General features: G+C 37.3%; 1 non-coding gene and 1 pseudogene across 1 annotated transcript; one reads left to right on the top strand and one right to left on the bottom strand.

Moving 5' to 3' along the window:
• Positions 1-45,574: 45,574 nt before the first annotated feature.
• Vmn2r116l-ps23 (vomeronasal 2, receptor 116 like, pseudogene 23) lies at positions 45,575-68,308 on the bottom strand (annotated as a pseudogene).
• Trnap-agg19 (transfer RNA proline (anticodon AGG) 19) lies at positions 48,084-48,164 on the top strand. The gene has a single exon. It is a non-coding gene; the product is annotated as a tRNA-Pro (tRNA).
• Positions 68,309-72,089: the final 3,781 nt, after the last annotated feature.

Genomic DNA, 72,089 nt, shown 5'->3' with positions numbered 1-72,089 from the left:
CTTGTAATAAAATAATATTTTTATACTGTATAAAAGAGTAACTTTAATACAAAATTTCTGTGAGCCTCTTTTTATTACTTTAATTATGTCTGCTCATTTAAGAGACCAAGACAAGTTTAAAATTAAATACAACAAAATATACATTTAAATAATGTAATCTTAAAACATTAATTAAAATTTTGAAAGCTTTGGAATTGATGTAAATTTTGATTGTTAATGAAAATAACTCAAGACTTTCCCAGCCAATAACACCTGAATAATAACTGAGTAATAACTACAGAGAATCTTGACAAAGAAAACAACTGATTTTCAAACTGTATCAGAAGTCATCTTCGATGAAAATTATAAAATCGTTTAATTCTTATTGAATAGATTTTTCTTTAATCAGTCAAGGTAAAATAGAAAAACACACCATTATGTTTTTTATGGAATTTTATGTATGCCATTATTCATATTTTATGTAATTTTTAATCATTGTCCAAAAATATTTTTCAAAAAGACTTTTTCATTCCAACTTATTCCTAATAATTTTGTTTTAAAAAGTCTTCATGCATGTACACTTTATTATTTTAATTATTATACTATATAAAATATACATATACATTAATGGTATAGTAATAAAGACACAATAACTTTATATTTGCTAAAATTTTGAATATACCATTGATGGATGTATAACACACCATCAGGAAAAGTTTCTATAGCCTTATTACCAGAAACTAACTTCACCAACATATTGGAGAAGTCTCGTTCCAGCAACCTGAGTCAGGGGTGCTTCTGCCATTTCTCCTTGGCAGAGTCCTTCAGTTGTGTGTTGTATTGACCTAGATGCCAGCAGTTAAGTATTATTGCTATGTATTTTTTATTTATTTATTTATTTATTTATTTATTTATTTATTTATTTATTTGCATATTTGTTTATGTTATTTATCTTACTGTTAAGCAAGTTTCTTTACATAAAAAGTAATAAACGTTTACATTGCAAACAGTTTTATGAGTTTATCTGATTTACAGCTAGTATATTTTTCAAGATAATGGTAACAGACATTTACATGTAGTTAGTTATTGTTTTAGATTTATTGGGTATTTGAATCCAATGGGAAAGCCCAAAGAATTAGGTTTAATTTGAATTTAAGTAAACAAATTTATTGTTACTGATAGTAGAACGATGCCAGCCTTAGAGTCAAGCAGAATGTTATGTGTAATAGGACAGGTGCCGCTTTCAGGTTGGACTTCAGAAATGCGTGCATTACAATTATCCATGGATTCCACAGCTGAACCAGAAAATTGTTTTATTTCCCTTAGCTCTGTTCATTTCTTCAGTGTAGTAGTGTAAAAAGACCATTCCCTTCCCTTTCTTGTGGTAAAAAAGCACAATGACTGAACCAAAGGCAGCTTTTTCACAGCCCCTTGTCCACTTCTTATCTAACCTACAGTGTACTAGGATTACCCATTTATTCCACAGGACAAAATCAACTGTCCTTAAATTGTTAATTTTTATGTACATGTTCTTCTTTGCGGTTATGTATACCATGTGTGTGCAGGTGTCTATGGGAGTCTGAAGTCACCTGATCCCCTGGAACCAGTGTTATTGCAATTGTGAGCAGTCATATTAGATGCTGGGACCTGAAACTGAATCCTTTGCAAGAACAGCAAATGCTCTTAACTGAAGAGCCATTTCTCTAGACCTTCATGTTTTCTATTTAGACTTTGCAACAACTCTTTTTCCCTCTATAATTTTTCCAAAGGCCAAGTTCAGGAGATGCTGATGTTTCTACAAATAGGGTGGCATATTCATGTTATGAGATGGTGTGCTGATACATGTTTAACTTCCAGAATCTTACACAGAAAATGTTCCAGGGACTGGAGAGATAACTCAGTTGCTTAGAGATCTGGCTACCCTTGCAAAGGTTCCAAGTTTAGTTCTTCATATTAGAGTTTCCAACCATCTGTAACTTCAATTCCAAGGAATCTGAAACCAAGTTCTAGTCTCTGAACCAGAAAATATATGCAAGTAAAATATACATACGCACAAAATTTAAAAATGAAAATTAATTCGTTGGCTGTTGTGTTTGTGTGCATATGTACGTGTGTGTTTGTGTTTGTGTGTGTGTGTGTGCGAGTGTGTGTGTGTAAGAGAGAGAGAGAGAGAGAGAGAGAGAGAGAGAGAGAGAGAGAGAGTGAGAGAGAGAGGAAGGGAGGGAGAGAGAGCATGCCCATGCCTGTCAGAAATCAAGGTGAAGCTTTTTCAATTATTTTGCAACTTATCTTTATGTGACAGGTTCTCGTAATGAAGCTGCCATTCATGGACTGGCTGGCTAGTAAGCTTCAAGAAGACTGCTGTCTCCACTGTTATTATTGGCACAAAGGCTACAGGCACATGAGACCACGTTAAAATTTTTATTTGGGTAGGGAAAATCTGAACTCAAACCCCCATACTTCTGCTGCAAGTACTTCACTTGACTGGGTCTCTTTGCAACTTCTACTTTGGCCATCTCTGTGCCATGCGTTTTGCACCCAAACTGTCATCTATTTCAGTTTCATGTCAAAATCTAGAATGTTGGTAGGAATCAATAATTCAATCAAAGACATAGTGTTTTCTTTTTAAAGATTTATTCATTTATTATATATAAGTACACTGTAGCTGTCTTCAGATACACCAGAAGAGGGCATTGGATCTCTTTACATATGGTTGTGAGCCACCATGTGGTTGCTGGGAATTGAACTCAGGACCTCTGGAAGAGTAGTCGGGTCCTCTTAACCACTGAGCCATCTCTCCACCCCAAGACTTAGTGTTTTAAATAGAAGACTGGGAAAAGGTTTGGGGATATCCTTCATGCCCTAAATAATAATTCTTTCCATGATCAGAGTGTCTGATCTTATCCCTGTAGCTAACTGTTAGCAAGCATCTGTATCTACACACATACAATCACAGTCACACAGACACTCCCCATATTCAATATAATTCCTGTTTCATTTTGTATTAATTACTTTTCTGTTATTGAAATAAAAAAAATCTATGACCAAGGCAACTTACAGGAGGAAAAGTCTATTTATATAAAATGCCTATGGTTCTAGCAGGATAAGAGTCTCTCACCATGGTGGCAGGGAAGAGTGTCAACAGGAGCAGGAAGCTCAGTACTTACATCTTGAAACATACCATGAAGCAGAGAAATCTCACTGGGAATGGTATGAAGATTTGCAATCCCAAAACCTGTCCCAGTGACATACATTCTCAAGCTAGGTCTCACTTCCAAAACCTATTGACATAGCAATATCAACTGCAGATTAAATATGCAAACATCTGAATCTATAGGAGACATTTTCATTCAAACCCTCACATTATGTTTAATTTTATGTTTCATGTATCTTTGTCATGTAGAAACAAATTATATATCTAGGGCATATATTAACTGTAGTATATTTATGCCTGAATGAGACTTTCCATGGTGGGGTGAGAGGACAAGAAGTAACAAATATACTTACCTGGTTTCATAAGATCTACCACATTACCTGATCTCCATATATATTTAATTTCTCAGGTCAAATTAGCAACTCTTACCATACAGATCAAATCTCAGGAACTGATTCCTTGCCTCTAGGTACAGAGTAATTATGGCTGAATTGGAATCAGTTTCAGAGGTAGAAGGCTCAGAAAATGATAGATAACTCACCTCCTTCTTATTTATTATGCATTCGCCACAGGTTGTTACCCTCTACACCTCCAGGTAACACCAAGTAAGAAAGAAATCTTGCAGCTATTCAACATTTCCAGGGGTAGAGAAATTGTCGGGAGAGACAGGTTGTTTTATAAACATTTTATTCCAATATCTGAAAGACATTCCATCTGCAGCTTGCGGGCCACATGCAAATGTTTGCAGCTATGAAAAGATCTATCACAAAGTATAAGTTTACTATTAACAGTAAGTTTTTGACATGTAAACCTACTGCACAGTGAATATTGAACTGTGAGTGAACTCTGTCTGAGCCATTTCGCAATGTCAAAATGTAGTGCAATCTGATAAGTTTTTATGTTCTTAGAAATGAGTGGTTTAAGAACTACTTACAAAAACCCTGATGTGGGGTATCTGGAGAGAAAGCTCTCTTAGTGAAGTGTTTGATACATAATCATGAGGACCCCTGTCTAATTCATAACACCCACATAGAAAGTTGGAAATATTGGCATATGGGTGGTTCCCAAGAACCAAGGAAACAGAGACTAACAGGTTCCTTGATGGACAATCCGTCATACAGAATTGGTTAGTTCCAGATTCCACTGAGTGATTCCATCTCAAAAATAATGAGGTGTATTGCATCTGATGGTGGTTGGCCATGAGAGATTATCCTCTCTTCTCCTATACACAATGCAAACACACACATGTGCCTGAACACATATACATTCATACAAATTATCTTAATCATGTTTTTCTTTTCTTTTCTCTTTCTTTTTTGTTTTTGTTTTTCTTGTTATATCACTCAATAAACTCAACCATTGTAAATCAAAAGCATGGTTATCATAGGAGCATCCAGAATAACAGGAGGTAGGGTAGAAAAATAGGATAAAAGTGTATATGTCAAAAAGTTTATTCATCTGTACTTATCCCCATGCATGATTTCTGTCACTAGCCACAAAACTGAAACCCCTATCTTTGCCTCTAATACCACAGCCTTGATACAAACCATTATTAGACATTAACGATAGAGCACATGGGATCATTTGTCTTCAAATTCCTGTCATCAACAATATCGGAGAGTCACCTAGATATAATATTTAGAGTCATGGGACTTTCACAAAGCTTACATTCAATCGTAATTTCAAGTTTTCTGGAATGAACAAACCTCCCCCCAACCCCCAATGATTCAGAAAGCTCCCATCTTTCAGCAAATGGAGTCATATGTCTATAGAACTTATAATCAGTAGTGAGAGTTCTGAGTTCTAAGGTAGGTAGGAAGCCATGAAATCTGAAGGTTTGCATTCCATAATCTGTTCATTTTAAGAAAAAATAAATTAGGCTTACCTTTTTTTTTGTAAAATTTCATGTTTGCCTGCTGTGTCAGAAGTTATAAGACCTTGTGGATCTAGAGTTAGAGACATGTGTGAACCAATACATGAGGGAAGAGGATTGAACTCTGGACATTTAGTGAGGTAAAAAGTGCTTATAACAACCCAATGTTTTAAACAATATGCAATACATACTTTTATTTACTTACATTCTACATGATTTCCCAAATACATATGCTACAGCATGCAAAAATTCTATGGAGATGTTTAGCAAAATAGGAAAACTTATAGAACGTTTTCTCTCCTTTCTCCATATGGGTCCTTGGGTAGAACTCAGGTTATAGTGTTTTTAGCAAATGCCTTAACCAACTGATCCATTTCATTGACCAGATGTAATGACACAATTTAATTCACCTACAAAGGGCATTTCATTGAGGGCTTCTTCAGATAGAGATGACATGCCACAATGTTTATGGGTGATTTCTTGAAGTTAACTGTGGTGGTAAGACTCATTCTCTGTGTTTGGCACCATTTCTCAGGAAGCACGATCCTGACCTGTATAGGAGTGGAGGAAGTTAGATAAGCACTAGCCTGCATGCACTAATACATCCTCTAGATTGTGCATGTAATCTGACTATGCTTCCAGGTTTTTTTTTCTGCTTCTCTTACTAGCCACAGTAATAGTCTATAAGCTGAAATTTTGTATCCAGTAATTATTTTTTCTATTATTGCTTAGGTCAGGTCATTTTCATCACAGAAAGTGAATCAAAATTAAGATGCCCCATTTGAGATGAAGCAATGAGCTAGAAGAACACAAAGACTTACTCCAGTTTTTATATGTTGTGCTCTCCCTCATTCAAGTTATTATACAACATTTACACATCACTGTGGGAGAGGAATGTGTCACTAATGTCCATGTCCTCCTCATTGTAACTTTGAATCAACTCAAAAAATAGGTGCTTATCACATAAAACGAACACATTATTTACCTTGCAGAACAAAGAGAGGTTTCCATCACTTTACTATCAACATAATCTCCTCTTTTGCAGGATTCTATACTCCATAATGACTACATAACTCTAATTTTGTAACCATGTGACACAGCTCACTGACTCTAAAACTGGGTGTTTTTTCCTCTTACATGCAGAACTTTGAGAAACTTGGGGAGGCAAAATTGGCTGTCATATAAGGAAGTTACTAGCCCCTAGAAAGCAGAACCCTACTCATGCTAATATCATCCTATAATGCATGTGATAATTCTAAATGAAAAACAGTTGGTTACAGACATTAGTGTTACTAAACAGAGAGAAGTCACTTAAGACTACATAAGACTTTATGGAGTTATCTGAAACATGTTGGGAAGACTAGTTTCTAACTTCCGTGGTATGACTAAATCAAAGATGACTTTTAAAATACACAAGTATTTTAAGGATGAAGCTGGAGTTCTTCAGATACTTATATAAGATTTGAAAGAATAGTTCATTGAAATTAATATCTTTCATTTGGAGTGCGTGTGTTCTCTTTCCTTACAAATGTGTACATAGAAGGTGCCAAAAGATGAGGAGATTTTCTCTGTAGCAGAAGAGAAATGAATACACTTCATTGTTAGAAAATTAATTCAAGCTGGAAAGATGGCTCACTGGTTAAGATCAACTGTTCATCTCCCAGAAACATGAGTTCACTTCCAGCATAAATATACTGGCTCACAACCTTACACAACTCCAATTCCAAAGATATCTGACATTGCTCCCTGTCTGCCATTGTCATTGTATGCAGACCAAGTACATGTACACATGTAGATAGAGGCATTCAATCCCATGAAATAAAGCTAAATAAGTCATAATTCCTGCCAGCACTTTCAGATTCTACTCATTTAAGTACAGTTAAGTCAAGCCATTCACAGCACATACATCTACCAAACTGTCTCCTCATACTGAGAAAGGTTAGCCAGCTAAGATTATTTCATATTTGAAGTTCTTTGCCAGACATGTGGCAAGTTAGTGGGATTCTGCCTGCTATACCTTGAGTATAGAGATGCAATTAATATCTACTAGAAAAGGCCAGAGGTTTCTGAGAACCCTACATATTGGTGACAGGCTAAGCCCTGTTTCCAAAGGGTCAGGGGTGCAAGAAATCTTGAGTTGCAATTTCTGGAATCATACCACCCTAGTGAAGATGAGGACCTGGATTATATCCTCACAATGGGAAAAAAGAGTCAATGATCATAAATTATCCAAATTTATTTTTGTTGTTCCAGGTCATTTTTTTTCTTTTGATAGAATCTCATTCTTTTGACCAGACTCTCCTGGAAACCACTTTGTATCTATCTGAGACTAGTTTAAAATGCTCAGAGAACATCTTTCCTCAGTTACCTGAGTGCTACTGTTACAAATTTGATACCCCCATATCTGATTCCATTTATGTAATATTTTGTATTATATACATTGTGTTAGATAGTGTAGGCTTGTTCTACAATTGCTATATAGGCAATGATGATCCTGATTATCTGATCTGGTTACACTATCTGGGTATTTGCAATACAGACATGCACCACTATACTCGATTTTATAGGATGTTTTGGAACAAGTTCAGGATGTATCTAGTAGACAATACTCTGTGAACTGAACTGTTTCTGGGCCCCTCTATATATGAACTGATGTGATACTACTAAAACTACATATGCATAACAAATTATTAAGAAACATATTCAGGAATTGAACACATGCCTTTAATCTCAGTACTCTGGAGACTGGCAGATGGATATCAGAATTCTAGGCTTACCACAGCTATATAGTAAGGTCCTGTCTCAAAACAATTAACAAATAAAATATTAATACGATCAAATACCATATCTTTTAATGAGTCAATTGGGGCACCAGATGGCTTCTATCAGAGTTGAAATAGTTTAGTGGTTAGTTTAAGAGTACTCATGATAGGAGAGACAGGAGACAGATGGAGAGAGGGGAGAAGCCAAGGCAGGTAAGGTTGAATTTTGATGAAAATGATACTCAGCTCTTCAGTCTTGGTTCCCACTTTTCACTTGGGAGAATGAAATGGCAATTGGGCAGTACTGGCTGGAGAGGAGATGCTTGGCTTGCCAGTGGTCTGCCTTTTGGAACTTGTTTTACAGAAACAGCAGATGAGCCCTTCTGAACTCTGCTAGAATTGGTGACATCAATCAATGAGCCCCTCAAGAATTGGCTTGACATTTTAGCTGGAGCCCCAGCCTCCCTGGTCCCAGCTCTTAGCTCACTTCTCCCAAACCCCTAGGGACAAAGAGCTCACAGCCCGGACAGGTGGGCACTCCTGAGACTGCAGAGCAGGAGAGACAACCAATACTGCCCACCCCTGCCCACATCCCTAGCCCAAGAGGAAACTGTATAAGGCCTCTGGGAACCTGAAGATAGGAGCACTGGAGCTGCAGGTCCCCCAGGCTCTAGACACTGCCCAGACCTGAGGGGCCCGGATCAACAATTCTCTGCACCCAAATCCTGTGAGAGGGAAAGCTAAATCTTCAAAGGGGCAGACACGATTGGGAAGCCAGAAGACACTATACTCTGCCCACATTTCTGACTCCAGAGGAAAACACCTAACGCCGTCTGGGACCCCTGTGCATGGGGTCTCCTGGAAAAGGCAGCACAGGCCCTCCTGGTTGCCGCCCTTATGGAGAGCTAAAAAGCAGTCCCCCACGAGCCACATGAGTCACAGGACCACAGGTGAGACCAACTTTTCTGCTCCAAGCGACCTGCCTGATCGACTCAGGACACAGTCCCACAAGAACAACTGAATACCAGTAGACAGGAAAGACTACACGCCCAAAAGCAGAACACTCTGTTCCCATAACAGGCAGAAAGAAAACAGGAAAACAGGTCTACAGCAATCCTGATACACAGGCCTATAGGATGGTCTAGCCACTGTCAGAAATAGCAGAATAAATTTACACCGGAGAAAATTAGATGGTGAGAGGCAAGCACAGGAACCCAAGCAGCAGAAACGAAGAATACATGACATCATCGGAGCCCAATTCTCCCACCAAAGCAAACACGGAATATCCAAACACACCAGAAAAGCAAGATCTAGATTTAAAATCATATTTGATCATGATGCTGGAGGACTTCAAGAAAGACATGAAGAACTCCCTTAGAGAAATGCAGGAAAACATAAATAAACAAGTAGAACCATATAGAGAGGAATCACATAAATGCTGAAAGAATTACAGGAAAACGAAATCAAACTGTTGAGGGAATTAAAAATGGAAATAGAACCAATGAAGAAAGAACACAGGGAAACAACCCTGGATATAGAAATCCAAAGGAAGAGACAAGGAGCCGTAGATACGAGCATCACCAACAGAATGCAAGAAATAGAAGAGAGAGTCTCAGGAGCAGAAGATTCCATAGAAATCATTGACACACTATCAAAGATAATGTAAAACAGAAAAAGCTACTAGTCCAAAACATACAGGAAATCTAGGATTCAATGAGAAGATCAAACCTAAGGATAATAGGTATAGAAGAGAGTGAAGACTCCCAGCTCAAAGGACAAGTAAATATCTTTAACGAAATCATAGATGAAAACTTTCCTGACCTAAAGAAAGAAATGTCTATAAACATATAGTAAGCCTACAGAACTCCAAATAGACTGGACCAGAGAAGAAACTCCCCCTGTCACATAGTAGTCAAAACACCAAATGCACAAAATAAAGAAAGAATATTTAAAACAATAAGGGAAAAGGTCAAGTAACATATAAAGGCAGACCTATCGGAATCGCAGCAGATTTCTCGCCAGAGACTATAAAACCCAGAAGATCCTGCAAAGATGTCATACAGACACTAAGAGAACACAAATGCCATCCCAGGTTACTGTATCCTGCAAAACTCTCAGTTTACATAGATGGAGAAATCAAGATATTCCATGACAATACCAAGTGTACAAAATACCTTTCTAAAAATTCAGCACTAAAAAGGATAATGAATGGTAAAGCCCAACATAAAGAGGCAAGCTACACCCTAGAAAAAGCAAGAAACTAATTGTCTTGGAAACAAAACAAAGAGAAGAAAGTACACAAACATAACCTCACATCTAAATATAAATATAACAGGAACCAATAGTCACTATTCCTTAATATCTCTCAACATCAATGGTCTCAACTCCCCAATAAAAAGACATAGATTAACAAATTGGATAGGCAATGAGGATCCTGCAATCTGCTGACTACAGGAAACACACCTCAGAAACAAAGACAGACACTATCTCAGAGTGAAAGGGTGGAAAACAACTTTCTTAAGCAAATGGTCAGAAGAAGTAAGCTGGAGTAGCCATTCTAATATAGAATAAAATCGATTTTCAACTAAAAGGCAGCAAAAAAGAAAAGGAAGGACACTTCATATGCATCAAAGGAAAAATCCACCAAGATGAACTCTCAATTCTAAATATCTATGCTCCAAATACAATGACACCTACATACATAAAAGAAACCTTACTAAAGCTGAAATCGCATTGCACCTCACACAATAATAGTAGAAGATTTCAACACCCCACTCTCATCAATGGACATGTCATGGAAACAGAAATTAAATAGAGACATAGATTAAGAGAAGTCATGAACCAAATGGACTTAACAGATATTTATAGAACATTCCTTCCTAAAGCAAAAGGATACACCTCTTCTCACCACCTCATGGAAATTTCTCAAAAATTGACCATATAATTGGTCATAAAACAGGCCTCAACAGATACAGAAAGATAAAAATAATTCCATGTGTCCTATCAGAACACCACCTGCTAAGTCTGGTCTTCAATAGTAATAAGGGAAGAATGCCCACATATACACGGAAGTTGTACAATGCTCTACTCAATTATAACCTGGTCAAGGAAGAAATAAAGAAAGAAATTAAAGACTTCTTAGAATTTAATTAAAAGGAAGGTACAACATACCCAAACTTGTGGGACACAATGAAAGCTGTGCAAATAGGAAAACTCATAGCTCTCAGTGCACGCAGAAAGAAAGAGGAGAGAGCATATGTCAGCAGCATGACAGCACACCTAATAGCACTAGAACAAAAAGAAGCAAATACAACCAGGAGGAGTAGAAGGCAGGAAATAATCAAACTTAGAGCTGAAATCAACCAAATAGAAACAAAAGGACCATAGACAGAATCAACAAAAACAAAATTTGGTTCTTTGAGAAAATCAACAAGATAGATAAACCCTTAGCCAGAATAATGAGAGGACAGAGAGAGTGTGTCCAAATTAAAAAACAAAATCAGAAATGAAAAGGGTGACATAAATACTGAATCAGAGGAATTCAAAAAATCATCAGATCCTACTACAAAAACTTTTATTCAACAAAACTTGAAAATCTGCAGGAAATGGACAAATGCTCTCTCCCTACTTATTCAATATAGTTCTTGAAGTTGTAGCCAGAGCAATCAGACAATAAAAGGAGATCAATGGGATACAGATTGGAAAAGAAGAACTCAAAATATCACTATATGCAGATGGTATGATAGTATATTTAAGTGATCCCAAAAGTTCCACCAGAGAACTACTAAAGCTGATAAACACCTTCAGCAAAGTGGCTGAGTATAATATTAACTCAAATAAATCAGTAGCCTTCATCTACTTAAAAGAGAAACAAGCTGAGAAAGAAATTAGGGAAACGACACCCTTCATAATAGTCCCAAATAATATGAAATACGTCAGTGTGACTTTAACCAAGCAAGTAAAAGATCTGTACAATAAGACCTTCAAGACTCTGAAGAAAGAAATTGAAGAAGACCTCTGAAGGTGGAAAGATCTCCCATGCTCATGGATTGGCAGGATTAATAGGGTAAAAATAGCCATTTTACCAAAGCGATCTACAGATTCAATGCAATCCCCATCAAAATACCAATCCAATTCTTCAAAGAGTTAGACAGAACAATTTGCAAGTTCATCTGGAATAACGAAAAAACCCAGGATAGGTAAAACTACCCTCAACAATAAAAGGACTTCAGGGGGAATCACTATCCCTGAACTCAAGCAGTATTACAGAGCAATAGTGATAAAAACTGCATGGTATTGGTACAGAGACAGACAGATAGATCAGTGGAATAGAAGTGAAGAACCAGAAATGAACCCACGCACCTATGGTCACTTGATTTTTGACAAAGGATTCAAATCCATCCAATGGAAAAAAGAAAGGATTTTCAGCAAATGATGGTGGTTCAACTGGAGGTCAACATGTAGAAGAATGCATATCGATCCATGCTTATTGCCCTGTACAAAGCTTAAGTCCAAGTGGATCAAGGACCACCACATCAAACCATATACACTCAAACTGATAGAAGAAAAAGTGGGGAAGCATCGCGAACACATGGGCACTGGAGAAAATTTCCTGAACAAAACACCAATGGCCTATGTTCTAAAATCAAGAATCAACAAATGGGATCTCATTAAACTGCAAAGCTTCTGTAAGGCAAAGGACACTGTGGTTAGGACAAAAATACAACCAACAGATTGGGAAAAGATCTTTACCAATCCTACAACAGATAGAGGGCTTTTATCCAAAATATACAAAGAACCCAATAAGTCAGACTGCAGGGAGACAAACAACCATATTAAAAAATGTAGTTTAGAGCTAAACAAAGAATTCACAGCTGAGGAATGCTGAATGGCTGAGAAACACCTAAAGAAATGTTCAACATCTATAGTCACAAAGGAAATGCAAATCAAAACAACCCTGAGATTTCGCCTCACACCAATGAGAATGGCTAAGATCTAAATCTCAGGTGACAGCAAATTCTGGGGAGGATGTGGGGAAAGAGGAACAATCCTCTATTGTTGGTGGGATTGCAGACTGGTACAACCATTCTGGAAATCAGTCTGGAGGTTCCTCAGAAAATTGGACATTGAACTACCTGAGGACCCAGCTATACCTCTCTTGGGCATATACCCAAAAAATGCCCCAAAATATAACAAAGACACAGGCTCCACTATGTTCATAGCAGCCTTATTTATAATAGCCAGAAAGTGGAAAGAACCCAGATGTCCTTCAACAGAGGAATGGATACAGAAAATATAGTACATCTACACAATGGAATATTACTCAGCTATCAAAAACAATGACTTTATGAAATTCAGAGGCAAATGAATGGAACTGGAAAATATCATCCTGAGTGAGCTAACCCAATGACAGAAAAACACACATGGTATGTACTCATTGATAAGTGGCTATTAGTCCAAATACTTGAATTGCCCTAGATGCACAGAACACATGAAACTCAAGAGGGATGACCAAAATGCATATGGTTCACTCCTTCTTTAAAAGGGGAACATGAAAACCCTTGGCAGGGAATAGGGAGGCAAAGTTTAAAACTGAGGCAGAAGGAACACTCATTCACAGCCTGCCCCACAGGTGACCCATACTTATACAGCCACCCAATTAGATAAGATGGATGAAGCAAAGAAGTCCAGGCAGACAGGATCCAGATGTAGATTTTTCCTGAGAGACACAGTCAGAATACAGCAAATACATAGTTGAATGCCAGCAGCAAACCACTCAACTAAGAACGGGTCCCCTGTTGAAGGAATCAGAGAAAGGACTGGAAGAACTTGATGGGGCTCGAAATCCCATATAAACAATAATGCCAACAACCAGAGCTTCCAGGACCTAAGCCACTACACAAAGACTATACATGGACTGACCCTGGGCTCCAATCTCATAGGTAGCAATGAATAGCCTAGTAAGAGCACCAGTGGAAGGGGAAGCCCTTGGTCCTGCCAAGAGTGAAGCCCCAGTGAACATGATTCTTGGGAGTGGGGGGCAATGGGGGGATGCTGGAGAGGGGAACACCAATATAGAAAGGGAGGGGGAGGGGTTAGGGTTGGCCCAGAAATCAGGAAAGGGAATAACAATTGAAATGTAAATAAGAAATACTCAAGTTAATAAAGGTTAAACACACACACACACACACACACACACACAGAAAAGGAAAAAAAAAGAATTCTCATGATATTAAGAATTTGGATCTCTGCACCTACAGCTATTTAACTATACTTCCAGGGAATCTGCTGATACCTTTCACCTCTGAGGCCTTTTCCACATGTGTGAATAGTTAAGTTGTGGTCATTTATGCACACAATAAAATTGAGTCTTAAAAAATAGAATCTATCATCGAAATCTTTGATTTTTTACTTATATGTGCATATTTACATACATGCATACACACATACATATATATACACACATATATATATGTCATATATATATATATATCCACTTATATGTACATAGAGACACTCACACAGAGAACTTCTTGAGTCTGTTTTTGTTTTTGTTGGTGTTGTGTGTTTTTTTGTATGTATATGTTTTCTAGGCTGAACACTTGCCATTGTGAACTAATAAGGGTGTGTTCTAAGTCTGTTTTTATAAGTCTCAGATACATAGGGACCAATTTTGAAAATAGGACAGAAAGTTAAGATAGTGAAAATACTCGCATACAGGACATACATTCATTCAGGACATTTTGGATTGGAATGGATAAATCTTTTTGTGCAGATCTATAGTTTAAACAGTAGGTTGCAAATAAGATCAGAATATTCCTTAACCACAACGTTGATCTGTTCCATACAGCTTATTGCTGACTGTACAAAGACTTCCTCTTCCATATCACACAGATAATAAAAGACCTTTGTGCTGTTTATTTTTAATTTAGGGTCTTTGGTGTTACATAGGATTTCCATCCACTCAAATAATTTTTTTTCTCAATTGCTGAGACAACTGGTAGCCAAAAAATGTTTCTAGCTTTTCTTGTTACCATACATGTAAAAGGTCAAAAATGAAACAACCCCAAAAATCTTCTGTACTTTGACCTTCTTTAGAAAAGTAAAGAGAATTATGTCTATACAGTGAACATCCTGACTAGACTGATCCCATTGGGTATGTAGCAGATAAAACATAGCAGCACAGAACTCCTGGACAGACAGGTGGAAGAATATGTAAGAACTTTTAGATTTCCTGCTCTGATCAAGAATTCCAATCTTAAATCGTTTAGGGAATGACAGTTTCCATGATCCTGTTTTTCCTGAGAGCCTCCTCACTAAATAAAAATGTCAGTCCATATTTCATTGGCAGCTAGAAAACACAAGCCCTGTTTTTCTTACTTGGATATTGGGCATTTGGGGGAATGAACAAATTGAAGATGTGAGTGGTATACAGGGAGGTGGTACATCATCAAACAAAGACTTGGTCTTTTCCCTGCTGTAGTTCATTTTAAGATAAGTAGCCACCATACAGCATACCTCAGGGGCCTGATATACAGTGAGTTTTCTCTAACAGGGCTTTATATACAGTGAGTTTTCTCTCACCAAATCGAGGACCTCCTGAGTTCTGTTCCCTTCTTGGAACAATCTGTGGAAATATATCTTAATATTTCTCTCTTTAAACCCTTTAATTTTTTATCACATTTGTGTCTACATTCATGTCCTTAAAGTTTTGAAAACACTCAAAAGCAGTGGAGATTTGAGAAAGGATTTGGGGAGTTTCTTCTTCCAGAGCAATCTGCTCAGCAATACTTTTACTGGATGATTCTCTATGCAATTGTCACACACTTCTGACTCTGATATGGTGAAATCCCATTCCATCTCTTCTAAGATGTCAGTGATAAATAAGTGTGTAGTCTTGGTTCAGGATCAGAGTTCTCAACTTGAAGCAGGAATATCTGGAAGGCACACAATAAATATACACAGACAACTTTTGGGGTACAAACTGACAGGCAATTTTTCAATGCTTACAATTTCTCTCTTCTCTCTTACTCTCTGCCTTCTTTCTCTCCTGCTCACTCACTCACATCTTAAGTCTGCACAGATAATGTATTCTTTTGTGCATTCTGCTTTTCTTCTGTGCACTCTACTTTTTTCCATCTCTCACACTCCTAAACACCTCCAATCATTCCCCTTTCACTCTCATGCTCAATCTTCATATACATCTCACACATACCACATACACCATCCTTTTACTCTCACACACACACCTCACATTCTCTGTCCTTTCTCTCACACACACACTTCTCCTCACACCTCACATTCTTTCTTCACTCACTTTTCTCATGCTCTTATCATACTCTATCAAATTTTTCTTGATTAAATCTTTATCAATACTCCAAAAGCAGGTAAAAAAAGGCATTGTATAATCATTGAAAAAATCAAATTCAAAAGAATAAGTGCATACCAAATTGAATCAAGTAATACAATTGTTTCCCAAAGTTTCAAGTTTCCCCTATTCCCAGGCCTGTAGCCAAAATGATAATAATTGCAAACTTATCATTATTTAAGCTTTAACTTTTACGTTATTATACTTCAGACCTCAGAGGTCTGAAGTCAGCTACTTGCACTTCCTTGACAAGCTGTAATGATAAATGATATAAGCAAAGCTGCTAGGCAATGATCAGAAAGAATCATGGGTAACCCTTAACCCAGTGGTTCTGTTAGCTGTTGCCTTATGTTCAATGCACACAATGAAACTCCTTGGAGTCCCATGGTTTTAACATAATTTTACCAGTATAAGATATAATGTATTCTATACTTGCTTATTCAGGAACCACTCTCAAACGTTGTACAAAACTTATTTCATAAGTTCAATATTTTTTGGTTCCTTTCTTGGGGTCCCAATATTGGCTTTAATTAATTTTCTAATAATTACTTCAACTTTCTTTGAAAGTCAAACATTAATCTGGAACTACCATTGTGCAGTTATTACAGCTTTTCCAAGATGAGAACACGTAGCATGCACCTGGGTCATTAACCCTGTGATGTGCTGTGCTGCTATGCCTCAATTCTTAATTGTATAGTTTCACTGAATTCACTAGAGCAGAAGGAGAAAGATATAAGAAAGTTATACATAATTGAATAATCATGCACACCAAGGCCAACTGCAAAGCAATCATGCCCGAATGAAATATATACAGCCATTTTTCAGGGCTAAGTTTAGGAGAAATTAGAACAACTGTTTTTTACAAAGAGCTGCCTTGAGTTACTGAGATGTCTCCATTCTGATCAACTTTAGGCGGTCCCTTATTTCAGATGGAGGTTCCCCTGGACAGGCTTGTCTCCTGATTCTCACAATTCCAGACACGATACCTTTTTGCAAGGAACTGCCACAGTCTTCTGAGATGTCTCTATCCTGGCCTACTCCCATAAGTCCCTGTAACGGTATGTGATCCCCAACAAATGAGATTTTCTCTCATTGGGATAGGATATCTTCCTTGAGAGCTGAGGGACTGTACCACTGTCTGTAGATTAGATCAGACAGTCTTGCTGTCTTCATATGTTTAACATGTTGAAAGCAGAAGTGAATGATATAGGAGTATTTGTTTAGAGACGCTAGACAGACCTTCTGACCAGACAAGCATTATATTTTTTAACAGAATAGTCTGACCAATTCCAGCTACACCTTTTAGAAAAACCATTTATGGCATCTTTCATTTGGCTTTATTACGAAAATGTTCTCAAGGTGATCATAATCATCCAGAAAGAAATTTTGAATATGATTTTGAACATTCTAGAATAATCTTGGTTCAGCTTCTTCTTTAGATGAGCTCGATATATTGTTGGATGCACTGAGTCAGAAAGTGGGTCATATATCAAAATTAAGTTAAACTTTTCCCATATATAATCTGATCTAATTATTTTAACTTATAAAATGTACCCTTAAAAACATATTTTTATTTTTAATAATGTGTTTGAGGGTTCCTGTACAGCTCACAGGTGTTTGGTATGCACAGAGCTGGATTAGAGCACTCCATGAGCATACCCACATGGGTGTTGGGAATTAAACTCAGGTTCTTTGCAAGAGTGAGACATGCTCCTAGACACTGAGTCATTTCTTCATCCTCTTTATGATATCTGTTTTTAGAAGTCTGTGGACTTAAACAAATGCTTGTTAATGTGAGATTTTTACTGGCACTGGACCAATGGCATAACTCTGTGAGTCATGAAGGGTACACAGTTAAACATTTTTCGTGCTATTTCCGAAGCTGACACTTGAAGTGAGGTTGTTCATTTTCCCCATTTTAGAGGCAAGTATTTCTAAGCCCAGGGTCCTCTTGGGTTCTTTTCTAGGAATTGGCTGAACCACAAATCTGCAACAGGAAGGAAAGAGATTAAAACAGCTCATGAGTAAAAGTAGTATGCCCTTGAGATCACACAAATAATGATCCATTTCAAGAAGTTTTTATGCCTGTTTACCCCTTGATATAAAAATGGATGCAGTGGGATTAGGAGGAGGCACTAGAATGATGGGAAAATTAGCCAGGGAGAGATAGCACAATTTAGAGCTCCAACTAATTTCCCTTTCCCATTCTGGTTTCTGCTGGATGTCATGAGAGACTGAATGGTCAATATAAGCTTATTACCATTATTTTTTTTTCAGTTGGCAATATCACTTGAGAGTATACTCTGTTCTTCATGGGAACTACAGTTGCTTACCTTAAAGAGACTTCCCCTATCAATTTAACCAAAGGTATATAGGCATCTATTTATCTAGCTATCTATGTAACTACCTACTTATCTATCTATCTATCTATCTATCTATCTATCTATCTATCTATCTATCTATCTATCTATCTTTCTAGTCTATATAATGTTTATTTTTCTCATTTATTAGTTATTATTTTATTTTGATTAGCTATGTCCTTAAAGAACATATTCATTCAAAACCAAGAGCATGGTGTTCACACATGATACTCTTGAACATATTTGTACTCTGCTATGTACATCTGTCCTATCAGGATAGCAAATATAACAATAATGTATGGCAGACTGCATGGCTCTCGAAACTCAAATATCATTGTCTGTTAACCCTGGCCACATAGTCTGAGGTGTACACGTAAGAGAGTGTAATTATACATGTTTGCCATAATAACACAAACTTGAAAAATGGTATTATTATAAACATAAGAGTGCTGCATAATAATGCAAACAGGTACTGTCACACTGACATTAAAAATATAGAATAATGGAACTAGAGAGTGGAATCAGTAGTTAAGGGAAGTGATTACTCTGGAAGACGTCCTGAGAATGATTTCCAGCACACTCATCAGTTAGCTAAAAATGAGTATCCACTGGACCCATATCCAAGGGCCTGGCCACTGCAGGCACTGCACACACACACACACATAATTCCATACACATTCATGCATAGGTGTCATTTTTGAAAATATATCTTCAAATTTTTCAACATACACAAAAGACCATATTTATGGCAGGAAAAAAAAGACTCTCTTAGGGCCTGATGTTTGGGAAGAAAATGGAGAGAAGAAAATTTAAAGTGGAGGAATACTATAAGCAAATCATAGTCTCTCTCTCTCTCTCTCTCTCTCTCTCTCTCTCACACACACACACACACACACACACACACACATACACACACACAGAGGCACATTTTTTAGTTATTTGTTTGTTTTACAAGGATTTTTTAATTATTCATTTTTTTTACACTCCAAATTTTATTCTCACCCCTGAGCCACCCAGTTACTGTTCCACATCACATATCTCCTCCCAGTTCCCTGTCTCCAAGAGGATGTTCCCAGCCCCATCCCTCTTCTCAATAGACCTCTAAACTCATCCAGTTTCTTGACGGTTAGGTGCATATTCTCTGACTGAACCCACACCCAGGAATCCTCTGCTCTATATGTGTTGGGAGCCTCATATCAACCTTTGTTATGCTGCCTGGATGGTGATCCAGTATCTGTGATATCTAGGGGTCCAAGTTAAATTGAAACTGCTGGCTCTCCTCCTAGGCTTTGTTCAACTTTTTCTGAAATTTTCCACAGGAATGAGCACTTTCTGTTCATTAATATATGCATCTGACTCTTTCAGCTACTTGTTGGGTCTTTCAGAAGGCAGTTAGTTGTAATCGTTCCCTTTTTTCTTTCTTTTTTCTTTTTTCTTTTTTCTTTTTTTTCGGAGCTGGGGACCGAACCCAAGCTAAGCAAGCGCTCTACTACTGAGCTAAATCCCCAACCCCAATAGTTCCCTTTTTGTGAGTCCTCCATAGCATCAATGTATTTTCAGTCTTTGGGCCTCACAGTGAGATGGATCCCACTTTGGGCCTGTTGCTGGACTTTCTCTTCTTCAGCCTCTTTTCCATTTTCATCACTGCCCTTCTTTCAGATATGAACAATTATGGGTCAGAGATTAAACTGGGGGAAAGTATCCCCATCCCAAACATAATTTTTTCTTTCTCCTGGAGATTGGCTTTAAAGTTCCCTTTGCCCATTTTAGGGCATTTCGTATAGGGTCCTGCCCTTTGATTACTTAGAGTATCTCACCTCCCAGGTCCCTGGTACATACTTGAGGATACTTCCAAATTCCTACCTGACAAAGTTGCTTGTTTCCTTTTTTTAAAATCATATGAAAGAAAACTTTATTTATAATTGATTTTATCAACAAACATGCTTTTTTCTGTCAATTTTGGTTGATAATTTTCCTCGACATAATAGTCTGGATGGCATCTCTTGTATTTTTTAACTTGTAGAACATTTGTGCAAGCCTGATGATTTTCATAGTCTCCACATAAATGCCAGGTCTCAATCTGATGACCCTGCCTCTCTATATGTGAATTAGTCCCTTTCCCTTGGAGCTAATGATATCATTTCTTGGATCTATTCATTTGTTGTTTCATTACATGTTGTAGTAATTTTTTTTGGTCCTGCCTATTTAGTGTTCTATTTGTTTTTGCACCTTGATAGGGCATTCCTTTCCTTTTTTTTTCTTTTTTTATTATTGGATATATTTCTTTATTTACATTTAAAATGTTATTCCCTATCCTGTTTGCCTGTCCATAAGCCCCCATCCCCTTCTCCTCCCCATAAGGGTGTTACCCCATCCACTCCCCCTACTACTGCCCACCCCGAAATTCTCTTGCACTGGGGGTCCAACCTTGGAAGGACCAAGGGTACCATATGCAGTTGGAACCACGGGTCCGTCCATGTTTAGTCTTGGGTATTGGTTTATTACCTGGAAGCTCTGGTTGGTTGGCATTGTTGTTCTTATGGTGTTGCAAGCACCTTCAGCTCTTTCAATCATTTCTCTAATTTGTCCACCAGGGTCCTGTTCTCAGTATAGTGGTTTGCTGCTAGGGTTCGCCTCTGTATTTGAAATGCTCTGGTTGTGTCTCTCAGGAGATATCTATGTCTGGTTTCTGTCAGCATGCATTTCTTTGCTTCAACAATCTATCTAGTCTTGATATGTTTATGGGCTACATGTGGGGAAGGCTCTGAATGGCTGTTCCTTTGGTCCCTCCTCTAAACGTTTCTTCCATAACACCTCCTATGGATATTTTTATTCCCCCTTTTAAGAAGGTGTGAAGCATCCACATTTTGGCCATGCTTCTTGTTGAGATTAATGTGGCCTGTGGATTCTATCTTGGGTAATTCGAGCTTTTGGACTAATATTGACTTATAAGTGAATACATGCCATGTGTGTTTTTTCTGTGATTGGGCTATCTCACTCAGGATGACATTTTCTAGTTCACTCCATTTGCCTGTGAATTTCATGAAGTTAATATTTTTGATCACTGAACAGTACACCATTGTGTAAATGTACCACATTTTCTGAATCTATTCCTCTATTGAAGGGCATCTCGTTTCTTTCCATTTTCTGGCTGTTATAAATAAGGCTGCTATAAACATAGTGGAGCATATGTCTTGGTTGTATGTTGGAGCATCTTTTAGGTATATACCCAGGAGAGGTATAGCTGGGTCCAATTTTCTGAATAATCTCCAGACTGATTTCTAGAGTGGTTGTACCAATTTTCAATCCCACGAAAAATGGAATAGTGTTCCTATTTCATCACATCCTGGCCAGCATCAGCTGTCACATGAGTTTTTTATCTTAAGCATTCTGACTGGTATGAGGTGATATCTCAGGGTTGTTTTGATTTGCATTTCCCTGATGACTAAGGATCTTGAACAATTCTTCATGTGATTCTCGGCCACTCAGTGTTCCTCTGCTGAGAATTATTTATTTATCTTGTACCCCATTGTTAATATGGTTATTTGGCTCTCTGGAATCTAACTTTTTTTTTGCACATTTTGGATAGTAGGACTCAATCATATGTAGGATTGGTAAAGATCTTTCCCAATCTGTTGGTTGCCATTTTTTCCTAATGACAGTATCCTTGCCTTATAGAGGCTTTGGTGTTTTATGAGATCCCTTTTGTTGATTCTTCATCTTAGAGCATAAGCCATTGGTGTTTTGTTCAGGAAATTTTCCCCCATGCCCATGTGTTCAAGAATCTTCCCTACTTTTTCTTCTGTTAGATTGATTGTATCTTGTTTGATGTGGAGGTCTTCATCAACTTGGACTTAAGCTTTGCACATTGTGATAAGAATGGATCAATTTGTATTTTTCTATATGCTGATCTCTAGTTGAATCAACACCATTTGCTGAAAATGCTCTTTTTCTTTTCTTTTTTTCTTTTCTTTTCTTTTCATTGAAAGGTTATGGCTCCTTTGTCAAAGAAAAGTAACCATAGGTGTGTGGTGTCGTCTCTGGAATTTACATTCTATTCCAATGATCAGTTGGCTTCTCCATGTACAAAAAAACATACAATTTTTTTATGACTATTGCTCTGTAATACTTCTTGGTCAGAAATTTCCCCAGAAGGTCTTTTATTGTTGAGTTTAGTTTTATTGACATATTTTATTTTATTTTTTGTTATTCCTGATGAATTTCCAAATTGCTCTTTCTATCTCTATGAAGAATTGAGTTGAAATGTGTAGGGAGTTGCACTGAATTTGCAGATTGTTTTTGGCAAAATGTCCATTTTTACTATATTAATTCTTCCAATCGATGAGCATGGAGCTCTTTCTGTCTTCTGAAATCTTCAATTTCTTTCTTCAGAGAATTGATGTTCTTGTCATACAGATCTGTCACTAGCTTTGTGAAATTCACAACGAGGTATTTTGTATTATTTGGGACTATTGTGAAGAATGTCATTTTCTTAATTTCTTTCTCAGCCTGTTAATACTTTGAGTAGAGGATGTCTATTAATTGTGTGTGAGTGTGTGTGTGTGTGTGTGTGTGTGTGTGTGTGTGTGTGTGTGTGTGTGTGTGTGTTAACATTCTACCCAGACTCTTTGCTGAAGTTGTTTATCAGGTTTAGTAGTTCTTGGGTGGAACTTTTGGAGCCACTTAACTATACTAATACATCATCTGCAAATAAGGATATTTTGACTTTTCCCTTTCCAATTTGTTTACCTTTGACCTCCTTTCGTGGTCTGAATGCTCTAGCCAGGACTTTGACTATATTCAATAAGTAGGGACAGACACAGCAGCTCTCTGCTCCCAGAGACACAGCAGCTCTCTGCTCCCAGACCCGGTGAGAGAGAGACCCAACCGCCTGGTCAGGTGGGCACTCCTGAGGCTGCAGAGCGGAAGAGACCACCAACACTGCTCACCCCTGCCCACATCCCTGGCCCAAGAGGAAACTGTATAAGGCCTCTGGGCTCCCGTGGGGGAGGGCCCAGGAGCGGCAGGACTTCTGCGCCTGAGACACCGCCGCCTGAACCTGAAAGAAACAGACCGGATAAACAGTTCTCTGCACCCAAATCCCGTGGGAGGGAGAGCTAAACCTTCAGAGAGGCAGACAAGCCTGGGAAACCAGAAGACACTGCTCCCTGCACACACATCTCGGACGCCAGAGGAAAAAGCCAAAGACCATTTGGAACCCTGGTGCACTGAAGCTCCCGGAAGGGGCGGCACAGGTCTTCCTGGTTGCTGCCTCTGCAGAGAGCCCCTGGGCAGCAACCCACGAGCGAACCTGAGCCTCGGGACCACAGGTAAGACCAAATTTTCTGCTGCAAGAAAGCTGCCTGGTGAACTCAAGACACAGGCCCACAAGAACAGCTGAAGACCTGTAGAGAGGAAAAACTACACGCCGGAAAGCAGAACACACTGTCCCCATAACTGACTGAAAGAGAGGAAAACAGGTCTACAGCACTCCTGACACACAGGCTTATAGGTCAGTCTAGCCACTGTCAGAAATAGCAGAACAAAGTAACACTAGAGATAATCTGATGGCGAGAGGCAAGCGCAGGAACCCAAGCAACAGAAACCAAGACTGCATGCCATCATCGGAGCCCAATTCTCCCGCCAAAACAAACATGGAATATCCAAACACACCAGAAAAGCAAGATCTAGTTTCAAAATCATATTTGATCATGATGCTGGAGGACTTCAAGAAAGACATGAACACACTTAGGGAAACACAGGAAATCATTAATAAACAAGTAGAGGCCTACAGAGAGGAATGGCAAAAATCCCTGAAAGAATTCCAGGAAAACACAATCAAACAGATGAAGGAATTAAAAATGGAAATAGAAGCAATCAAGAAAGAACACATGGAAACAACCCTGGATATAGAAAACCAAAAGAAGAGACAAGGAGCTGTAGATACAAGCTTCACCAACAGAATACAAGAGATGGAAGAGAGAATCTCAGGAGCGGAAGATTCCATAGAAATCATTGACTCAACTGTCAAAGATAATGTAAAGCGGAAAAAGCTACTGGTCCAAAACATACAGGAAATCCAGGACTCAATGAGAAGATCAAACCTAAGGATAATAGGTATAGAAGAGAGTGAAGACTCCCAGCTCAAAGGACCAGTAAATATCTTCAACAAAATCATAGAAGAAAACTTCCCTAACCTAAAAAAAGAGATACCCATAGGCATACAAGAAGCCTACAGAACTCCAAATAGATTGGACCAGAAAAGAAACACCTCCCGTCACATAATTGTCAAAACACCAAACGCACAAAATAAAGAAAGAATATTAAAAGCAGTAAGGGAAAAAGGTCAAGTAACATATAAAGGGAGACCTATCAGAATCACACCAGACTTCTCGCCAGAAACTATGAAGGCCAGAAGATCCTGGACTGATGTCATACAGACCCTAAGAGAACACAAATGCCAGCCCAGGTTACTGTATCCAGCAAAACTCTCAATTAACATTGATGGAGAAACCAAGATATTCCATGACAAAACCAAATTTACACAATATCTTTCTACAAATCCAGCACTACAAAGGATAATAAATGGTAAAGCCCACCATAAGGAGGCAAGCTATACCCTAGAAGAAGCAAGAAACTAATCGTCTTGGCAACAAAACAAAGAGAATGAAAGCACACAAACATAACCTCACATCCAAATATGAATATAAAGGGAAACAATAATCACTATTCCTTAATATCTCTCAATATCAATGGCCTCAACTCCCCAATAAAAAGACATAGATTAACAAACTGGATACGCAACGAGGACCCTGCATTCTGCTGCCTACAGGAAACACACCTCAGAGACAAAGACAGACACTACCTCAGAGTGAAAGGCTGGAAAACAACTTTCCAAGCAAATGGTCAGAAGAAGCAAGCTGGAGTAGCCATTCTAATATCAAATAAAATCAATTTCCAACTAAAAGTCATCAAAAAAGATAAGGAAGGACACTTCATATTCATCAAAGGAAAAATCCACCAAGATGAACTCTCAATCCTAAATATCTATGCCCCAAATACAAGGGCACCTACATACGTAAAAGAAACCTTACTAAAGCTCAAAACACACATTGCACCTCACACAATAATAGTGGGAGATTTCAACACCCCACTCTCATCAATGGACAGATCATGGAAACGGAAATTAAACAGTGATGTCGACAGACTAAGAGAAGTCATGAGCCAAATGGACTTAACGGATATTTATAGAACATTCTATCCTAAAGCAAAAGGATATACCTTCTTCTCAGCTCCTCATGGTACTTTCTCCAAAATTGACCATATAATTGGTCAAAAAACGGGCCTCAACAGGTACAGAAAGATAGAAATAATCCCATGCGTGCTATCGGACCACCACGGCCTAAAACTGGTCTTCAATAACAATAAGGGAAGAATGCCCACATATACCTGGAAATTGAACAATGCTCTACTCAATGATAACCTGGTCAAGGAAGAAATAAAGAAAGAAATTAAAAACTTCTTAGAATTTAATGAAAATGAAGATACAACATACTCAAACTTATGGGACACAATGAAAGCTGTGCTAAGAGGAAAACTCATAGCGCTGAGTGCCTGCAGAAAGAAACAGGAAAGAGCATATGTCAGCAGCTTGACAGCACACCTAAAAGCTCTAGAACAAAAAGAAGCAAATACACCCAGGAGGAGTAGAAGGCAGGAAATAATCAAACTCAGAGCTGAAATCAACCAAGTAGAAACAAAAAGGACCATAGAAAGAATCAACAGGACCAAAAGTTGGTTCTTTGAGAAAATCAACAAGATAGATAAACCCTTAGCCAGACTAACGAGAGGACACAGAGAGTGCGTCCAAATTAACAAAATCAGAAATGAAAAGGGAGACATAACTACAGATTCAGAGGAAATTCAAAAAATCATCAGATCTTACTATAAAAACCTATATTCAACAAAATTTGAAAATCTTCAGGAAATGGACTATTTCCTAGACAGATACCAGGTATCAAAGTTAAATCAGGAACAGATAAACCAGTTAAACAACCCCATAACTCCTAAGGAAATAGAAGCAGTCATTAAAGGTCTCCCAACCAAAAAGAGCCCAGGTCCAGATGGGTTTAGTGCAGAATTCTATCAAACCTTCATAGAAGACCTCATACCAATATTATCCAAACTATTCCACAAAATTGAAACAGATGGAGCCCTACCGAATTCCTTCTACGAATCTACAATTACTCTTATACCTAAACCACACAAAGACACAACAAAGAAAGAGAACTTCAGACCAATTTCCCTTATGAATATCGACGCAAAAATACTCAATAAAATTCTGGCAAACCGAATTCAAGAGCACATCAAAACAATCATCCATCATGATCAAGTAGGCTTCATCCCAGGCATGCAGGGATGGTTTAATATACGGAAAACCATCAACGTGATCCATTATATAAACAAACTGAAAGAACAGAACCACATGATCATTTCATTAGATGCTGAGAAAGCATTTGACAAAATTCAACACCCCTTCATGATAAAAGTCCTGGAAAGAATAGGAATTCAAGGCCCATACCTAAACATAGTAAAAGCCATATACAGCAAACCAGTTGCTAACATTAAACTAAATGGAGAGAAACTTGAAGCAATCCCACTAAAATCAGGGACTAGACAAGGCTGCCCACTCTCTCCCTACTTATTCAATATAGTTCTTGAAGTTCTAGCCAGAGCAATCAGACAACAAAAGGAGATCAAAGGGATACAGATCGGAAAAGAAGAAGTCAAAATATCACTATTTGCAGATGATATGATAGTATATTTAAGTGATCCCAAAAGTTCCACCAGAGAACTACTAAAGCTGATAAACAACTTCAGCAAAGTGGCTGGGTATAAAATTAACTCAAATAAATCAGTTGCCTTCCTCTATATAAAAGAGAAACAAGCCGAGAAAGAAATTAGGGAAACGACACCCTTCATAATAGACCCAAATAATATAAAGTACCTCGGTGTGACTTTAACCAAGCAAGTAAAAGATCTGTACAATAAGAACTTCAAGTCACTGAAGAAAGAAATTGAAGAAGACCTCAGAAGATGGAAAGATCTCCCATGCTCATGGATTGGCAGGATTAACATAGTAAAAATGGCCATTTTACCAAAAGCAATCTACAGATTCAATGCAATCCCCATCAAAATACCAATCCAATTCTTCAAAGAGTTAGACAGAACAATTTGCAAATTCATCTGGAATAACAAAAAACCCAGGATAGCTAAAGCTATCCTCAACAATAAAAGGACTTCAGGGGGAATCACTATCCCTGAACTCAAGCAGTATTACAGAGCAATAGTGATAAAAACTGCATGGTATTGGTACAGAGACAGACAGATAGACCAATGGAATAGAATTGAAGACCCAGAAATGAACCCACACACCTATGGGCACTTGATTTTTGACAAAGGAGCCAAAACCATCCAATGGAAAAAAGATAGCATTTTCAGCAAATGGTGCTGGTTCAACTGGAGGGCAACATGTAGAAGAATGCAGATCGATCCATGCTTATCACCCTGTACAAAGCTTAAGTCCAAGTGGATCAAGGACCTCCACATCAAACCAGACACACTCAAACTAATAGAAGAAAAACTAGGGAAGCATCTGGAACACATGGGCACTGGAAAAAATTTCCTGAACAAAACACCAATGGCTTATGCTCTAAGATCAAGAATTGACAAATGGGATCTCATAAAACTGCAAAGCTTCTGTAAGGCAAAGGACACTGTGGTTAGGACAAAACGGCAACCAACAGATTGGGAAAAGATCTTTACCAACCCTACAACAGATAGAGGCCTTATATCCAAAATATACAAAGAACTCAAGAAGTTAGACCGCAGGGAAACAAATAACCCTATTAAAAAATGGGGTTCAGAGCTAAACAAAGAATTCACAGCTGAGGAATGCCGAATGGCTGAGAAACACCTAAAGAAATGTTCAACATCTTTAGTCATAAGGGAAATGCAAATCAAAACAACCCTGAGATTTCACCTCACACCAGTGCGATTGGCTAAGATCAAAAACTCAGGTGACAGCAGATGCTGGCGAGGTTGTGGAGAAAGAGGAACACTCCTCCATTGTTGGTGGGATTGCAGACTGGTAAAACCATTCTGGAAATCAGTCTGGAGGTTCCTCAGAAAATTGGACATTGAACTGCCTGAGGATCCAGCTATACCTCTCTTGGGCATATACCCAAAAGATGCCTCAACATATAAAAGAGACACGTGCTCCACTATGTTCATCGCAGCCTTATTTATAATAGCCAGAAAATGGAGAGAACCCAGATGCCCTTCAACGGAGGAATGGATACAGAAAATGTGGTACATCTACACAATGGAATACTACTCAGCTATCAAAAACAACGAGTTTATGAAATTCGTAGGCAAATGGTTGGAACTGGAAAATATCATCCTGAGTGAACTAACCCAATCACAGAAAGACATACATGGTATGCACTCATTGATAAGTGGCTATTAGCCCAAATGCTTGAATTACCCTAGATCCCTAGAACAAACGAAACTCAAGACAGATGATCAAAATGTGAATGCTTCACTCCTTCTTTAAATGAGGAAAAAGAATACCCTTGGCAGGGAAGGGAGAGGCAAAGATTAAAACAGAGACTGAAGGAACACCCATTCAGAGCCTGTCCCACATTTGGCCCATACATATACAGCCACCCAATTGGACTAGATGGATGAAGCAAAGAAGTGCAGACCGACAGGAGCCGGATGTAGATCGCTCCTGAGAGACACAGCCAGAATACAGCAAATACAGAGGCGAATGCCAGCAGCAAACCACTGAACCGAGAATAGGTCCCCTATTGAAGGAATCAGAGAAAGAACTGGAAGAGCTTGAAGGGGCTCGAGACCCCAAAAGTACAACAATGCCAAGCAACCAGAGCTTCCAGGGACTAAGCCACTACCTAAAGACTATACATGGACTGACCCTGGACTCTGACCCCATAGGTAGCAATGAATATCCTAGTAAGAGCACCAGTGGAAGGGGAAGCCCTGGGTCCTGCTAAGACTGAACCCCCAGTGAACTAGTCTATGGGGGGAGGGCGGCAATGGTGGGAGGGTTGGGAGGGGAACACCCATAAGGAAGGGGAGGGGGGAGGGGGATGTTTGCCCGGAAACCGGGAAAGGGAATAACACTCGAAATGTATATAAGAAATACTCAAGTTAATAAAAAAAAAAAAAAAAAAAAGAAAAAAAAAATAAATGTACCACATTTTCTGTATCCATTCCTCTGTTGAAGGACATCTGGGTTCTTTCCAGCTTAAAAAAAAAAAAAAAAAAAAAAAAATAAGTAGGGACAGAGTTGACAACCTTCTCTAGTCCCAGATTTTAGTGGAATTGGTACAAGTTTCTCTCCATTTAGTATAATGTTAGCTACTGGTTTGTTGTATATTGCTTTTAGAATGTTTAGTTATGGGCCTTGAATTACTAATCTTTCCAAGGCTTTTATCATAATGTGGTGTTGAATTTTATCAAACACTTCCTCAGCATCTAATGAAATGATCATGTGCTTTTTTAACTTTGAGTTTCTTTATATAGTGGATTATGTTGATGAATTTCCATATAATGAACCATCCCTATATCACTGGGATGAATCCTACTGGATCACGATGGATGATCATTTTAATGTGTTCTTGGATTCAGTTTTCAAGAATTTTATTGATTAGTTTTGCTTTGGTATTCATAAGGGAAATTGATCTGAAGTTCTCCTCACATGTTGTGTCTTTGTGTGGTTTATGTATAAGAGTAATTGTGGCTTCATAGAAGGAATTTGGTAATGCTCCATCTGTTTCTATTTTGCAGAATAGTTTGGAGAGTATTGGTATGAGGTCTTGTATAAACGACTGATAGAATTCTCCACTAAACCCATCTAGTCCTGTACTCTTTTTTTTTTTAAAGACTTTTAGTAACTGCTTATAATTCTTTAGTAGTTATGGGTTTTTGATTCAGAGACTTTTAATACCTGCTTATAATTCTTTAGGAGTTATGGGTTTTTGTTCCATAGAGTTTTAATAACTGCTTATAATTCTTTAGGAGTTATGGCGTTGTTTAGATGGTTTATCTATTCCTGATTTAACTTTGGTACCTGGTATTTTTCAATAAATTTTCCATTTCCCCAATATTTTCCAGCTTTGTTGAAAATAGGCTTTTGCAGTAGGATCTGATTTTTTTTTAATTTCCACATATTCTGTCACTATTTCTCCTTTTCGTTTCTGATCTTACTAATTTGGAAACACCCTCTGTGCCCTCTAGTTACTCTTGCTAGGGGTTTCTCTATCTTATTTCTTTTCTCCAAGAAACAACTCCTGGTTTTGTTGATTCTTTGCATATTCCTTTTTTGTTTCTACTTGGTTGCCTTCAGACCTGAGTTTGATTATTTCCTGCCTTCTATCCCTCTTGTGTGTATTTGTTTCTTTTTTATTCTAAAGATTTTAGGTGTGTTGTCAAGCTCCTGATGTATGTTTCCTCTTACTTTTTGCAGGCATTCAGAGCTTTGAGTTTTCCCCTTAGCACAGCTTTCATTGTTTCCTATAAGTTTGGGTATGTTGTGTCTTCACTTTCACTAAATTTTAAGAAGTCTTTAATTTCATTCCTTATTTCTTCCTTAAATAAGTTGTCATTGAGTAGAGCATTGTTTAACTTCTATATATATACATATGTGAGCATCCTGTTGTTATTTTTTTACTGAAGACCAGCCTTATTCCATGGTGATAATGATATGATGAATGGGATTATTTCTATTTTCTGTATTTGTTGAGGTCTTTTTGGGACCTATTTTATGGCCAGTTTTGGAGAAAGTACCATGACATGGTGAGAAGAAGGTATTTTCCTTTGATTTTAGGATAGAATGTTTTCTATAAATATCTGTTAAAAGCATTTGGTTCATAACTTGTTAGTTTCTCTATATCTCTGATTAATTTCGTTTTTATAATCTGTCCATTGACAAGAGTAGGGTGTTGAAATCTCCTACTAGTATTGCCGGAGATGAGGTCTGTTATTTAATTTTAGTAAGGTTTCTTTTATGAGTGTAGATGCCCTTGCATTTGGAGCATAGATATTTAGGACTGAGAGTTCTTCTTGCTAAATTTTTCCATTCATGTATATGAAGTGTCCTTCCTTATCTTTTCTGATGACTTTTTTTGAAAGTATATTATACTCAACATTAGAATGGCTACTCCAGCTTGTGTTGTCAGACCATTTGCTTGGAAATTTATTTTCCAGCCTTTTACTCTGAGGTAGTGCATGTCTTTGTTCTGGGGTGTTTTATCTATGTGCAGCAAAATGCTGAGTCCTCTTAATGCATCCAATACTTTAGTCTATGTCTTTTTATTGGGGAATTGAGTCCATTGATGTTGAGGGATATTAAGGAATAGTGATTGTTGCTTCCTGTTATTTTAATATTTAGAGATGGGATTAAGTTTGTGTGTCTCTCTTCTTTTGGTTTCCTTGCAAGGTGGTTACTCTCTTTCTTTTGCTATGGGGTTGTTTTCCTCCTTGTGTTGGAGTTTTCCAGCTCTTATCTTTTGTAGGCCTGGGTTTGTAGAAAGATATTATGTAAATTTGCCTTAGCCATGGAAAATCTTGGTTTCTCCAACGATGTTAATTGAAAAATTTGCTGGATATAGCAGCATGTGATTGCATTTGTGTTCTTTTAAAGTCTGTATGACATCTGCCTTGGATCTTCTGGCTTTCATTGTCTCTGGTCACAACTCTGGTGTAATTTGTATAGGTCTTCCTTTACATGTGACTTGACCATTTTCCCGTACTGCTTTTAATATTTTTTTTCTTTTTGTGTGCATTTGGTGTTTTCACTCTTACATGACAGGAGAAATTTCTTTTCTTGTCCAATCTATTTGGAGTTCTGTAGGCTTCTTGTGTTTTTATGGGGTTCTCTTTCTTTATGCTAGGGGAGTTTTCTTCTATAATTTTGTTGAAGATATTTATTGGTCCTTTAAGTTTGGAGTCTTCATTCAGCAGATTGATTTCTGGTACATATACCACTTTGCAATCCCTTCAGCAATGGAGCAATGTTCTCTTTTTCCACATTCTCCCCAGCATGTACTTTCACATGTGTGTGAGTGTTTTTAATTTTTTATTAGATACATTTTTTCTCTTACATTTCAAACATTATTCCCCTTCCTGGTTTCCTGTCCATAATTGCCCATTCCCTTCCCTCCCCCACCTCCATAAGGGTATTCCCTGTGTACATCCCCCTTTTAGCCCCGACCCCATTCCCCTGCACTGAAGGTCCAACCTTGGCAGGACCAAGGGCTTCCCCTTCCCCTGGTGCCCAAACAAGGCTATTCTCTACACATGTGTTTTTGATATTAGCCCTTCCTATTAATGAAATGTTTAATTTGATGTCATCATTTTTATCTGCCTTTCCCTGATGATTAATGATGTGAACATTTTTTTTTATTGTATATTTTATTTATTTACATTTGAAAGTATATCCTCATTCCAAGATTCCCCTCTGGATACACTGTATCTTATCCTTACCACTGCTTATGAGGGTTTCCCACAGGCACCTACATACTTCCACCACCAAGTTCTGGCATTCCCCTATACTGGGGCATCAAACTGTCACAGGACCAATGATCTCTCCTCCCATTGAATTCCAACAAGATCATACTCTCCTCCAGATACAGTTGAAGCCATGGGTCGGCCTTGCATACTGTTTGGTTGGTATTTTATTTTTTGGGAAATCTGAGGGGACTGGTTAGTTGATATTGGTGTTCTTCCTATGGTGCTTTAAACCACTTCAGCTCAATCAGTCCTTTCCCTCAATGCTCCATTGTGGACCCAGTGCTCAGTCCAATGTTTGGCTGGGAGAATGTGCTTCTGTAATTGTTAGACTCTGACAGATAATCTCAGGGGACAGCTATTTCAGGCTCTTGTCAGCATTCAATTCATTGCATCCACTGTAGTAAATACATCCAGGGCATTAGAGATTCCTCTGTTGGAAATTCTCTTTTTTAAAAAAATGGATTATTTGATTTTTGGAGTCAAACTTCTTGAGTTCTTTGTATATTTTGGATATTGATCCTGTATCAGATTTAGGGCTAGAGAAGATCATTTCCCAATCTTTAATTTTCTGTTCTGTCCTATTGTCAGTTTCCTTCACTTTACCAAAATTTTTCAGTTTCATGATGTCCTAGCTGTTTATTTTTGATCACTAAGCTTGAGTTGTTAGTATCCTGTTCAGGAAAGTATCCCCTATGCCAATTAATTCAAGGTTCTTTCCCATGTTCTCTTCTATTAGATTCTCTCTTGTTTTAAAACATGTCTTTATTGAATATATTTCTTTACATTTCAAAGGTTATTCCTCTTACCGGTTTCCTGTCCATAAGCCCCCATTTCCCTCCTGAAGTCCTTGATCTACTTGTTGTTGACCTGTGTACAAGGTGATAAACATGGATTTATTTTCATTATTCTATATTCATATCACGAGTTAGATTGGCACCATATGTGGAAGTGCCTTTCTTCTATTCAACAGTATAAATTTGATTTTTTTTTCAAAATGAAGTGTTCATAGGTGTTTTTATGTCTTGGTCTTCACTTTTATTTCATTGATCGACTTCTCTTTCTTTACCCAGATAAAGTTGTCTTGCCTACAATATATCTTAGAGCAATGGTGGTAAAATGTTTGGGGGGTATAAAATGATATGTGAATTGTCTTAATTCAATTTAAATGAACACTACCTAATAAATTCTCTGAAGCTGTAATAACTCTTACACCTAATCATACAAGAATACAACAAACAGAACGTCAGACCAATTTCACTTAAGAATATGAATTCAAAAATATACAACATCATTTCAAATCAAACCCACGAACACATCAAAAGAATCATTCACCATGATTAAGTAGTGTTCATCTCAAGGATGAAAGGTTGGTTCAATATATAAAAATCAATGAACACAATCCATTATATAAACAATCTATATAAACAATCTCAATAAAAAAAATCACATAATCGGGTTGGGGATTTAGTTCAGTGGTAGAGTGCTAGCAAGCGCAAGGCCCTGGGTTCGGTCCCCAGCTCCGAAAAAAAGAAAAGAAAAAAAATCACATAATCATTAGCATAGATACTGAAAGAAACATTTGCCAAAATACAACACCCCTTCATGTTAAAAGTATTGGAGAGATCAAGAGTTCAAGTCCAATATCTAAGCATAATAAAACCATTTTACTGCAAATGAAAAGCCAATATCAAATTAATTGGAGAGATACTTGAAGCCATTTCATGAAATTGTTGACAGGTCAAAAATGGCTGCTCTATCTATTTAACAAAAAGAGACTCAAAAGTTCTCTTAATGTCAAGTAAAGTACCACTACTTGCAGATGATATGGTAGCATACAAACACAACTATAAATTATCCCAGAGAACTTCTGCAGATGAAAATATCTTCAGAAAAAGAGCTGAATACAAAATTAACTTAAATAAGTCAATCAATAGTCTTCTTTTATTTAGATAAAAAAGAAAGGTTGAGGATGAAAATAGGGAAACAAGTCTTTTTTTTTTTGGAGCTGGGGTCGTCCAAACCCAGGGCCTTGCGCTTGCTAGGTAAACGCTCTACCACTGAGCTAAATCCCCAACTCCAACAATCCTTTTTTAAAAGCCACAAATAGACACAGCCAGAATACAGCAAATACAGAGGCGAATGCCAGCAGCAAACCACTGAACTGAGAATAGGTCCCCTATTGAAGGAATCAGAGAAAGAACTGGAAGAGCTTGAAGGGGCTCGAGACCCCAAAAGTACAACAATGCCAAGCAACCAGAGCTTCCAGGGACTAAGCCACTACCTAAAGACTATACATGGACTGACCCTGGACTCTGACCCCATAGGTAGCAATGAATATCCTAGTAAGAGCACCAGTGGAAGGGGAAGCCCTGGGTCCTGCTAAGACTGAACCCCCAGTGAACTAGTCTATGGGGGGAGGGCGGCAATGGGGGGAGGGTTGGGAGGGGAACACCCATAAGGAAGGGGAGGGGGGAGGGGGATGTTTGCCCGGAAACCGGGAAAGGGAATAACACTCGAAATGTATATAAGAAATACTCAAGTTAATAAAAAAAGAAAAAGAAAAAAAAAGCCACAAATAATATATAGTATCTTGGGTAACTGTAAACAAATAAGTGTAAGATCTGTATGACAATAACTTCAAATCTCTCAAGAAAGTAATTGAAGGTTTCAGAAAATGGGGAGATCTCCCATGCTCATAGATCCGCAGAATATCATAGTAAAAATGGTCATTCTACCAGAAGCAATCTACAGATCATGGCAATCTCCATCAAAATATAAACACAATTCTTTAAAGACATGAAAAAGCAAATCTCAAATTGATTTGGCAATGGAAAAGAAATAGGGAAAACAATTACTTACAATAAAGGAGCTGCTGGAGGAAACATGCTCCATGACCTTAAACTATACTACAGAGCAATGGTTATAAAACTGCATGGTATTGGTAGAGAAATGGAATTTTTTTTATCAATGGCATAGAATTGAAGAACCAGAAATGAAACCAAATACTTAGAGTAGATCTTTGACAAAGAAGGAAAAATATAAATTGGAAAAAAGAAAACATCTTCAATAAATGGTGCTGGTCTAACTGGTAGCTACAATGTAGCAAAATTAAAATAGATTATTATTTGTTGCCTTGCATAAAGCTCAATTCCAAGTGAATGAAGCACCTCAACATAAATCACAAATACTGAATCTAATAAAATAAAAATTGGCAAAGTACTGTGATTTTATTGGTTCAAGGGGCAATTTACTCCAATGGCTTAGACTCTAAGATGTAGAATTGATAAAAGGAACCTCATGAAACTGGAAAATTTTGTAAGGCAAAGGACATAGTCAATAAGAAAAATTTGCAACCTAAAAATTGGAAAAAAATCTTCACTATCCACCATCCAATAGAAAGCTATTTTCTAAAATATATAATGAAGTTAAGAAGCTAACCACCAAGAAATCAAAAACCCAGTCAAAAAATGTGATATAGAACTAGACAAAGAATTCTCATCAAAGGAAGAAAGAGTGGATGTGAATCACTTAAGGAATTGTTCAAAGTGCAAAGTGATCAGAGGAATGCACATCAAAACATCCGTGAGATTCAACCTCACAAAAATCAGAATGGTTAATATCAAAACCTCAGGGGATAGCACATGTTGTTAAGAATGTGAAAAAGATGAACACTCCTCCATTCCTGATGGAATTACAAAAGGTAATCGTCTTGGGAACAAAACAAAGAGAAGAAAAGCACACAAACATAACCTCATATCCAAATATGAATATAACAGGAAGCAATAATCACTATTATTTAATATCTCTCAACATAAATGGCCTCAACTCCCCAATAAAAAGACAAAGATTAACAAAGTGGATACACAACGAGGACCCTACATTCTGCTGCCTACAGGAAACACACCTCAGAGACAAAGACAGACACTACCTCAGAGTGAAAGGCTGGAAAACAACTTTCCAAGCAAATGGTCGGAAGAAGCAAGCTGGAGTAGCCATTCTAATATCAAATAAAATCAATTTTCAACTAAAATTAATCAAAAAAGATAAGGAAGGACACTTCATATTCCTCAAAGGAAAGATCCACCAAGATGAACTCTCAATCCTAAATATCTATGCCCCAAATACAAGGGCACCTACATACGTAAAAGAAACCTTACTGAAGCTCAAAACATACATTGCACCTCACACAATAATAGTAGGAGATTTCAACACCCCACTCTCACCAATGGACAGATCATGGAAACAGAAATTAAACAAAGACGTAGACAGACTAAGAGAAGTCATGAGCCAAATGGACTTAACAGATATTTATAGAACATTCTATCCTAAAGCAAAAGGATATACCTTCTTCTCAGCTCCTCATGATACTTTCTCCAAAATTGACTATATAATTGATCAAAAAAGGGGCCTCAACAGGTACAGAAAGATAGAAATAATCCCATGCGTGCTATCAGAGCACCACGGCCTAAAACTGGTCTTCAATAATATTGAGAGAAGAATGCCAACATATACGTGGAAATTGAGCAATGCTCTACTCAATGATAACCTGGTCAAGGAAGAAATAAAGAAAGAAATTAAAGACTTCTTAGAATTTAATGAAAATGAAGGTAAAATATACCCAAACTTATGGGACACAATGAAAGCTGTGCTAAGGGGAAAACTCATAGCGCTGAGTGCCTGCAGAAAGAAAGAGGAAAGAGCATATGTCAGCAGCTTGACAGCACACCTAAAAGCTCTAGAACAAAAAGAAGCAAATACATCCAGGAGGAGTAGAAGGCAGGAAATAATCAAACTCAGAGCTGAAATCAACCAAGTAGAAACAAAAAGGACCATAGAAAGAATCAACAGAACCAGAAGTTGGTTCTTTGAGAAAATCAACAAGATAGATAAATCCTTAGTCAGACTAACGAGAGGACACAGAGAGTGTGTCCAAATTAACAAAATCAGAAATGAAAAGGGAGACATAACTACAAATTCAGAGGAAATTCTAAAAATCATCAGATCTTACTATAAAAGCCTATATTCAACAAAACTTGAAAATCTTCAGGAAATGGACAATTTCCTAGACAGATACCAGGTACCGAAGTTAAATCAGGAACAGATAAACCAGTTAAACAACCCCATAACTCCTAAGGAAATAGAAGCAGTCATTAAAGGTCTCCCAACCAAAAAGAGCCCAGGTCCAGACGGGTTTAGTGCAGAATTCTATCAAACCTTCATAGTAGACCTCGTGCCAATATTATCCAAACTATTCCACAAAATTGAAACAGATGGAGCACTACTGAATTCCGTCTATGAAGCCACAATTACTCTTATACCTAAACCACACAAAGACCCAACAAAGAAAGAGAACTTCAGACCAATTTCCCTTATGAATATCAAAGCAAAAATACTCAATAAAATTCTGGCAAACCGAATCCAAGAGCATATCAAACAGTCATCCACCATGATCAAGTAGGCTTCATCCCAGGCATGCAGTGATGGTTTAATATATGGAAAACCATCAACGTGATCCATTATATAAACAAACTGAAGGAACAAAACCACATGATCATTTCATTAGATGCTGAGAAAGCATTTGACAAAATTCAACACCCCTTCATGATAAAAGTCCTGGAAAGTATTGGAATTCAAGGCCCATACCTAAACATAGTAAAAGCCACATACAGCAAACCAGTTGCTAACATTAAACTAAATGGAGAGAAACTGGAAGCAATCCCACTAAAATCAGGGACTAGACAAGGCTGCCCACTCTCTCCCTACTTATTCAATATAGTTCTTGAAGTTCTAGCCAGAGCAATCAGACAACAAAAGGAGGTCAAGGGGATACAGATCGGAAAAGATGAAGTCAAAATATCACTATTTGCAGATGATATGATAGTATATTTAAGTGATTCCAAAAGTTCCACCAGAGTACTACTAAAGCTGATAAACAACTTCAGCAAAGTGGCTGGGTATAAAATTAACTCCAATAAATCAGTAGCCTTCCTCTACACAAAAGAGAAACAAGCCGAGAAAGAAATTAGGGAAACGACACCCTTCATAATAGACCCAAATAATTTAAAGTACCTCAGTGTGACTTTAACCACGCAAGTAAAAGATTTGTACAATAAGAACTTCAAGACTCTGAAGAAAGAAATCGAGGAAGACCTCAGAAGATGGAAAGATCTCCCATGCTCATGGATTGGCAGGATTAATATAGTAAAAATGGCCATTTTACCAAAAGCAATCTACAGATTCAATGCAATCCCCATCAAAATACCAATCCAATTCTTCAAAGAGTTACACAGAACAATTTGCAAATTCATCTGAAATAACAAAATACCCAGGATAGCTAAAACTATCCTCAACAATAAAAGGACTTCAGGGGGAATCACTATCCCTGAACTCAAGCAATATTACAGAGCAATAGTGATAAAAACTGTGTGGTATTAGTATAGATACAGACAGATAGAACAATGGAACAGAATTGAAGACCCAGAAATGAACCCACAGACCTATGGGCACTTGCTTTTTGACAAAGGAGCCAAAACCATCAAATGAAAAAAAGACAGCATTTTCAGCAAATGGTGCTGGTTCAACTGGAAGTCAACATGTAGAAGAATGCAGATCGATCCATGCTTATCACCCTGTAAAAAGCTTAGGTCCAAGTGGATCAAGGACCTCCACATCAAACCAGATACACTCAAACTAATAGAAGAAAAACTAGGGAAGCATCTGGAACACATGGGCACTGGAAAAAATTTCCTGAACAAAACACCAATGGCTTATGCTCTAAGATCAAGAATCGACAAATGGGATCTCATAAAACTGCAAAGCTTCTGTAAGGCAAAGGACACTGTGCTTAGGACAAAACGGCAACCAACAGATTGGGAAAAGATCTTTACCAATCCTACAACAGATAGAGGCCTTATATCCAAAACATACAAAGAATTCAAGAAGTTAGACTGCAGGGAGACAAATAACCCTATTAAAAAATGGGGTTCAGAGCCAAACAAACAATTTACAGCTGAGGAATGCCGAATGGCTGAGAAACACCTAAACAAATGTTCAACATCTTTAGTCATAAGGGAAATGCAAATCAAAACAACCCTGAGATTTCACCTCACACCAGGAGAATGGCTAAGATCAAAAACTCAGATGACAGCAGATGCTGGCGAGGATGCGGAGAAAGAAGAACACTCCTCCATTGTTGGTGGGATTGCAGACTGGTACAACCATTCTGGAAATCAGTCTGGAGGTTCCTCAGAAAATTGGACATTGAACTGCCCGAGGATCCAGCTATACCTGTCTTGGGCATATACCCAAAAGATGCCCGAACATATAAAAAAGACACATGCTCCACTATGTTCATCGCAGCCTTATTTATAATAGCGAGAATTTGGAAAGAACCCAGATGCCCTTCAAGAGAGAAGTGGATACAGAAAATGTGGTACATCTACGCAATGGAATATTACTCAGTTATCAAAAACAATGACTTTATGAAATTCGTAGGCAAATGGTTGGAACTGGAAAATATCATCCTGAGTGAGGTAAACCAATCACAGAAAAACACACATGGTATGCACTCATTGATAAGTGGCTATTAGCCCAAATGCTTGAATTACCCTAGATGCCTAGAACAAATGAAACTCAAGACGGATGATCAAAATGTGAATGCTTCACTCCTTCTTTAAAAGGGGAATAAGAATACCTGTGGCAGGGAATAGAGAGGCAAAGATTAAAACTGACATAGAAGGAACACCCATTCAGAGCCTGCCCCACATGAGGCCCACACACTACAGCCACCCAATTAGACAAGATAGATGAAGCAAAGAAGTGCAGGCCGACAGGATCCGGATGTAGATCGCTCCTGAGAGACACAGCCAGAATACAGCAAATACAGAGGCGAATGCCACCAGCAAACCCCTGAACTGGGAATAGGACCCACGTTGAAGGAATCAGAGAAAGAATTGGAAGAGCTTGAAGGGGCTCGTGACCCCATATGTACAATAATGCCAAGCAGCCAGAGCTTCCAGGGACTAAGCCACTACCTAAAGACTATACGTGGACTGACCGTGGACTCTGACCTCATAGGTAGCAATGAATATCCTAGTAAGATCACCAGTGGAAGGGGAAGCCCTGGGTCCTGCTAAGACTGAACCCCCAGTGAACTAGATTGTTGGGGGGAGGGAGGCAATGGGGGGATGATGGGGAGGGGAACACCCATAAAGAAAGGGAGGAGGAGGGATTAGGGGGATGTTTGCCCGGAAATCGGGAAAGGGAATAACATTCAAAATGTATATAAGAAATACTCAAGTTAATAAAAAAAAAGAAAAAAAAAGAAATCAATCTGGAGATTCCTTAGAAAATTGGAAGTAGAAATAACTGAAGATGCAGTTAAACTACTCGTGGGTATATACCCAAAAGATGTGCCACAATGCCACAAGCATTTATGTTGCACTATGTTTACAGTGCCCATTTTGTGATAGCCCAAAATTGGAAACAACCCAGACATCCCACAACAGAATAATGGATAGAGAACCTTGGTTCATTTATACAATGGAATACTATACAGAGATTAAGAACGAGGACATTCTGAGTTTTCAGGCAAATGGATGGAACTGGAAAATATCATTATGAGTGAGGTAACATCCAAAAATTTATGGATGGTATATAATTAGTAATAATTGGATATTAGCAAAAATAGTACAGAAAACATAGGATAAACTCCGCAGAACTCAAAAAAAGTTAATAAACCAATGTTTCAAACTTCTAATGCCTCAATCCAACTTAGGGAGAAGAATTAAGCCATTTAGATCCAATGCCCTACATTAGGGAGATGAAATTGTAGAGTTCACTTCCAGCAAAACGGCAGTGAGGAATATGGTTGTCATTCCACATTCAAAAACTCTGACCCATAATTATTTCTTTCTGAAGACTTGCAGTGAAAAAAATGGAGAGTATCCTGAGGAAAATTTGGTTCATTCACAGGCCCAAAGTAGGATCCAGTTAAACAGGAGACCTCAAGACCTTACACTATTACTGGCCATGGCGTTCTCACAAAAAGGGAAGGGGCCTATCACGCCTGCCCTCTGAAAGACACAAAAAGCAGTCAGATGCAGATATTTATACCCAACCAGTGGACAAAACCTACCGATGCCTGTGGTTGTATTAGTTCATGAAAAAACGAAGGAAGTGTAGGGGAAGAGAGCAACCCTGTAGGAGAATCAGCAGTCTCAATTTAGCTGGATCCCGAGACCTGTATGAGATTGGACCTCCAACTATACAGCATAACAAGCTGAGAAGAGGTCATATACAGCAAAGCACTGCTGGGTCTGTCTCAGTTCAAGCTTATGAGACTAAGCCTCAAGAGACTTAAGTCCCCAGGGAATGGTGTGTTCTGGTGAGGTGCGAGATGGGAGTGTAGTTTGGACATCCTCCTTGAAAAGGGTCAGGAGGTATGGGATTTGGAACAGTTGGAGCATGGACTGAGATATGAATAAAATCAGGAATGTAAAAAAAAGATTAAATAAAACTTTAAAAAATGTTGCATAAAGAAAGATAATAAGAGAAACAATATTTCAATTTCACTGAATCTTGAAAGATTTGGAGAGAATGGAAATGTGCTCCCAAGGTATTATTAAGGTTTAACTGTCAAAATGGATTTATGGAAAGCAGTTATTTGTTAATATTTTTATGGGCCTGAGCATTTGGGTCAACTGTGCAGAGAATGTATTGCCCATGCTAAATATCTTATTTTTATTCCAATACCAATGTTAGGTTTTTCACAGCTCCAGATCCACGTCCAGAATCACTGTCTGACTCTTATTTGCAACTGTACTTGTACACACATACAAGCTCTTCTATGCATATTGCACAAACGTACATATAAGCAAAACAATAAAACAATTTTTGTGAAGATTTTGGTGTATTTATTTTTCTAAGTGATGTTAATTCTTATTTGTTTTATTAGAAATGATTTTATATCACTTTGTGTAATAGTATTCAGTATATATAAGAATGTACGGTTTTCAGAAGAAAACTCGGGTTAGGTTTTCTAATTTTATTAAATAGACCTGAGGTTGACTCAGTTCATCATTTAGTGTTTGAAGCGCCCACCTTGACCAGCAAGGAAGACGCGACACCTTTGGATTCTTCTTTAACAGCCTTTATTGCAGGAACACCTCATTGTTGATTCGGGAGACCCCAGGGAACAAAGGCACTCGCCTTAAGTACAAAACAGATAGTGGCTGTAAACTTCTCCTCTGGGGATTGGTGGAGTGAGAGATACCTTATTAACATGCTTATCATCTTTCCCCTTGTAAATGCCAGAAGAAAGCTAAAGACAAGGCTTAATGGCTGTATACCACAAACGACCACTAGATGTCAGTTCCATCCCAACAAGTGTTAAGGGATTTAACTGCATTGCAGTTATACTGGACACAAGTGTCCTTTAAAATTATTGATTTCTATACAAATTTTCACAGGTTAAATATACTAGTTTCGATTTATATGTAACCAACACTAAACAAATAATATTTTGAATAATGTTGGTTCTGTAAATGACAACACAATTTGAATAATTGTGGCTAAATCTGCAATAATATTTTAATCCATTACACTGCAGCATAATAGACTGGGTGTGTATAAAATCACAAATATATTATTCCTTGTGTTTTATACATAATGGATCACAAAGTATCTACAAATTCGTAGATATCAAATTATGCAAATTTTTTGAATGTGTGTAATGCCTTGTTTTGTGCATCAACTTGATACAAGCTGGAGTTACCACAGAAAATGGAGCCCCATTTGGGGAAATGCCTTCATGAGATCCATCTGTAAGTCATTTTTTCAATAAGTGATTAAGGAAGAGGACCTAGCCCTTTATGTGTGGTGCCATACCTGGGCTTGTGGTCTTCGGTTCTATAATAAATCAAATTGAACAAGCCAGGGGAAGCATGCTAGTAAGTCACATTGCTCCATGGTTTCTGCATCGGCTCCTGACTCTTGACCTGCTTGATTTCTATTCCTGACTTCCTTTGGTGGTGAACAGCATAGACATAAGCGGAATAAACCCTTTCTGCACTTTAAATATTAAATATTTCTTTGCAAAAATTACATCTTCCACAAATTTTCAGTGACCAAATTTGGATGCTATTACAGAATGTGGTCCTGAAGGGGACAAAGTTAATAATCTATAAAGACTAACTTAGGGAAGTGATTATTTTTGTTAATGCTGATGCATTTGAGACCCAAACAATATCCCATTGTGGGAGGAGAATTGACAAATATGAAGATTTAGTGCAGTTGCAGGAACTCAATTTTCTTTTTGGAATTTTTTTTTTCTGGGAAGCAGCATAATCAAAGCATCTGCCTCCTAATCCATTCTTTCAGAATTTTGTGACTGCAGGACCTCAATCCGAATTGCATACCTATGGAAGACTCTGAGAAAAATTAGGTACATACCAATATCAGGACTTTTACCTACCTTTTCCATAAGTACAATATAATTGCATGTTATTAAATCTACAAACATATTTGATTTTGTTTTTTATGCTTTAATATTTTTTACAATGTACTCATTATCCCTTTCCCAGACTGCCTCCTGACTCTTCTTCGTGCCATACCTCCTCCACCAGCTTCAAGAGGAACTCTGCACCTCCTCAATCCCCACATATTCCAATCCTGTGTGTCTCACATCTCTCAGGGATTAAGTGTGACTTCTCTCGCTGAGGCCAGACCAGGCTGTCCTATGTTGCATATGTGTTGGGGTTATCATATCAGCTGGCAGATACTACCTGGTTAGTGGCTCAGTGTCTGAAAATTCTTTGTTTCTCAGATTAGTTAAGACTGCTGGTCTTCCTATGGCTCACTCTCCTTCTCAGGATCTTCCAACTATTCCGTAATTCAAACACAGTGATCGCTGGCTTCTGTCAATTACTTAATATAGTATTTTTGTGTTTGAGATCAGAAAAAATTCCATCTTAGTCTATTGACCATTGGAGGAGCAACTGTAAATACAGACAGTATTTTGTCATGTATGTGCCCTGACAGAAATCAGAAAATGTATTCTGATGTTATCTTCATTGATACTTTGTTTGTTTCTTAGCCTGATTGATAGTTTGCTTTGATAGGTGATTTCTATGTGTAATTCCTGTCTGTTCTGGAACTCATAATCTATATAAGGTTACAGATTCAACTGCCTTATCAAATGTATTTGATGGTATCAGGGTGGAGACACAGGGAAAATCTCCATGAAAGCATAATGTTGAATTAAATTTAAATAATAATTAGAGAAATTTTGTTTTCCCAGAGAAAACTAAGGAGGTGAATGACAAGATGTTATGGACAAGGCACACAATTTGGTAGATATGATACTTCTATCTATTACTAGAGGATCCAGTGAGAGTGATTCCAAAACTGTATACATGCACTGTAACCAAATATTTGGTGGGTATATGGCAAATTTTTATTTGACAGAATTTCTGAAATATTTATTCAGAAATATGATTTCTCCCTGATATTTTGGACGGAATATCTGTCTGGTTTCATTAAAATGATGTAGATTTTGGGTGCAAAGATGTATCCAAGCATTCCTGCACTTGATGCCAAGATGGAGAAGATCTATCTCAACAGCAACCATTACCCTGCCTTTGGTGCTATGGTAAACAGGGAGGAAGGTGACCCAGACACTGCAGAACACTAGCATGCTGAAGGTCAAGAACTTGGCTTCATTGAATGTGTCAGGCAGATTCTTTGCCAAAAAAGCCATAGTGAAGCTTCCAAGGGCCAGACAGGCCAAATATCCAAGGACACAGTAGAATGCTGTAGTGGAGCCCTTGTTGCACACGATGATGATCTGGCCATGCTCAGACTGTTTATCAATATCAACAAAGGGAGGAGAAACTGCTAGCCAAATTGCACACAGAATACATTGCAATAAAGTACATATGGGAATAATGTAGTTGGGTGCACCTGATATCAGGAAGTTTCTTAACCTTCTTCCTGGGTCTGTGACTTTGAAAGCCAGAACCACAGTGATTGCTTTGACCAGAACTGTGGAAATAGCCACAGTGAATACAATTCCAAATGTGATTTGCTGTAAGATACAGGTACTTTTGTTAGGATGGCCAATGAAGAAAAAGGAGCACAGAAAGCAGAACATGAGTGACATGATTAATATGTAGCTGAGGATTCTGTTATTGGCCTTCACAATAGGAGTGTTATGGTGCTTTACAAAGACCCAAAGTACCACAGCAGTGAATGCAGACAAACAGAAGGCTATTAAGGCAAGTGCCATCCCCAAGGGGTTTTCATAACTTAGAAATGTCACAACTTTCTGAATGCATTTGTTCTTTTCTGTGTTGGCATACTGGTATTCTGGACAACTCATACACAGATCCATATCTATTGTTCAAGGAAAAGTTCAGTTAGTACTGCTTTAGAAACTTTATCGACAAGGAATTTCAAGTAAGTTGTTGAAAGACACATAGCAATGCTGCCTTTAATGCTGACAATGTAATTTCAAGGACATTTCAACACAGCATTGCTTTCAATTCATAATGTTCACAAAGATGTAATGAAAAATAATGCCAAGACATTATTTCTTTGTTTATTTAACATTATTGATTATATCATATACAATGTTATCAGAAAGAAAAGATTTCCAAAACCATTTCTTGTTCTATGTTGATATCAATTTGAATATTGAACTGAGAGAATGATGCCTTTGTGGAGAGCAATTATTTGATAAGTTGCCTAAAAGCCTAAGAAGTTAACTTAGTTAAAACCTAAGAACGTTTTACTCTAGCAGAGAACCTGAGTTCAGATCCCAGCACTGATGTCTCATGAGTGCATGTAAATGTAACTACAGGGGTATTATTTCCTCTTACGTGTACTTGTGCATGTACTACCTATACCACAGAAATAACAATTGGTATAATGAAGTGTTGTACGGAATTTCGTGGAATTCATTTATGTAAATATTAATTATTTTTATTTTTTCATCTAAAAACGTTTCAGTATACTGTTAGAAATTATTGTAATTTCTAAATCACAATGTAAGGTTGGAATGCATGATTTCAAAAGACATTTTTGAATATATTGCTTGGTTCTACTTCATGCATCATGTGAACTAAGTCAGATTGCAAAACTTAGCAACAAATGACTTGACTGCTGTACCATCTCACAGGCATCATATGTCTTTTGATAACTTTAATTCATTATATAAATGGAAAGGTAAAATAATTGAAAAGCTAACCATAAATTTTATGCATGTTGCCAACCCTAAATAATAATTTTAATAATGGGTTTTGTTTGTAAAATGCTAAATATGAGTCTCACCATATATTCTGAATCATGGATTAACCCTTATCTCCTGTGTTCTGTATTCATATCACATCTGGCTGTTAGTATGATCCTCAGAATTTTACATACTTAGCACTTTCTTAGATATTTTCAAATACTTTTGTCTTCTATATTAATCTTACAGAGAACATGGATTTTGTACCTAGTCATTCCATTGTCTAGTTTCAATAGATTGTCTATTACATTAGGTACTTCATGGGCTCATATATGTACATGGTATGTATAATCATATACATTATCAATATATTGATGAAATATGACTAATTTAATTTTTAAAAAAGTTGATTAAATCTAATGTACATGTTGTTTTAAAATAGATCATTTACTGGGAAAAATCTTGTGGAAATTCCCTTATATTGCAGTTTTATTTCAAGGTATTTTTTGAAGAATGTAATTTGCCATTAATTTTCAAGGAGTTAATATGTGGTTTAAGGCACAAGGTATATGTGTTTATTTATTTTTGGCATAATTTTGTTATTTATATTTATATCTACAACCAGTAAATTAGAAAAGTGATATATTTTATATTTTCAGTTGCCTTTGGTTGACTTCATAATCTTGGGGGGGGCACAAGAGTAATGTATATTTACAGGGTTTATCCGAGCATCAAACACTTACTTGTCTCATTAGAAATTTCATTTTCGGGGTTGGGGATTTAGCTCAGTGGTAGAGCGCTTGCCTAGGAAGCGCAAGGCCCTGGGTTCAATCCCCAGCTCCGAAAAAAAGAACCAAAAAAAAAAAAAAAAGAAATTTCATTTTCAGGGCACAGGCTGCAAACAAAACAGCAGGCTTCCATTCCCTCCTTTCAGATTTTTCTGAATTCAGGACTACAATCTGCACTGCAAACAGAAGGTGGCATCTGATAAAAAATTAGACACAATAATAATGCGTTTTAGCTATTTGTTTTTTTTGTTTTATATTAGTATATTAAGATTCAATTAGTTTGTTTTATGCATAGTAACTGCCTTTTTATTCTGTCCACTTTTAATGATGAGCTATGAATGTTGGAAATACAGTGAAGAAATGGTGGATAATTTTCAATGTCTAGTTATTCAGGAAACAAAGATGATGGTGAGTTGTGTGTAAAAACTAGAGATTGAAACCTCATGTTTTGGTTTTTTTTAATTAATTATTTTCAATTTTGCACTAAGTACTGTGAACAGTATTTGGGATATTTTCTGAACCAACACTAGCCTGCTCTCATATATTCTAAGCATTTTCTTAATTGTCAATTGACCTAAGATTGCCCATCTCACTGTGGGCAGTATATCCAGGAAATAGTGACCTTTTGAGATCTATGCCTTAATTCCAGTCTCCAGATATGCACACTTGTATGTCTTTGACTATAAGTCTTACATCAAATCACCCCTTCATCTTCATGTTCCTTATTACCAAATTTAATGAAATCAACAGAGAAGCAAGTTAAGATTTTAAGCCATCTGAAAGAGGGATAGTATGTCTTTTAAACACTGATAACAAATATGATCTTGAATAAATTACCATTTCAAAACATAAGAAATTTTATATGAAAAAAAACAGTGGACTATGTAGCACTGATTTATTATGGTTTGAAATGATAAAATGATTTGTAGCGACCTTAAATATGGAGTGTTTCATGAGGTCAAAATGTCCCACAGTAGCTGCAAATACTATAAAAGGATGGATGAAAATTAGACTGTTTAAGTTAATTGAAGACTTGAAGAGTTCTTCTTATGATTTTCATACGGTTGAAACAAGGTCTCACCATGAACTAGCTATAGATTAAATCTCACAATAAAGGTCAGAGAACATTTTCTCTTTTTTAACCATCATTTTGTCTAAATTTATGTTAACACTGTAATATTTTGAAGGCTATTTTGAGTTAGAGTACTAAAAAGGGCATACTTTTATGCTTCACTTTATTTTAAAGTAATGTCTCCATATAACACATGGCAAGTTTAGGCTCACAATATAGGGCAGACTGACAAGAAAGTGATTTTCAGACCACTGCCTCTAAAGTGCTTGGATAAAAACATGAACAAATAAAACTACGTATCATTATTTCTGACTGTCACAGATAAAAATTTTGTCTGCATGTATTTTCAAGAGGTTTGTGAAAGAAAATATCATATCAATATCTGTTTCTTCTGTCCTATCCATTGTTTGATTTCTTTAACTCTGAATAAAATCTGGACTTGGTTAACAACCTAGTCATAATATTTATGGAAAATAATGTAATTCAATATTGTGTGCTGTATTAGATTCAAAGCACCAGCATATGTGGAACCATTCTTGCACTTCTGAATTAAGTTCTCTATGTTCTCAGAGTATGATCTTTTTGTTGGGGTTTATGTTCCTTTTGTAGGTGTTTTAGCCAAGGATTATTCCATACATGTAAATCAAAGGCATTGTTTTCTAATTTCCTTTTTCCCTCTTATAACACAATTTACTCTTTTCCTATAATTTTATAAAAAAATTAGTTCTTGTCTTGTATGTGTATTAGTCTGTACACCATCTGAAAGGCCAAGAATATCTTAAAATTTAAAAAAAGGCTTCTTGTCGTTGATTAAATTTAGAGATTATTACCAAAATTATTCAAATATAATTGAAAATTATGTCTTTCTTTTGTCTAATTGCTGTTACTGCACTATTTAATGGGTTTTAATAACTATTTCTCTGTCTTTTGTACTAGCCCTGTGTACATTTGCCTTTGAAATTTGATCATCTAAATTAAAAGTTGAAGGGGGCCTTCAAGTATATTAAAAATTGATGTTTCTGTGAACTTGCATTCCCATAAATGTATTAATTAGTGAACTTGGTACATGTCATTCTATATATGTGAAAACAATTTTTAGTATAATAACAAGTGTTAGAATTATGAATATTAGTGTTTTATAACTGTAACATTAGTATCACTTGTATCAACATGTGTTCCAAAGGTTTATGTTAAGGGAGGAGATTACTGTGTAATACCAACAATGATATGAAAAGAATACTGTTCACTTTAAAGAAAGAATATCAAGCAGTGGAAAAGAACAATATTATATTCATTATATTTCAGATAATGGTTCTGATATGACAAAGGTATAATTTATGCATGAATGAAATCTTCAGTGAATTAGTAAAATATGTTAAAAATGAAAGAAGAAAGATAAAACAGGAGCCTTCTAATTATTTCCTGATGTGGGAAAATGTTTCATTTCAATCCGTTGCAGTGTTACTGCTGTGTAGTATAAATCAATAAATTAGTACACACCCACCTTTCTACTTCCTGTGGCCAACTCAATCATGTCTCCATATAAATGAAAGGGTTCACCATGTATAAAATATGGGCTGATCTTTGCTATCTTCACCTTAATCTGAAGGTGTTGTGAGACATTCTGTATGTGAACAACATCATAGTCTTCCTTCACTCTCTCTCTCTCTGTTTCATAATCACTTTTTCCCCAAGAGGATTAATAAAGTGCATTTTTCTTAGAAAGGAATTTATCTAAAAGACAAGTGTTGCACAAAAATGTATATATCATTCCTTCAAGTCATAAAATACACTATAATTTAATAGTTAAAGCTACATAATTTAAAGAATGAAAGAGAGAAATCCCAACAGAAGGAATTGGACAAATTAAAATTGGTTTTATGTGGAGGTCCTTTATTTAGTTGGACGTGCTTTGTACATGGCAATAAGAATAGATCAATTTCCGTTCTTCAACATGCTGACCTCCAATTTAAGCAGGAACACTTGTTGAAAATGCTGTCTTTTTTCTACTGGATAGTTATAGACTAGGACTTCAAGTACTATATTGAATAGAGAGGGAGATATTGGGCCAAGTGAACCAAGACCTTCCAAATAAAACCAGATACACTGAAACCAATAGAAAAAAAAGTGGGGAAGAACGGCAAATACATGGACACAAGAGAAAATTTACTTAACAGAACACTAATAACATGTTCTAAGATCAAGAATGAACAAATTTTACCTCATAAAACTGCAAACTTCCATAGGGCAAAGGACAAAGTTAATAGAACAACAAAGCAACAAACAAATTGGGAAAAGATCGTTACCAACCCTACATCCAATATAGCTTTAATATTTAATATGTACAAAGACTTCAAGAAGTGAGGCTCCAGTGAATGAAAAACCCTTGTAAAAATGTGATACAGAGCTAAACAATGAATCCTCAACTGAAGAATATGGAATATCTTAGAAGCCACTAAAGAAATGCTCAGCATCCTTAGTCATTAGGTAAATGCTTATCAAAACAACTCTGAGATTCTACCCCACACTGGTCAGAATGGCTAAGATCAAAAATTCAGGTGACAGCAGATTCTGGCATGGATGTGCAGAAGAGGAACATTCCTCCATGGTTGGTGGGATTGCCAGCTGGTTAAACCACTCTGAAAATGACTCTGGTGATTCCTCAGAAAACTGGACTTAGTACTACCTGAGGCCCAAGTTATATCACTCCTTGGCATATACCGGAAAGTTGTTCCAACATCTAATAATGACACATGATCCACTATGTTAAAAGCAGGCTATGTATAATAGCCAGATCCTGAAAAAAAATCCAGATATCATTAAACAGAGGTGTGGATAAAGAAAATGTGGTATATTTGCACATTTTATAAACAATGTCGTCATGAAATTCTTAAATCAACGGAACTAGAAAATATCATCCTGAGTGACATGACAAAATCACAAAAGACCGTGCATGGTATTCACTCACCAATTAGTGGTTATTAACCCCAGAGCATGGAATAATCACGATGCAATTTACAGACCACTTGAAGCTCAGGAAGAAGGAAGAACAAAGTATGACTGCTTTAGACCTTTTTAGATGGGGGAACAAGAAAGCTCACCAGAGGAAATATTGTGATACATTTTGGAGCAAAGTCTGATAGAAAGGCCATCCAGAGAATGCCATATGTAGGGGATTCATCCCATGTAATGATACCATCCAGAAAATATTGTGCATGTCAGGAAGTACTCATTGACAGGAGCCTAATATAGATGTCTCTTGAGAGTCTCTGCAAGAGCCTGTTATATACAGAGATGAATGCTTGTAGCAAAACGTTAAAATAAGAAGATGGTCCCTAATGGAGCAGTTAGAGAAAGTGCTGAAGGAGCTGAGGGGTTGGCAACTCCGTAAGAAGAATAACAATATCAACAGACCATAAATCTCAGAACTTTCAGGGTCCCAAGGATTAATCCACCATAACAAGAGTACACATTGATGAACCTATGGCTCCAGCTGCAAATGTAAGACAGGATGGGTGTGTCAGGCATTAATTGAAGGAGAGTCACTTGTTCCTGTTAAAATTTGATGCCCCATTGTAGGGGAATGTTAGGTGGGGAGCTTGGAAGTAGTGGGCGGTTGGGTGACAAAGCAACATCAAAGAAGCTGGCAGAGAGTGGATGGGATAGTGGGTTTCTGGAGGGGAAATTGGGAATGGGGACAATATTTAAAGTGTAAATTACAAGACACCACCCTGATCTGAAGTGACCTAGTAAAATAGCTCCCTGCACCCAAATCCAGTGGGAGAGCTGAAACTTCAGAGAGGCAGACACTCCTTGAAAGCCAGAAGAGACTACAATCTGCCCACATTTCTGACTCTAGAGGAAAATGCCTAGCACCATCTGGGAGCCCTGTACATAGGGACCTGAGAAAAGGTGGGCAGGCCTTTCTCGTTGCTGCACTCACAGAGAGCTGAATTGCAGCTTCCGAATAGTGAGTTCAGGCCTGAGACCAGAGGTAAGACCAACTTTTCTGCTCCAAGTGACCTGCCTGGTGGATTCAGAACACAGAGAGGCAAAATTCCTCTGGGAAGGGACACTTCCAGTTTTTAGCTGGAGCCCAAACCTCGATGATCCTGGCCAACAGCTCTCTGCTCCCAAACACTGTGGAAGAGATAACTCATTGCCCAAGCAGGTGGGTACGCCTGAGACTGCAGGGCAGTAGAGAATACCAGTACTACACACCCTTACCCACATTCCTGGCCCAAGAGGAAATTGTATAGGGACTCTGGGAACAGGAAGATAGGGGCACTCAAGCTGCAGGTCCCCTGTGCTCTAGATACCTCCCGTATCTTATGGGACTCCGTCAAACAGTTCCCTGCACCCACATGGGAGGGAGAGATAAACCTTCAGGGGGCAGACATGCCTGGGAAGCCAGCGGAGACTGCACTCTGCCCACATTTTTGATTCTAGAGGAAAATGTCTAATGCCATCTGGGACCCCTGTGCACAGGGACCAGAGAAAAGGCAGGCAGGCATTTCTGGTTGCTGCACTCACAGAGAGCTGAAACACAGCCCCCGACTTCAGCCTGAGATCAGAGGCAAAACCAACTTTTCTGCTAGAAGTGGCCTTCCTGGTGGACTCACGACACATGCCTACAGGAACAGCTGAAGACGAGTAGACAGGAAAGACTACATGCCTGAAAGCAGAATACTCTGTTCCCATAATTGGGTAAAAAAGTAGAGGAAAAGAGGTCTACAGCACTCCTGGCACACAGGCCTATAGGACAGTCATGCCACTGTCAAAAATAGCAGAACAAGGTAACACCAGAGACAAACTGATGATGAGGGCAAGCGCAGGAACCAAAGCAACAAAGACCAAGACCACACGGCATCATTGAAGCACAATTCTCCCATCAAAACAAACACTGAATATCCAAACACACCCGAAAAGCAAGATCTAGATTTAAAATCACATTTGATCATGATGATGGAGAACTTCAAGAAAGACATAAAGAGCTCCCTTAGAGAAATGCAGGAAAACAAAAATAAAAAGTAGAAACCTATAGAGAGGAATCACAAAATTCCCTGAAAGAATGACAGGAAAGCACAATCAAACAGTTGAAGGATTAAAAATGGAAATAGAAGCAATAAAGAATGCACAATGGGAGACAACCCTGGATATAGAAAACCAAAGGAAGAGACAAGCAGTCATAGGTACAAGCATCACCAACGGAATGCAAGAGATAGAATAGAGAATCTCAGGAACAGAAGTTTCCATAGAAAGTATTGAAAAACTGTTAAAGAAAATGTAAAACGACAAAAGCTACTGGCCCAAAATATACAGGAAATTCAGGACACAATGAGAAGATTAAACCTAAGTATAATAGATATAGAAGAGACTGAAGACTCCCAGCTCAAAGGACCAGTAAATATCTTCAACAAAATCATAGAAGAAACTTCCCTAACCTAAAGAAAGAGATGTCCATAAACATACAAGAGGCCTGCAGAACTCCCAATAGAAAAGAAATTCCTCCTGTCTCATAATAGTCAAAACACCAAATGCACAAAAAAGAAAGAATATTAAAAGCCTTAAAGGAAAAAGGTCAAGTAACATATAAAGGCAGACCTATCAGAATTACACCAGACTTCTCACCAGAGACTATGATAGCCAGAAGGTCCTGGACAGATACCATACAGAACCTAACAGAACACAAATACCAGCCTAGGTTACTGTATCCAGCAAAACTCTCAATTATCATAGATGGAGAAACTAAGATATTCCCTGACAAAACAATATCTTTCTACAAATCCAGACCTACAAAGGATAATGAATGGTAAATCCCAATACAAGGAGGCAAGCTACACCCAAGAAAAAGCAAGAAACTAATCATCTTGCAACAAAACAAAGTCAAGCACAGAAACATAATCTCGCATCCAAATACAATTATAAAAAGAATCAACAATCACTATTCCTTAATCTCTCTCAACATCAATGGACTCAATTCCACAATAAAAAGACACAGATTAACAAACTGGATATGCAATGATGACCCAGCATTCTTCTGCCTACAGGAAACAAACCTCATGAACAAAGACAGACATTACCTTAGAGTAAAAGGCTGGAAAACAACTTTCCAGGTAAATGGTCTGAAGAAACAAGCTAATATCGAATAAAGTCGATTTTCAACCAAAATTATCAAAAAAGATAATGAAGGACTCTTCATATTCATCAAAGGAAAAATTCACCAAGATGAATTCTCAATCCTAAATATCTATGCTCCAAATACAAGGGCAGTTACATACATAAAAGAAACCTTATTAAAGTTCAAAGCACACAGAGCACCTCACACAATAATAGTAGGGATTTTCAATACGGGACTCTCATCAATGGACAGTCATGAGAACAGAAATTAAACAGAGACATAGACAGAATAAGAGAAATCATGAACTGAATGGAATTAACAGGTATTTATAGAACATTCTATACTAAAACAAAAGGATATAACTTCTCACCACCTCATGGTACTTTCTTCAAAATTGACCATGTAATCAGTCACAAAACGGGCCTCAACAGATACAGAAGGATAGAAATTGTCTGACGCACCACGGCCTAAAGCTGGTCTTCATTAACAATAAGGAAAAAATGCGAACATATACATGGAAGATGAACAATGCTCTACTCAATGATAACCTGGTCAAGGAAGAAATAAAGAAAGAAATTAAAAACTTTTTAGAATTTAATGAAAATGAAGGTACAACATACCCAAACTTATGGGACACAATGAAAGCTGTGGAAAGAGGAAAACTCATAGCTCTGAGTGCCTGCAGAAAGAAACAGGAGAGAGCATATATCAGCAGCTTGACAGCACACCTAAAAGCTCTGGAACAAAAAGAAGCAAAAAAACCCAGAAGCAAGTAAAAGATGGTTTTCTGAGAAAATCAACAAGATTGATAAACCCTTAGCCAGACTAACCAGAGGACTCAGAGACAGTATACAAATTAACAAATTCAGAAATGAAATGATGACATAACTACAGGATCAGAGGAAACTAAAAAAAAAATCTTCAGATCCTGCTACAAAAGCCTATATTCAACGAAACTTGAAAATCTGAAGGAAATGGAAAATTTCCTAGACAGATACCAGGTACCAAAGTTAAATCAGGGACAGATATACCATTGAAACAACTCCATAACTCCTAAAGAAATAGAAGCAGTTATTAAAAGTCTCCCAACCAAAAAGAGCTCAATCCAGATTGGTTCAGTGCAGCATTCTGTCAGATCTTCATAGAAGACCTCATACCAATACTATCCAAATTATTCTACAAAACTGAAACAGATGGAGCACTACCGAATTCCTTCTGTGAAGCCATAATTACTATTATACCTAAACCACACAAAGACCCAACAATGAAAGTGAACGTCCAACCAACTTCCCTTATGAATATTGATGCAAAAATACTCAATAAATTCTTGCAAACTGAATCCAAAAGCACATTAAAACAATCATCCATCAAGTAGGCTTCGATCAAAGAATGCAGCGATGGTTTGACCTATGAAAAATCATGAACGTAATCCACTATATAAACAAACTGAAAGATAAAACCCCCATCGTCATTTCATTTGATGGTGAGAAAGCATTTGACAAAATTCAACATCCCTTCATCATAAAAGTCCTAGAAAGAATAGGAATTCAAGCTCATAAATAATCATAGTAAAAGCCATACAAAGCAACCCAGTACCTAATATTAAACTAAATGTAGAGAAACTTGAAGCAATCCCACTAAAATCAAGGACTAGACAAGGCTGTCCACTCTCTCCCTATTTATTCAATATAGCTCTCCATGTTCTGGTCAGAGCCATCAGACAACAAAAGGAGGTCAAGGGGATACAGATCGGAAAAGAAGTCAAAATATCACTATTTGCAGATGATATGATAGTATATTTAAGCGATCCCAAAAGTTCCACCAGAGAACTACTAAAGCTGATAAACAACTTCAGCAAAGTGGCTGGGTATAAAATTAACTCAAATAAATCAGTAGCCTTCCTCTACACAAAAGAGAAACAGGGAAATTAGGGAAACGACACCCTTCATAATAGACCCAAATAATATAAAGTACCTCGGTGTGACTTTAACAAAGCAAGTAAATGATCTGTACAATAAGAACTTCAAGACACTGAAGAAGAAAATTGAAGAAGACCTCAGAAGATGGAAAGATCTCCCATGCTCATGGATTGGCAGGATTAATATAGTAAAAATGGCCATTTTACCAAAAGCAATCTACAGATTCAATGCAATCCCCATCAAAATACCAATCCAATTCTTCAAAGAGTTAGACAGAACAATTTGCAAATTCATCTGGAATAACAAAAAATCCAGGATAGCTAAAGCTATCCTCAACAATAAAAGGACTTCAGGGGGAATCACTATCCCTGAACTCAAGCAGTATTACAGAGCAATAGTGATAAAAACTGCATGGTACTGGTACAGAGACAGACAGATAGACCAATGGAATAGAATTGAAGACCCAGAAATGAACCCACACACCTATGGTCACTTGATTTTTGACAAAGGAGCCAAAACCATCCAATGGAAAAAAGATAGCATTTTCAGTAAATGGTGCTGGATCAACTGGAGGGCAACATGTAGAAGAATGCAGATCGATCCATGCTTATCACCCTGTAAAAAGCTTAAGTCCAAGTGGATCAAGGACCTCCACATCAAACCAGACACACTCAAACTAATAGAAGAAAAACTAGGGAAGCATCTGGAACACATGGGCACTGGAAAAAATTTCCTGAACAAAACACCAATGGCTTATGCTCTAAGATCAAGAATTGACAAATGGGATCTCATAAAACTGCAAAGCTTCTGTAAGGCAAAGGACACTGTGGTTAGGACAAAACGGCAACCAACAGATTGGGAAAAGATCTTTACCAATCCTACAACAGATAGAGGCCTTATATCCAAAATATACAAAGAACTCAAGAAGTTAGACCGCAGGGAAACAAATAACCCTATTAAAAAATGGGGTTCAGAGCTAAACAAAGAATTCACAGCTGAGGAATGCCGAATGGCTGAGAAACACCTAAACAAATGTTCAACATCTTTAGTCATAAGGGAAATGCAAATCAAAACAACCCTGAGATTTCACCTCACACCAGTGAGAATGGCTAAGATCAAAAACTCAGATGACAGCAGATGCTGGCGAGGATGCGGAGAAAGAAGAACACTCCTCCATTGTTGGTGGGATTGCAGACTGGTACAACCATTCTGGAAATCAGTCTGGAGGTTCCTCAGAAAATTGGACATTGAAATGCCTGAGGATCCAGCTATACCTCTCTTGGGCATATACCCAAAAGATGCCTCAACATATAAAAGAGACATGTGCTCCACTATGTTCATCGCAGCCTTATTTATAATAGCCAGAAAATGGAAAGAACCCAGATGCCCTTCAACAGAGGAATGGATACAGAAAATGTGGTACATCTACACAATGGAATATTACTCAGCTATCAAAAACAACGAGTTTATGAAATTCGTAGGCAAATGGTTGGAACTGGAAAATATCATCCTGAGTGAGCTAACCCAATCACAGAAAGACATACATGGTATGCACTCATTGATAAGTGGCTATTAGCCCAAATGCTTGAATTACCCTAGATCCCTAGAACAAATGAAACTCAAGACAGATGATCAAAATGTGAATGCTTCACTCCTTCTTTAAATGAGGAAAAAGAATACCCTTGGCAGGGAAGGGAGAGGCAAAGATTAAAACAGAGACTGAAGGAACACCCATTCAGAGCCTGCCCCACATTTGGCTCATACATATACAGCCACCCAATTAGACAAGATGGATGAAGCAAAGTAGTGCAGACCGACAGGAGCCGGATGTAGATCGCTCCTGAGAGACACAGCCAGAATACAGCAAATACAGAGGCGAATGCCAGCAGCAAACCACTGAACTGAGAATAGGTCCCCTATTGAAGGAATCAGAGAAAGAACTGGAAGAGCTTGAAGGGGCTCGAGACCCCAAAAGTACAACAATGCCAAGCAACCAGAGCTTCCAGGGACTAAGCCACTACCTAAAGACTATACATGGACTGACCCTGGACTCTGACCCCATAGGTAGCAATGAATATCCTAGTAAGAGCACCAGTGGAAGGGGAAGCCCTGGGTCCTGCTAAGACTGAACCCCCAGTGAACTAGTCTATGGGGGGAGGGCGGCAATGGGGGGAGGGTTGGGAGGGGAACACCCATAAGGAAGGGGATGGGGGAGGGGGATGTTTGCCCGGAAACCGGGAAAGGGAATAACACTCGAAATGTATATAAGAAATACTCAAGTTAATAAAAAAAAAAAACCTTCAGCAAAGTGGCTGGTTATAAAATTAACTCAAATAAATCAGTAGCCTTCCTCTACAGAAAAGAGAAACAAGATGAGAAAGAAATTAAGAAAACCAAACCATTCATAATAGCCCCAAATAACATGAAATACCTCCGTGTGGCTTTAACCAAGCAAGGGAAAGATCTGTATGATAAGAACTTCAAGTCTCTGAAGAAAGAAATTGAAGATCTCAGAAGATGGAAAGATCTCCCATGCTCATGGATTAGTAGGATTAATATAGTAAAAATGGCCATTTTACCAAAAGCAATCTGCAGATTCAATGCAATCTCCATCAAAATACCAATCCAATTCTTCAGAGAGTTAGACAGAACAATTCACCAACTCATCTGGAATAACAAAAAACCCAGGATAGTTAAAACTATCCTCAACAATAAAAGAACTTCCAGGGGAATCACTATCCCTGAACTCAAGTAGTATTGCAGAGTAATAGTGATAAAAACTGCATGGTGTTGGTACAGAGACAGAAAGATAGACCAGTGGAATTGAATGGAAGACCCAGAAATAAACCCACAAACCTATGACAATTTTATTTTTACAAAGGAATGAAAACTATCCAATGGAAAAAAGCTAGCATTTTCAGCAAATGGTTTCGGTTCAAATAGAGGTCAGCAAGTCGAAGAATGCAGATCGATCCAGTCTTATCACCCGGTACAAATTTAAATCCAAGTGGATCAAGGACCTCCACATCAAACCAGATACACTCAAACTAATAGAAGACAAAGTGGGGAAGAATCACAAACACATGGGCACTGGACAAAATTTCTTGAACAAAACACCAATGGGTTATGCTCTAGGTTCAAGAATTGACAAATGGGATCACATAAAACTGCAAAGCTTTGGTAAGGCAAAGGATACTGTTTTTAGGACAAAATGGCCACCTACATATTGGGAAAAGATCTCTACCAGTCCTACAACTGATAGAAGGCTTATATCCAAAATATACAAAGAATCCAAGAAGTTAGACTGCAGGGAGACAAATAACCCTATAAAAAATGGGGTTCAGAGCTAAACAAAGAATTCACAGCTGAGGAATGCCAAATGGCTGCGAAACACGTAAAGAAATGTTCAATATCTTTAGTCATAAGGGAAATGCAAATCAAAACAACCCTGAGATACCACCTCACACAAGTCAGAATGGTGGAGATCAAAAACTCAGGTGACAAAAGATGCTGGCGAGGATGTGGAGAAAGAGGAATTCGCCTCCACTGTTGGTGGGATTACAGACAGGTACAACCATTCTGGAAATCAGTCTGGAGGTTCCTCAGAAAATTGGACATTAAACTACCTGAGGACACAGCTATAACACTCTTGGGCTTATACACAAAAGATGCCCCAACATATAACAAAGACACATGCTGCACTATGTTCATAGCAGTATTATGTATAATATCCAGAAGCAGGAAAGAGCATAGATGTCCTTAAACAGAGGAATGGATACAGAAAATGTGGTAAATCCACACAGTGGTATACTACTCAGCTATCAAAACAATGACTTTTGAAATTCATAGGCAAATGGATGGAACTGAAAAATATCATCCTGAGTGAGATAACCCAATCACAGAAAAACACACATGGTATGCACTCATTGATAAGTGGCTGTTAGTCCAAGTGCTCAAATTACCCTAGGTGCACAGAATACATAAAATTCAAGAAGGATAAATAAAATGCAAATGTTTCACTACTCTTTAAAAGGGGAACAAGAATACCCTTGGGTGGGAATAGGGTGGCAAAGCTTAGAACAAAGGCAGAAGGAAAACCCATTCAGAGCCTGCCCCACATGTGACCCATACATATACAGCTACCAAACTAGATACGATGGATGAAGCCAAGAAGTTCAGGCTGACAGGAAGCAGATGTAGATCTCTCCTGAGAGATACAGCCAGAATACAGCAAATACGTAGGTGATTGACAGCAGCAAACCACTGAACTGAAAACAGGACCCCATTTAGCTAATCAGAGAAAGGACTGAAAGGGCTTGAAGGGGCTTGAGACCCCATATGAACAACAGTGCCAAACAACCAGAGCTTCCAGGGACTAAGACACTATCCAAAGACTATACTTGGACTGACCCTGGGCTCCAACCGCATAGGTAGTAATGAATAGCGTAGTAAGAATACCAGTGGAAGGGGAAGCCCTTGTTCCTGCCAGTCTGAACTCACAGTGAATGTGATTGTTGGGGAGAGGGCAGTAATGGGGGGACCATAGGGAGGGGAACACCCATAAAAAAGGGGAGTTGGAGGTGTTAGGAGGATGTTGGCCAGGAAACCCAGAGAGGGAATAACAATCGAAATGTAAATAACAAATACCCAAGTTAATAAAGATAGAAAAGTGTTAATTAAAATATCCCATGAAGGAAAAAAATAAAATGGTCTAAAAAATGAAATTATCATAATTTTGAAAGGACTTCAGTTCTCTCAGAGAAAACTACCAAATACAAACTGACAAAATGCTGATCTAAACAGAGTTATGCAACCCACACACACATACCCACACAAACACATTAACACATGGAAAGGTTCACATCTCTTCTGAGTTACATATATAATAGAGCTATACCGTTATTTACTCACAAACATACATACATGTTGACACACAGATGTAAATTTAAGGCACAGAAATAATATACATGTTCACAGATATAGAATTACACAACATACACATATTGACACACACATAAACAAACACACATACACACACACACACACACACACACACACACACACACACACACACAAGAATGCATACCGAAATGCACGAATACACAGACTGATAGCAACACACAGGGATTAGTACAAAATATAAGCAGCAGCCCTGAATGATATTGACACCAAGAGAATTTATAATCACACATACTCACTAAAAGGCAGATAAAGGCCAAGTCAAGCAGAGAGAAATAGTCATAAACCTACACAATAAAGCAGATACAAACACGCATAAGGACATAACAAACACTCACAATATATATGCAATAGTATACAGAGGCATATGCTCTGACAATCACACAAAGAAACATACACACATACACAAACATTTATAGAAAGAAATTCATACATAGAAAAAATGTTGCTCAAATCTGCAGTCATAACAATACATAAACATGTATGTTCCAAGCAAAACAAATAAAAACACAGATACACAGACCGTGTAAAAAATATAAATTTACACAGCGAGAAAGATACATTCACCACTATAAACATATTTTTATAGATGGAAATGACTACCAACACTATTTCTTGTTTAATTACTCTCAGAAACCAGGTGATTAACTGGAGGCAAACTATGGGCAGAATCAATCAATGACCTTAATGAAAACCATTCCTTAAAATGCTTTACAAACAATTGATGGGTATATAGAAAAACATCTTCAATCATAAAGAAAATTCATGAAAGAGTACTGTTTATATTGAATATTTGTTGTGGTATGCTGATGGATATTCAGGTGCTCCCTAGGAAACAACCAATTTTAATTGATAAATGGTGCCTTTGTTTTCCATTCAAGTTTATAAATGTCTAGATTTCTATTATTTAAAATGTTCAGAAACAAATCTATTTTGGAAAACATCTGTTATTTCATTAAGTGTATGTATTTGTGTGATTCTAAATGGCTATACAATTGAAGACACCTAACCTCACCCATTAGAAGAAACTCTATGTATCCACTGGTCTCCATCTGGAACCAGAGCTAAGGCTCTCCTCCAGTCTCCAGACCCAAAACCTGCCTCCAGAGAGCTGGTCTCTCAGGTGTGCTCTCACTCCTAAGCCCACAGCTGTGTCCCCAGTTTTGCTAAAATAACTGTACAAAGAGTGGCCCATGAAAACACATAGGGTGCTGGGACCATGGAGGAGCCTGGGATAGGAGCCTTCTGGCTTGCAAGTCTTAGATACCCCAGCAGGGAAGAAAAGCAAGACTCATATTTAAAAACACATTTCATGATGATCATAGAAGACATTAAGAATGACATAAATAACTCCCTTTAAGAAAATCAGAAAACACAATTAAACAAATAAATGCCTTTAAAAAGAAAACAGAAAAATCCCTTAAAGAGTTACAAGGAAACACAACCAATAAGGTGAAGGAATTGAGCAAAACCATAGAGGATGTAAAAATTAAAAAAAGAAGCAATAAGAAATCACAAAGGGAGCCACCCTGAAGATAGAAAACCTAGGAATGTTATCTGGAGTCAAAGACATGTGATTCGCCAACGGAATACAAGACATAGAATCAAGATTCTCAGGGACAGAAGATACTATAGAAAATGTTTACCCAATACTCAAAGGCAATACAAAATATAAAAAGGCCCTAATGCATAAAATTCAGGAAATCCAGGAAACTATGAGAAGAACAAACCTAAGGATAATATGTATAGAAGACAGAAAAGAATCCCAAGTAAATGTCCAGTAAATAGCTTCAACAAAATTATAGAAGGAAACATTCCTAACTCCAAAACAAAGATGCCTAATAAACGTACAAGAAGCCTACAGAACTCCAAATAGATTGGACCAGAAAAGAAAAAAAATCTAATGCTCCTGTCACTTAATAGTTAAAACTCAAAATCCACAAAACAAAGACAGATTATTAAAAGCAGTAAGGAAAAATTGTCAAGGAACAAATAAAGGCAGAGCTATCAGTGTTATATCAGGCTTCTCAATAGAAAGATCAATGATAGGAGACCCTGGGCAGATGCCATACAGACCAAACGAGAACAGAAATGCAAGCCATGATACTATACCCAGTAAAAATCTCAATTAACAGCAATGGAGAAACCAATATATTCCATACCAAAACCAAATTTACACAATATCTTTCTGCAAATCCAGCCTTACAATGAAAGTAGATGGAAAAGTCCAACACAAGTCAGGAAACTACACTCTAGGAAGAGCAAGAAAGTAATCTTCTTTTGACAAGCCAAAAACAAGACGGCCATACAAACATAATTCCACCTCTAACAACAAAAATAGCAGGAATCAACAATCATTGCTTCCTAATATCTCTTATCAATGTACTCAATTCCCCAATAAAAAGATATAAACTAACAGAGTGGATACATGAACAGGACTCAGCATATTACTGCTCAGAGGAAACACACCTCAGTAAAAAAGACAGCCAGTACCTCAGAGTGAAAGGCTTGAAAACACTTTCCAAGCAAATGGTCACAAGAATAAAACTGGAGTAGCCATTCTAACATTGAATACAATAAACTTTCCACAAAAATTATCAAAAAGTTAAGGAAGGCCACTTCATGGGCATCAAAGTAAAAGTATATCAAGATGAACTCTCAATTCTGAACGACTGTGGCTCCAAATTCCATGGAACCCACTATAATAAAATAAATTTACTATAGCTAAACCATTCCTTGTAAAACACAAAATAATAGTCAGAGGCCTTAACACCACACTCTCATCAATGGACAGATCATGGAAACAGAAATTAAAAAGAGATTCATTGAAACTAACAGAAGTTATGGAATAAACAGATGTCTGTTAAACACTTCATCCTAAAACAAAAGAAATATACCTTCCTCTCAGGATCTCATGGAACCTTCCCAAAACTTACCATATAATCATTCATAAAACAGGCCACAACAGATACAAGAAGTTTGAAATAATCCCATGCATCCTATCAGATCATCATGGCCTAAGGCTTGTCTTCAAAAACAACTATAACATCTAGAAGCCCACATGGACATGGAAGTGGAACAACATTCTACTACATAATAACTTGGTCATGAAAGAAAAAAAGGAGGAAATTAACTTTTGAAAATGTCATGAAAAGGAAGGCACAACTTGCTTAGATGATCAGGTTGACAGCAGTTGACCACACACTTGAAATCTCAAGAACAAAAGAAATAAATACATTCAAGAGGAGCAGACAGAAGAAAAAATCAAAGTCAGGGCTGAAATCAATCAAGTAGAAACAAAGAGAACTACACAAGGAATAAACAAATCCAGGAGCTATTTCTTTGGGAAAATCAACAAGATATACATAACCCCTTAGTCAGACTAACCAAGGAGCACAGGCACAGTATCTAAATTAACAAAATCAGAAATTAAAAGGGAGATGTAAGAGAAACTGAAGAAAATAAAAAATCATCAGATCCTATGATAAAAGCCTATACTCAACAAAACAATTAATTCTCTATGAGATGGAAAATGTAAAGCAATGATAGAGTGTTGTTAGTAGGTGGGGGTAAGTGGGAGATCTTCAAAGAAGTAGGGGAAGGGGAGTTGGAAGTGAAGGAAAGGGGATAACATTTGACATGTAAAAACAGGAAATATCTAATAAAAATAAAAGATAAAATTTCCACCTTCAAGCAGTGAGTACTTGCTCCTTTCTCATTTCTTATTTCCTGATTATCAACTTCTTCCAGATTTTTCTCATGGAGGACATGTGCTATGGCATACACAGCATTGTATATATTATGACTATAATCATTAAAGTCTATGTCAATCTTCTGTTAGCCATTCCAATGAGTCAGTGGATGTAAAGTTCCACAATATTTTACAGTTAGATGCTGAGGCTTCATGGTTAAAATAGTTCCACTCTGGTATTAACAGATTTAAATCTCTACTTCTGAGATGATATCGTGTCTCTACAAAATTTTTAAAGCCAGAAATCTCACCATGGTGGTGTAGAAATGCCAGAGTGCCATAGAATGTGCCATGAGTTAAGACTCTCTTACTTATCGGGAAATCCAACTCTGATTTGGTGACCCAAATCCTCTGCATAACTGGAGATCCCCACATTCTGAAGCTCAATTCAATAATACTCTGTGTTTCCCCATAAATGATAATAACATTTGTGGATGACATCACAATTTGGTTGTAGTACATTTCAGTTTTAGGATAGTGTGAAACCTCACTGTTTTTCATCATGTTCACAAAGGCAAAGCAAATTTCCTTGTCTTGTGTCTCTTTTTTCAATTCTGAGAGAAATTGATGGCCTTCATCATTATCTGAGATGAGAAGGCCAACCCAGTTCCAGTTGAAATAAAGTATGAAGGAGACCATTGCCAATACTAGTGATGTGTCCTTTGGGGTCATCTGATAGAGATAGGGAAATTGTTCATTATCACTGAAGATGGAATGGAAAGGTCCATAGGAAATCTGAAGGAACTATACAGAGAGCAGAATGAGGTGAAGTTCACTTAAAAAAAAAACAACTTGTAATCATATTACCTACAGTGAATTACTTATGACTTTTTCTCTCATCATTGATTCAAATGAACAAATGTAGAAGCCTGATACATTCAGTTCTAATAGGAACAGCAAGCATAGCTGTATGACAAAGATATAACAAAACATATTTGCATATTATAATAACTTCCATTCTGTCATACAGAATGTCTTGATATCTGTGTGTTCAATGTTTGGAGAGATTTTAATATATTTACAACTTGGGGATATTTGTTTATTTTTTTTCAGAATGGCATTCATGCCTTAATCCAGAAATAGTTCCTCTACTATTTAACAGGAAAATCTGATGCATAACACTTCTTTAACTGTAGGAACACATATTGTTTTCTTGCCCTACTTGTAGGTATTCCTTGTACACTACAGGATGTGACTCACATAAAGATGCTATAGATCTCCTTTTCAGAAAAAGGCTCCAAAAATACTCTTCCTATGTCATCTTCAGGAAATAGATAATCAGAACAAAGTAAATTTAAAAATGTAAACACAATTTGGCTGCCTGAAAGTGTTAGCAGCAGATCATATTATTAAACTTATTCTCCTAAATAACCAAGAAATTTTGATGCAAAATATATCAGACTCAAAAGTTGTCTTTCTTGAAGCAATTATACAGAAACAAAGGTAGATCGAATGGAGTTATCGCTAACATATAAAGTATCTTATAATGATGGGAAAATAATTATATGGAAAGATATGAAAGAATGAGGTATGAGAACGCCACAATCCCTCTTTCTTAGAAATGTTCACTTATGAAGGTCCACTCTTGTATCTTAGGAGGAGCAAAGAAACCAAAAACAATATAAGACATAGCATTAAATTCCACAGAGACATGATTTAATCATTATATTATTAAATAAGACAATTTATAATAACAATAGAAATAGGTTGATGAAATTTTTGACAGAGATTCTAATAACAATGGGCACAGTGACCCTTATTGGTCAGTCCAACACTCGCTGCTAGTAAAATGACTAACTTCTCAGACATGATAGGAGGTTTTTATCCTGTCTAGTGACAATGAAATGTTATGAGGTGCCAGGCTAAAAATGGTTTGTCATCATTTGTAAAAACAAGTACTACAGATAATTAAAATTTTGTTTATAGAGAAAATGTTTGTAAAATGAAATCTGATCAATCACACTTCATCACTGATAACCATAACATAAGCTGTCTATGTACCCTAACAGTCTAAAAGGCTGTGTTTTAAAACAGCTATCAGCAACTCACCTCCTTACTTGAGTTGCAAGCCTCATCAGCACTTTCAATCCTTTCTCTAATCCTCTAACTTGGTTCCATTCTTAGTTGAAATGGTTAAATACTAGCATTCACCTCCTTACTTGACATGTTCTGGTTGTGCCTCTCAGAATACAGTTATATCAGTCTCCTATCAGCATGCACTTCTTGTTTCATCTATCTTATCTGAGTGATTCATAAGATATTTGCTGAAGACTATACTCACTTCAAGTGTACAGGTATAAACTTGGTCCAGGTACTTAGGGCAGTAACTTTATGATACTTTCCTGCAGACTACACTCACTTCAAATATGCAGGAATACATTGTGCCATATACTTAGTGCAGAAATTAAGGGTTTGTTCCACCACACAAGCATAATTCATCTGCTTTCTACTAACAAAGGACTGTGATATATTCATTCTGGGTACTACTCATCATTATAACTTAACTTATACTAGATATCATTGATAACCTTTCCAGTTAAAATAAAACAATGCTAGCATCCTACTGAGAACTAGGAAAATAAATAAATTGCAGATACATTTGTATTTGCCAGGATTATATGATTAAAATGTAGAAAAAATTGAAGTAATATGTTCATTTTTTGCAAAAAAAGTGGGGCACGAGACAGTTTAAATTAGATAATACCATATTGTGGCTATATTTCTGTAAAGATTAATATCTCCAGTGTCATCTCTGTCATTTAATATAATCTGGTCATTAAACAACAAATATGTGCCTATATATTTAATGATTAATCTTGAGGTAAATGCAATTAGGTTTTTCAACAAAAATTATATCCTTGTTGTGTTTTCACTTTAAACTCTATAAAATTGGTGATTTCAGGATATTCTCTATTAACACACACCAAATTTTCAAATAAACATTTTACTAATATATAAAAGTAATTTAAGAATAAACCTTATGCAGTGCTAAAACTAATTACTTCAGTGAAACTTTTTACTTCAGTGAAACTAATTACTTCAGGAAACAACCATAACATAAGCTGTCTATGTACCCTAACAGTTTAAAAGGCTGTGTTTTAAAACAGCTATCAGCAACTCACTAAAGTGAATATTGATATCACAATGGAAAATGTTCACCTATATGTTCTAAAATTACTGCAAATAGTCTTGTAAGATATAAATATCATAAGGGGGTCAGAGATTAACCAACTTAGGCATGGAAAGAGTAGACATGTTTCTAAAGCAATGACAAAATTATAAAGGAAAAATCCTGTATTTCTGTTCTCAAATTTTATAACTGTCTCACACCACAAATGTAAACTATGCCAGTGACAAGAGACATAAGTTTTCACCACTGTTATTAGTAGCCTCACTATACCAAGAATGTATACATATCATTTAATTCCATATGTTTCAATATATTTTACTCTAAAGACAGAGTGACAAACTGAACTTTATAAAAGACAACAGCCAGTGATTGTACATAAACCGTGTGAAGCAAACAGCCGCAGGTCTTTCTGATTTTACCATTTAAAGCAATTGGAAGTCTTGCCCTCTAATGACTTAAATATTCCTTGCTCATTACATGAAAACATTTACCTCCGGGTATTCACAGGAATTATGAATTTCTGAGTGTAAAGATCTTCTCTTTACAAAATACATGAAGCATTAGAAGGGAAATGGTGACCCAATGCAATGAATCTGAGAGAGTAAGTTTGCATGTATGTAAAGTTTTGATAACTATAGGCACCATGAAATTGCTGAAATGAGCATATACTCTAGGAGAAAGACATTGATGGAAGAATGTAAGCAGAGTTTATGATCATTTGTTTGCAAGTACATAGGATAAATCTCTATGAAATATGGGATCAAATTCAATAATTCATCACTGTCTAGCATTAAAGATGAACTATTATTAGGGTGATTTTAAGTGAAAGATCCATGTAGATATTCATTTCTTTCTTAGCTTCCAAGCTTTAAGTCAGAGATCACCTAAAAGAAAAACAATATTTCCACTGGATTAATTAAAAGGAGAAAATAAAATTGAATCTGTAAAATAATTAGGCTTTTTTGTAGTGTTCAGACTTAGCAACACGACAGAAGACTCAAAGATTTACCAAATCTTCATCCTTGGAACACTCAAGAAATAAAGAAGATGTCATTTACATTGAAAATAAAAATGCACTTACAGGACATTCAGAGTCTGGTTGAAATAATTGTTCTCCATTGGCAACTGACCTGCACCAAGAATGAAGGAACAACTTATACCCAAGTTGTTTTCTTTAATGTTATTCAAATTTGTTGGCCAAAAGAACTTCGGATCAATGAGATTTGCCATGAGATGTGGAAGTTTGAGCAAGAAAAATATGACCATCAAAATGAACATATTTTCCTTCCTTAAACCTGCACTGTGAGGATTGGGAAGTGCCGTGCCTATCATCACATCAAATTTCTACTATCTTTTATTACTCTGTGTAAAGAAGTGGTTGCACATTCATGACTCATTTTGTTTTTCCAGATTGCTTTTGAGCCCTGGAAGAAGCTTAAGCACTTTCTTCCCTGGGGCCCTGCAACTGGTCACCACAGATCATGTAATAAACACAGGTTGCTAAATACTTTGGAGAATTATTCTTTCTCAGGCTCCATAATATCACTCATGTTTGTTAATGCCTGGAAAGAAATCTTTTTGTTCTAATTTGGTCTTGGAAGTTTTTAAAATGTTTATTATATGAACACAATTAGAATTGATGTCAGTGGATTTTAATAGAATTTTCAGTTAGAAATCCAGTAATGGTACAAGTAGAGCTACTGGAGACACACAGGACATTGTATTATAAGTTCCAAGACAGTGATAAGCAAGCTCATGTTTATAGTCACTATGATCCACAGACCATGTACAGTATGGACTATGTCATTGGTTGCATAAACAGATTATCAAAACAGGATGCCTCTGCTTCCATTTTCTTTTTTTCTCCATCTTTATTAAATTGAGTATTTTTATTTGAATTTCATTGTTATTCCCTTTCCTGGATTACAGACCAACATCCCCTTAGTTCCTTCCCCTCCCATTCTCTATGTGTGTTCCCTGCCTCATCCTGCTCTCCCCCAACAATCACATTCACTGGTGATTCAGCCTTGGCAGGACCAAGGGCTTACATTTCCACTGGTGCTCTTACTAGGCTATTCATTGCTACCTATGTAGATGGAGCCCAGGGTCAGTCCATGTATAGTCTTTGAGTAATGACTTAGTCCCTGGAAGCTCTGGTTGGTTGGCAATGTATTTCATATGCGGTCTCAAGCCCCTTCAAGCTCTTTAAGTCATTTCTCTGAATCCTTCAAGGGGAACCATTCTCAGTTCAGTGGTTTGCTACTGGCTTTCGATTATGTATTGGCCTTATTCTGGCTGTGTCCCTCAGGAGACATCTACAACTAGTTCCTGTCAGCCTGCATTTCTTTGCTTCATCCATCTTATCTAGTTTTGTGGCTGTATAGATATGGGCCACAGGTGGCGCAGGCTCTGAATGGGTGTTTGTTCAGGCTCTTTTCTAAACTTTGCCTCCCTATTCCCTGCCAAGGGTAATCTTGTTCCCCTTTTAAAGAGGGAGTGAAGCATTGGACATCCTTCTTGAGTGTCATGTGTCCTGTGCACTTAGGATAATTTTAGCATTTGGGCTACTATCCACTTATCAATGAGTGCATACCATGTGTGTTTTTCTGTGACTGGGTTACCTCACTCAGGATGACACTTTGCAGTTCCATCCATTTGACTTTGAATTTATTAAAGTCATTGTTTTTTTCTTTTTTTTTTCTTTTTCTTTTTTTCAGAGCTGGGGACTGAACCCAGAGCCTTGTGCTTGCTAGGCAAACACACTATCACTGAGGAAATCCTGAACCCCGAAGTCATTGTTTTGATAGCTCTGCATTATTCCATTGTTTAGATATAATACATTTTCTGTATCCATTCCTCTGTTGAAGGACATCTGGTATCTTTCCAGCTTTTGGCTATTATAAATAAGGCTGCTATGAACATAGTGGAGCATGTCTCTTTGTAGTATGTTGGGGCATCTTTTGGGTATATGCTCAAGAGGGTTATACCTGGGTCCTCAGGTAGTACAATGTCCAGTGTTCTGAGAAACCTC

This window comes from Rattus norvegicus, chromosome 1 (genome assembly GCF_036323735.1).
Source record: "Rattus norvegicus strain BN/NHsdMcwi chromosome 1, GRCr8, whole genome shotgun sequence".
Lineage (NCBI taxonomy): Eukaryota > Metazoa > Chordata > Mammalia > Rodentia > Muridae > Rattus > Rattus norvegicus.
This window is presented reverse-complemented; position numbering and strand designations above follow the sequence as displayed.